General features: G+C 34.6%; 2 protein-coding genes and 3 long non-coding RNA genes across 7 annotated transcripts; all 5 read left to right on the top strand.

Annotated features, from left to right (window-relative positions):
- Positions 1-18,726: 18,726 nt before the first annotated feature.
- Positions 18,727-21,016, top strand: LOC144560985 (GPI-anchored protein LLG1-like). The gene is made up of 3 exons (XM_078310204.1): positions 18,727-18,844; positions 18,935-18,991; positions 20,518-21,016. The coding sequence occupies exons 1-3, from the start codon at positions 18,760-18,762 to the stop codon at positions 20,790-20,792; spliced, it is 417 nt and encodes a 138-aa protein (XP_078166330.1). The 5' UTR covers positions 18,727-18,759; the 3' UTR covers positions 20,793-21,016.
- Positions 21,017-22,005: 989 nt separating this feature from the next.
- Positions 22,006-26,169, top strand: LOC144560749 (uncharacterized). Of its 2 annotated transcripts, XR_013513464.1 has the most exons (4): positions 22,006-22,173; positions 22,309-22,504; positions 24,472-24,580; positions 25,909-26,169. It is a non-coding gene; the product is annotated as an uncharacterized LOC144560749 (long non-coding RNA). The 2 variants fall into 2 exon arrangements; XR_013513463.1 differs by having other exon boundaries at positions 22,017-22,504.
- A 4,374-nt stretch (positions 26,170-30,543) lies between these two features.
- On the top strand, positions 30,544-34,766 carry LOC144560767 (uncharacterized). 2 transcript variants are annotated; one of them, XR_013513478.1, is made up of 4 exons: positions 30,544-30,770; positions 30,906-31,101; positions 33,069-33,177; positions 34,506-34,766. It is a non-coding gene; the product is annotated as an uncharacterized LOC144560767 (long non-coding RNA). The 2 variants fall into 2 exon arrangements; XR_013513477.1 differs by having other exon boundaries at positions 30,553-31,101.
- An 8,183-nt stretch (positions 34,767-42,949) lies between these two features.
- LOC144560974 (uncharacterized) lies at positions 42,950-44,624 on the top strand. The gene is made up of 3 exons (XR_013513526.1): positions 42,950-43,141; positions 43,248-43,301; positions 43,945-44,624. It is a non-coding gene; the product is annotated as an uncharacterized LOC144560974 (long non-coding RNA).
- Positions 44,625-49,382: 4,758 nt separating this feature from the next.
- LOC144560494 (protein LURP-one-related 15-like) lies at positions 49,383-50,884 on the top strand. Its single transcript, XM_078309713.1, has 4 exons — positions 49,383-49,690; positions 50,217-50,300; positions 50,401-50,622; positions 50,740-50,884. Exons 1-4 carry the CDS (start codon positions 49,562-49,564, stop codon positions 50,875-50,877), a joined length of 573 nt encoding a protein of 190 aa, XP_078165839.1. The 5' UTR covers positions 49,383-49,561; the 3' UTR covers positions 50,878-50,884.
- Positions 50,885-53,142: the final 2,258 nt, after the last annotated feature.

Genomic DNA, 53,142 nt, shown 5'->3' with positions numbered 1-53,142 from the left:
GACTCCTTTTGTGGTTCATCTTGGATTGGAAAAAAATACATTCTCCAAATTTTTTTTCTTTCCAATCTTACTTATCTTTCTCATGGAAAATTACATTCCGACTTATAATCACCTTATTTCTTTTCAAACTAAAAAGCCTAGCCCTTTGATTTTATGCTATAACCAACAAATACACATTTCTCACCTTTGTCTTCAAGTTTGTGTCTCATCTCTTTCGGAACATGTGCATAGCAAATAGAGCCAAAAACCTTCAAGTGATTCACCGATGGCTTTCTACCACCGGACCACATCTCAAATGGTGTCTTGTTCTCAACCGCCTTTGTTGGATACCGATTTAATAAGTAAACTGCCGTGTACGTCGCCTCGGCCCAAAATGTAATTGGCAAGCCTTTCTCAGTTCTCGCCATTTCTACAATTGTTCTATTATTCCTTTCGACAACACCATTTTGCTCCGGTGTAAAACCAACAGTCAGCTGTCTTTCTAGGCCGATATCCTCACAAAAATTTTCAAAATCCTTAGAATTAATTGTATTCACCACCTCTATCACTTTTCAACTTTTTAATCAACCAGCCACTTCACCTTTCAACCATGATTTGAAACTTTTTGAAAACTAAAAAAGCCTCTGATTTTTGTCTCAAAAAATAAACCCAACACATTCTTGAGAAATCATCAATGAAAGTGATAAAGTACCTATTTCCACCATGCAAGGTTGTCTTCATAGTATTGGGTTTCGGGGTAACTAAAATCCGTTTAGGCTTAAGCTGCGGAATGACCGAAGAACAAAAAATTCTACGGCCAACTTAAGCTCAGGATTAAACGGGGTATGTTAGGAAACTTTCCAAGGCGGTCCACCTTCAGTATTCCTTTGGCATCAAAACCCAATTTAATCATTTTTACAGATCTACTCCATAATTGATTTCTAAACTTTAATCTACTTACCAATTAAATAGATTAATATAACATATTTATACCTTGTTTCCAAATCACAGTTGGAATGCAAACCGAGCGAGTAGAGCTACATCACGGGAATGATTCTCCTCGGAGCATCAGACGTCTGATGCCTCTATCAGTTATCCACTAGGACTAACCGGAGAGTGGTTTATTTCTTTTGCCAGAAATACTATAAACTGCGGAATTCTGCAAAAATACTATTCATAGAGAAAAAGACAAAAACCCGTAAACACGAATTTTCGGTTACTCAGTTTCATCAATGAGCAAAACTGAAATACTGCAAAATTTGGGAAAACACTATTCATCGATCCCGTAAATATACTTCACAACAACCCGCAAGATTATACGTCAACTACGTATAACTTTTTTTTCTCAACCGAAACACTATTTGGAAAAGAAACCGAGAAAGAGAGAAAATACCGATTCGTTTCGATACGAAACGATGCGAGTGAATTAGTATTTTAATCTCTTCATGCACCCCTCTATTTATAGCTTCTAAATTGATGTGAAAAGACCAAAATACCCCTATGACAAGGCATGCCACCTAGGGGGTGAGGTGTTATGTGGATAGGATTGATGACGTGTCATCTGGATAGGATCGATGACATGTCATGCGGATAAGGATGAATCTAAAAAGACCCGAATGCCCTCGGCCCGAATACAAATAATATTCGTATAATTATTCTGAACAATTATATATCTTGTGGTTGTTATTTCGGTAACTTTTATACAATGTATCGTGTACGTTTATAAATTAACCGTTGTTTTTGCTTGTCATTTTATATGACATTTATAATTTAATTATAACACGTATAATTAATTATAACCATCTTACTATTGATCATAACCAATTTATAATCAATCACAATAAGATTCTCCGATTAACTCCTATATGGTGTGACCCAATAGGATCTGTGTTATGTTGGTAAATAGAGTTAAAACTGTTTTAACTTTTATAATCATGAGTGGTATCTGGCAGTATACATCATGACCATCCAATTACACAGATGATGCTGTACTGTACAATATCACGATCCAGTAAACTATTTACTTATGTCTGTTCTTCTGTCTCATAGCTATCAGATTAGTTTCAAGGTAGATGTGTGTCATCCTTGCTAACTGAATCTTTTCTTGATCTTGAGCAGATTATCAAATATAATTACTCTTGTAATTATACCGCTAGCAGATAATCTTATTCTATCAAGGGGCCCACTGATGCTATAGCTCGTATAAAATACGAGGGACAAATAGTATTCTTGGTAAACTATCACTTCCTCAGCTAAGCTATACATATGGAAAAGCTACCGTTATGACTGCTTTTTACGGACAGCGTTAGATAACAATCACACATACATATTTCTCAGTGGGAACGATAAATACCTAATACTGTAGAACCTGACACTGAATGAAAACATAAATGACACGAACACAATTCTATTTAATGTTTCATTCGGGGTCTGTCAAATATCATGTTCCTAGAACATGTATCTATGTGATTAAAATGACATCTCGTGTCAGGTGGTTTGTAAAACTTAACCATCTTTTAATCCACATACTAACCTTATCGCGGCAATTAGTGTTCCTGCTAATTACCTTGGTCAGTGACTTTTTAAGAGTATATATCATTTATATTATGGAGTTTCACAATTTCAGTCATGAACTCGAAATGATCCATAAATTCAATAATACTCAAGGCAACAAAATGATATATAAATAAACATTCAATTCATGAACAAAGTTTTATGATAATTTATCGTATTATTGACTTCTAGATTATTACAAATTAACACATAGGACCACACACATCGGTATGAACAAGCTCTAATGGGTCCTTTGCCCTCCATGCCTTCTCTATTGGAAATGACTCCCGGTGAATTATACCGAGAGTGCATGCTTCACATGCACTGCCTTTTTCTTCTATGTGTGATAACCCATACACCATATTCTTGTTACTTAACAATTTTAGGCTCTCAAAATTAACATGCCCAAACCTTTTGTGCCACAACCAAGATAAGTCTTCTACACCAGCTTTCAAAGCAACACTTTTTTCGGGTTTGAGTATAAGTGGAAAGTTTCTATTTTTCTCCATTTTCACTACCACCATCAATTCTTTTTTTTTTCTCAACTTTTTCATAAATTTTGCACCATTCACCCTCAAAGTGAACCGCATGCCCATGCTCAATTAATTGCCCAACAGGACCTATCTAATATTCATACACAGACACAATTAGAAGTATAATAGATCTTGTAGTTTTACATGGTTTTTGTGAAAATATTATTTCATTTCGATGTTTCCACAAGGTCCAACACATGGCACTAAGAACAATAAAAAAAAGCCATCTATTGATGAGGGGGTAAAGTTTTTGAATATGAAAAGATGTCTGTCACAGTATCCCATTGGTCAAATAGAAATTGACTTTGCCCAAGCCAAAACCATATTTGTTGTGCAAATTGACATTTAAGAAACAGATGGTTGGTATTTTCATCATAGGGGTAAAATTGACATTGTATAGGTCCAGTCCATCCTCTAACCTGTAGGTTCATTTTGGTCAGTATCCTATTGTTAACTAATAACCACATAAAAATCCTAATTTTCGGTGGAACTAGCAATACCCAAAAAATCTGGAACTCATTTTTATTAATGCCCCTAAAATTCAAAAAGTGGTACAATGAATTGACAGTATATTTCCCATGGGTGGTCCATCTCCAAACTATTTTGTCTACACTGTGGGTAAAGCTACAAGCACTTATGAGTAACATGATTTCATGCCATTCACTGAGTAAAACCCTCCTAGTCTCTGTCTGAATTTGATAGCAGCATCCTGTGAAGTGATTATAATATCTATCGTGTGTTGGTTTAAGCATCTAGTGTATAGTTGTGGATATTTAGTAGCCAAAGAACATTGACCATGCAATAATGAATGCCAAAAAGTTAATCTAGAATTAAGACTTGGTTCATAGCTTACACTTAATTGTCCTAAATTATCTAATGACATGATACATTTCCAGAAGGGGGAAACCAAAGTAATATTTGTTTTTGATAACTGTTTTCCATAGACCCTCATAATCATTATCGTGAAATTTTAACCACCATATGAATAACAAAGAAAGATTCATGTTATGCAAATCTAAAATACCTAAACCCCCATATTATTTTTCTATGCATGCTCATGACCAGTAAACTAAAGCCTATTTTTCCGAGATCTATTAGTACCTTCCCATAGGAATCTATTTCTTATGGTATCTAATTTTCTTATGATCTTTTTGGGAGCTTTATACAGAGATAATGTGTATAGAGGTATGGCCGAAAGTATAGCATTGAGTAATATAAGTCTACCATCTAACGATAGTAATTGCCCCTGCCAGTGTTGTAATCAATTGTCTACTTTATCAAGTAAGAATTGTCATTCTTCCATGTTTAGCCTACGGTCTTTTAATGGTACACCTAAGTATTTAAATGGGAACGTTCCTACTTTACATTGAAATATATTAGGTAAACTATCACCTTCTACATTAATTGGATAAAGCTCAGTTTTGAGTAGGTTCATTTTGATGCCTGAGAGGGCTTCATAACTGATCATGCCCCACCACGCTAAAGCACCATTTTGAGGTTGGGGTTGTAAAAACAGAATGATATCATCAGCGTAATGGAAATTGGTAATCTTTTTGCCTTCAAAACAATATGGTCCTAATCCAATAATTTTATTAGCTTTTCTCCCTTTATAAAAGATTTTACAGAGTATATCGGCTGCTAGTGTGAAGAGAAAAGGGAAAAGAGGAATCCCTTTGCCTAACCCCACGCTTGCAATAGAAATACTGTGTAAACTCCCCATTGAAATTAATACATGTTTGAGAGCCATATAACCATGATTGAATCCATTTGATCCATGTTTGCCCAAACCCTCTATAGAAAGACAACTAGAGTGCTCCAAACACCTTCAATTGGGGTGTTGTATTAGATTTGTAATTGCCCTATTATCTTGTCATCTGGAGACACAACTAGAGTGCTCCAAACATCTTCAATTGGAGTGTTGTATTAGGGTTGTAAATGCCCTATTATCTTGTCCTTTGGAGACATAACTAGAGTGCTCCAAACACCTTCAATTGGAGTGTTGTACTAGAGTTGTAATTGCCCTTTTATATTTCCATATAGAAACACTACTAGAGTGTTCCAAACACCATCAATTGGAATGTTGTATTGGGTTATAAATGCCCTATTATTTTTCCATATAGAGACATTAGTAGAGTGTTACAAACACCTTCGATTGAAATGTTGTATTCGAGTTGTAAATGCCCTATTATCTTGCCATATTGGGACACAACTAGATTGCTCCCGACACCTTCAATTGAAGTGTTGTATTAGGGTTATAAATGCCCTATTATCTTGCCATATAGAGACACTACTAGAGTGCCCTCAAACACCATCAATTGGAGTGTTGTATTAGGGTTGCAACTGCCATACTATCTTGACATATACAGACACTACTAGAGTTCTCCGAACACCATCAATTGGAGTGTTGTATTAGGGTTATAAATGCCATGTTATTTTGCCATATAGAGACACTACTAGAGTGCTACAAACACCTTCGATTGGAGTGCTGTATTAGGGTTGTAAATGCCCTATTCTCTTTCCATGTGGAGGCACAACTAGAGTCCTCCAACCACTTTCAATTGGAGTGTTGTAATGGGGTTGTAAATGCCCTATTATCTTGCCATATAGAGACACTACTAGAGTGCTCCAAACCCCTTCGATTGGAGTGTTGTATTAGGGTTTCAAATGCCCTATTATCTTGTCATATGTAGACAATACTTTGGCACTCCAAACCACTTCAATTAGAGTGTTGTATTAGGGTTGTAATGGACCTTTTATCTTTCTATATAGACACAACAACTAGAGTGTTCCAAACACCATCAATTGGAGTGTTGTATTAGGGTTATAAATGCCCTATTATTTTGCCATATAGAGAAACTACTAGAGTGCTACAAACATCATAGATTAAAAAGTTGTATTAAGGTTGTCAATGCCCTATTATCTTGCCATATAGAGAGACAACTAGAGTGCTCCAAACACCTTCAGTTGGAGTGTTGTATTTGGGTTGTAATTGCCCGATTATCTTGTCCTCTGGAAACACAACTAGAGTGCTCCAAATACCTTCAATTGAAGTGTTGTATTAGGGTTGCAAATGCCTTATTATCTTGTTCCTCTCGAGACATAACTAGAGTGCTCCAACCACTATCAATTGGAGTGTTTTATTAGGGTTGTAATTGCCCTTTTATCTTTCCATATAGACACACTACAAGAGTGTTCCAAACACCATCAATTGGAGTGTTGTATTGGGTTATAAATGCCCTATTATTTTGCCATATAGAGACACTTCTAGAGTGCTACAAACACCTTCGATTGGAATGTTGTATTCGGGTTGTAAATGACCTATTATCTTGTCATATTGGTACACTACTAGAGTGCTCCCGACACCTTCAATTGAAGTGTTGTATTAGGGTTATAAATGCCCTATTATCTTGCCATATAGAGACACTACTGGAGTGCCCCAAACACCATCAATTGGAGTGTTGTATTAGGGTTGCAACTGCCCTACTATCTTGCCATATACAGACACTACTAGAGTTCTCTGAACACCATCAATTGGAGTGTTGTATGTTATAAGTGCCCTGTTATTTTGCCATATAGAGACACTATTAGAGTGCTACAAAAACCTTCAATTGGAGTGTTGTATTAGGGTTCTAAATTCCCTATTCTCTTTCCATGTCGAGGCACAACTAGAGTGCTCCAACCACTTTCAATTGGAGTGTTGTAATGGGGTTGTAAATGCCCTCTTATCTTGCCATATAGAGACACTACTACAGTGCTCCAAACACCTTCGATTGGAGTGTTGTATTAGGGTTTCAAATGCCCTATTATCTTGTCCTATGTAGACAATACTTTGGCACTCCAAACCACTTCAATTAGAGTGTTGTATTAGGGTTGTAATTGTCATTTTATCTTTCCATATAGATACACTACTAGAGTGTTCCAAACACCATCAATTGGAGTGTTGTATTAGGGTTATAAATGCCCTATTATTTTGCCATATAGAGATACTACTAGAGTGCTACAAACACCTTAAATTGGAAAGTTGTATTAGTGTTGTAAGTGCCATATTATCTTGCCATATAGAGAGACAACTAGATTGCTCCAAACACCTTCAATTGCAGTGATGTATTAGGGTTGTAATTGCCCGATTATCTTGTCCTCTGGAGACAAAACTAGAGTACTCCAAACACCTTCAATTGGAGAGTTGTATTAGGGTTGTAAATGCCCTATTATCTTGTCGTCTAGAGACATAACTAGAGTGGTCCAAACACCTTCAATTGGAGTGTTGTATTATGGTTGTAATTGCCCTTTTATCTTTCCATATAGAGACACAACTAGAGTGTTCCAAACACCATCAATTGGGGTGTTGTATTAGTGTTGTAAATGCGCTATTATTTTGCCATATAGATACACTACTAGAGTGCTAGAAACACCTTCGATTGGAATGTTGTATTCGGGTTGTAAATGCCCTATTATCTTGCCATATTGGGACACAACTTGAGTGCACCCAACACCATCAATTGAAGTGTTGTATTAGGGTTATAAATGCCCTATTATCTTGCCATATAGAGACACTTCTGGAATGCCCCAAACACCATCAATTGGAGTGTTGTATTAGGGTTGCAACTGCCCTACTACCTTGCCATACACAGAGACTACTAGAGTTCTCAGAACACCATCAATTGGAGTGTTGTATTAGGGTTATAAATGCCCTGTTATTTTGCCATATAGAGAGAGACACTACTAGAGTGCTTCAAACACCTTTAACTGGAGTGTTGTATAAGGGTTGTAAATGCCCTATTATCTTGACATATAGAGACATTACTAGAGTGCTGCAAGCACCATCAATTGGAGTGTTGTATTAGGGTTTCAAGTGACCTACTATTATGCCATATACAGAGACTACTCAAGTGCCCCGAACACTACCAATTGGAGTGTTGTATTAGGGTTATAAATGCCCTGTTATTTTGCTATATAGAGACACTACTAGTGTGTTACAAACACCTTCGATTGGAGTGTTGTATTAGGGTTGTAAATACCCTATTCTCCTGCCATGTAGCGGCACAACAAGAGTTCTCCTGCCATGCCATATTCAATTGGAGTGTTGTAATGGGGTTGTAAATGCCCTATTATTTTGCCATATAGAGACACTACTATAGTGCTCCAAACGCCTTCGATTGGAGTGTTGTATTACGGTTGTAAATGCCCTATTATCTTGTCATATGTAGACAATACTTTGGCACTCCAAACACCTTCAATTGGAGTGTTTTATTAGGGTTGTAATTGCCCTTTTATCTTTCCATATAGAGACACTACTAGAGTGTTCCAAACACCATTAACTGGGGTGTTGTAATAGGGTTATAAATACCCTATTATTTTGCAATATAGATACACTACTAGAGTGCTACAAACACCTTCGATTGGAATGTTGTATTCCGGTTGTAAATGCCCCTATTACCTTGCCATATTGGGACACTACTAGAGTGCACCCGACACATTCAATTGAAGTGTTGTATTAGGGTTATAAATGCCCTATGATCTTGCTATATAGAGACACTACTGGAGTGCCCCAAACACCATCAATTGGAGTGTTGTATTAGAGTTGCAACTGCCCTACTATCTTGTCATATACAAACACTACTAGAGTTCTCCGAACACCATCAATTAGAGTGTTTTATTAGGGTTATAAATGCCCTGTTATTTTTCCATATAGAGACACTACTAGAGTGCAAAAAAAAACCTTCCATTGGAGTGTTGTGTTAGGGTTGTAAATGCCATATTCTCTTGCCATGTAGAGGCACAACTAGAGTGCTCCAACCACTTTCAATTGGAGTGTTGTAATGGGGTTGTAAATGCCCTATTATCTTGCCATATAGAGATAATACTAGAGTGCTCCAAACGCCTTCGATTGGAGTGTTGTATTAGGGTTGTAAATGCCATATTATCTTGTCATATGTAGACAATACTTTGGCACTCCAAACCACTCCAATTGGAGTGTTGTATTAGGGTTGTAATTGCCATTTTATCTTTCCATATAGAGACACTACTAGAGTGTTCTAAACACCATCAATTGGAGTGTTGTATTAGGGTTATAAATGCCCTATTATTTTGCCATATAGAGATACTGCTAGAGTGCTACAAACACCTTCGATTGGAATGTTGTATTCGGGTTGTAAATGCCCTATAATCTTGCCATATTGCGGCACTACTAGAGTGCTCCCGACACCTCCAATTGAAGTGTTCTATTAGGGTTATAAATGCCCTATTATCTTGCCATAAAGAGACACTACTGGAGTGCCCCAAACACCATCAATTGGAGTGTTGTATTAGGGTTGCAACTGCCCTACTATCTTGTCATATACATACACTACTAGACTTCTCCGACCACTATCAATTGGAGTGTTGTATTAGGGTTGTAATTGCCCTGTTATCTTTCCATATAGAGACACTACTAGAGTGCTACAAACACCTTCGATTGGAATGTTGTATTCGGGTTGTAAATGCCCTTTACTCTTGCCATATTGGGACACTACTAGAGTGCTCCCGACACATTCAATAGAAGTGATGTATTAGGGTTATAAATGCCCTATTATCTAGCCATATAGAGACACTACTGGAGTGCCCCAAACACCATCAACTGGAGTGTTGTATTTGGATTGCAACTGCCCTGCTATCTTGCCAAATACAGACACTACTAGAGTTCTCCGAACACCATCAATTGGAGTGTTGTAATGGGGTTGTAGATGCCCTATAATCTTGCCATATAGAGACACTACTATAGTGCTCCAAACGCCTTCGATTGGAGTGTTGCATTAGGGTTGTAAATGCCCTATTCTCTTGCCATGTAGAGGCACAACTAGAGTGCTCCAACCACTTTCAATTGGAGTGTTGTAATGGGGTTGTAAATGCCCTATTATCTTGCCATATAGAGAGACTACTAGAGTGCTCCAAACGACTTCGATTGGAGTGTTGTACTAGGGTTGTAAATGCCCTATTATTTTGCCATATATCGACACAACTAGAGTGCTCCAAACACCTTCAATTGGAGTGTTGTATTAGGGTTGTAATTACCCTATTATCATGTCCTCTGGAGACACAACTAGAGTGCTCAAAACACCTTCAATTGGAGTGTTGTATTAGGGTTGTAAAAGCCCTATTATCTTGTCCTCTAGAGACATAACTAGAGTGCTCCAAACACCTTCAATTGGAGTGTTGCATTAGGGTTGTAATTGCCCTTTTATCTTTCCATATAGAGACACTACTAGAGTGTTCCAAACACCATCAATTGTAGTATTGTATTCGGGTTATAAACGCCCTATTATTTTGCCATATAGAGATACTACTAGAGTGCTACAAACACCTTAGATTGGAAAGTTGTATTAGGGTTGTAAATGCCCTATTATCTTGCCATATATGGAGACAACTAGAGTGCTCCAAACACCTTCAATTGGAGTGTTGTATTAGGGTTGTAATTACCCTATTATCTTGTCCTCTGTAGACACAACTAGAGTGCTCCAAACACCTTCAATTGGAGGGTTTTATTAGGGTTGTAAAAGCCCTATTATATTGTCCTCTAGAGACATAACAAGAGTGCTCCAAACACCTTCAATTGGAGCGTTCTATTAGGGTTGTAATTGCCCTTTTATCTTTCCATATAGAAACACTACTAGAGTGTTCCAAACACCATCAATTGGAGTGTTGTATTGGGTTATAAAGGCCCTATTATTTTGCCATATAGAGACACTTCTAGAGTACTACAAACACCTTCGATTGGAATGTTGTATTCGGGTTGTAAATGCCCTTTAATCTTGCCATATTGGGACACTACTAGATGGCTCCCGACACCTTCAATTGAAGTGTTGTATTAGGGTTATAAATGCCCTATTATTTTGCCATATAGAGACACTACTGGAATGCCCCAAACACCATCAATTGGAGTGTTGTATTAGCGTTGCAACTGCCCTACTATCTTGCCATATACAGACACTACTAGAGTTCTCCGAACACCATTAATTGGAGTGTTGTATGTTATAAGTGCCCTGTTATTTTGCCATATAGAGACACTACTAGAGTGCTAAAAAAACCTTCGATTGGAGTGTTGCATTAGGGTTGTAAATTATCTATTCTCTTTCCATGTCGAGGCACAACTAGAGTGCTCCAACCACTTTCAATTGGAGTGTTGTAATGGGGTTGTCAATGCCCTATTATCTCGCCATATAGAGACACTACTACAGTGCTCCAAACGCCTTCGATTCGAGTGTTGTATTAGGGTTTCAAAGGCCCTATTATCTTGTCATATGTAGACAATACTTTGGCACTCCAAACCACTTCAATTAGAGTGTTGTATTCGGGTTGTAATTGCCATTTTATCTTTCCATATAGAGACACTACTAGAGTGTTCCAAACACCATCAATTGGAGTGTTGTATTAGGGTTATAAATGCCCTATTATTTTGTCATATAAAGATACTACTAGAGTGCTACAAACACCTTAGATTGGAAAATGTATTAGTGTTGTAAGTGCCCTATTATCTTGCCATATAGAGAGACAACTAGATTGCTCCAAACACCTTCAATTGGAGTGTTGTATTAGGGTTGTAATTGCCCGATTGTGTTGTCCTGTGGAGACAAAACTAGAGTGCTCCAAACACCTTCAATTGGAGAGTTGTATTAGGGTTGTAAATGCCCTATTATCTTGCCATATAGAGACACTACTAGAGTGCTCCCAACACCATCAATTGGAGTGTCGTATTCCGGTTGTAATGCCCTATTATCTTGCCATATAGAGACACTACTATAGTGCTCCAAACGCCTTCGATTGGAGTGTTGTATTAGGGTTGTAAATGCCCTATGATCTTGTCATATGTAGACAATACTTTGGCACTCCAAACACCTTCAATTGGAGTGTTTTATTAGGGTTGTAATTGCCCTTTTATCTTTCCATATAGAGACACTACTAGAGTGTTCCAAATACCATCAATTGGAGTGTTGTATTGGGTTATAAATGCCCTGTTATTTTTCCATATAGAGACACTTCTACAGTACTACAAACACCTTCGATTGGAATGTTGTATTCGGGTTGTAAATGCCCTTTAATCTTGCCATATTGGGACACTACTAGAGTGCTCCCGACACATTCAATTGGAAGTGTTGTATTAGGGTTATAAATGCCCTATTATCTTGCCATATAGAGACACTACTGGAGTGCCCCAAACACCATCAATTGGAGTGTTGTATTAGAGTTGCAACTGTCCTACTATCTTGCCATATACAAACACTACTAGAGTTTTCCGAACACCATCAATTGGAGTGTTGTATTAGGGTAATAAAAGCCCTGTTATTTTGCCATATAGAGACACTACTAGAGTGCTACAAACACCTTCAATTGGAGTGTTGTATTAGGGTTGTAAATGCCCTATTCTCTTGCCATGTAGAGGCACAACTAGAGTGCTCCAACCACTTTCAATTGCAGTGTTGTAATGGGGTTGTAAATGCCCTATTATCTTGCCATATAGAGAGACACTACTAGAGTGCTACAAACACCTTCAATTGGAGTGTTGTATTAGGGTTGTAAATGCCCTATTCTCTTGCCATCTAGAGGCACAACTAGAGTGCTCCAACCACTTTCAATTGGAGTGTTGTAATGGGGTTGTAAATGCCCTATTATCTTGCCATATAGAGATAGTACTAGAGTGCTCCAAACGCTTTCGATTGGAGTGTTGTATTAGGGTTGTAAATGTCATATTATCTTGTCATATGTAGACAATACTTTGGCACTCCAAACCACTTCAATTGGAGTGTTGTATTAGGGTTGTAATTGCCCTTTTATCTTTCAATATAGAGACACTACTAGAGTGTTCTAAACACCATCAATTGGAGTGTTGTATTAGGGTTAGAAATGCCCTATTATTTTGCCATATAGAGATACTATTATAGTGCTACAAACACCTTCGATTGGAATGTTGTATTCGGGTTGTAAATGCCCTATAATCTTGCCATATTGGGACACTACTAGAGTGCTCCCGACACCTCCAATTGAAGTGTTCTATTAGGATTATAAATGTCCTATTATCTTGCCATATAGAGACACTACTGGAGTGCCCCCAAACACCATCAATTGGAGTGTTGTATTAGGGTTGCAACTGCCCTATTATCTTGCCAAATACAGACACTACTAGACTTCTCCGACCACCATCAATTGGAGTGTTGTATTAGGGTTGTAATTGCCCTGTTATCTTTCCATATAGAGACACTACTAGAGTGCTACAAACTCCTTCGATTGGAGTGTTGTATTAGGGTTGTAAATGCCCTATTCTCTTTCCATGTAGAGGCACAACTAGAGTGCTCCAACCACTCTCAATTGGAGTGTTGTAATAGGGTTGTAAATGCCCTATTATCTTGCCATATAGAGACACTACTAGAGTGCTCCAAACGACTTCGATTGGAGTGTTGTATTAGGGTTTGAAATGACATATTATCTTGCCAAATAGAGGCACTGCTGGAGTGGCCCGAACACCTTCAATTGGAGTGTTGTATTCGGGTTTGTAATTGCCCTATTATCTTGCCATACAGAGACACTACTAGAGTGCTCCCAACACCATCAATTGGAGTGTCGTATTCCGGTTGTAATGCCCTATTATCTTGCCTTATAGCGACACTACTAGAGTACTCCAAACACCTTCAATTGGATTGTTGTATTAAGGTAATAAATGCCCTATTATATTACCATATAGAGACACTACTAGAGTGGTCCAAACACCTTCCATTGGAGTGTTGTATATGGGTTGTAAATGCCGTATTATCTTGACATATAGAGACATTATTAGAGTGCTGTAAGCACCATCAATTGGATTGTTATATTACGGTTTCAAATGATCTACTATCATGCCGTATACAAAGACTTCTCAACTGCTCCGAACACTACCAATTGGAGTGTTGTATTAGGGTTATAAATACCCTGTTATTTTGCAATATAGAGACAATACTAGAGTGCTACAAAGACCTTAGATTGGAATGTTGTATGAGGGTTGTAAATGCCCTATTCTCTTGCCATGTAGAGGCACAACTAGAGTGCTCCAACCACTTTCAATTGGAGTGTTGTAATGGGGTTGTAAATGCCCTATTACCTTGCCATATAGAGACACTACTAGAGTGCTCCAAACCCCTTCAATTGAAGTGTTATATTAGGGTTATAAATGCCCTATTATCTTGTCATATAGAGACATTGCTAGAGTGCTCCCAACACCATCATTTGGAGTGTTGTATTTAGGTTGTAAATGCCCTATTATTTTGCCTTATAGGAACATTACTAGAGTGCTCCAAACACCTTGTATTGGATTGTTGTATTAAAGTAATAAATGCCCTATTATCATGTCATATAGAGTGCTCCAAACACCAAGTATTTGGGTTGTAAATGCCTTATTATCTTGCCATATAGAGACCCTACTATGGTGCTCCAAACCACTTGAATTGGAGTGTTGTATTAGGGTTGTGAATGCTCTATTATCTTGCCATATAGAGACCCTACTATGGTGCTCTGAACCACTTGAATTGGAGTATTGTATTACGGTTGTGAATGCTCTATTATCTTGCCATATCGAGACAATACTAGACAACTACAAATACTTCCATTTCGAATGTTGTTTTAGGGCTGTAAATGGCATATTATCTTGACATATAAAGATACTAATAGAGTGCTCCAAGCACCATCAATTGGAGTATTGTATTAGGGTTGTAAGTGCCCTACTATCTTGTCATATACAAACACTAGTAGAATGCTCCAAACACCTTCAATTGGAGTGTTGAATTAGAGTTGTAAATGCCCTATTATCTCGCTATATAGAGACACTACTAGAGTGCTCCAAACACCTTCAATTATAGTGTTGTATTAGGGTTGTAAATGTCATATTATCTTGCCATATACAAACAGTACTAGAGTGCTCCAAACACCTTCAATTGGAGTGCTATATTGGGGTTGTAAATACCCTATTATCTCGCTATTTAGAGACACTACTAGAGTGCTCCAAACACCATTAATTGGAGTGTTGTATTCGGGTTGTAAATGCCCTATTATCTTGCCATATATGTGTTAGTTTGTAATAATCTAGAAGTCAATAATACAATAAATTATCATAAAGCTTTGTTCATGAATCTAAACTGTCATTTTGTTGCCTTGAGTATTATTGCATTTATGGATCATTTCTTTATCTAACTAGAGTCAATAACTGGAATTGTGAAACTTCATAATATAGATGATATATATTCTTAAAAGTCTGTAACTGAGATAATTAGCAGGAGCACTAATTTAACATTGCAAGGTTAGTATGTGGATTAAAAGATGGTCAAGTTTTACATACCACTGACAAGAGATGTCATTTTAATCACATAATGTTTCCTACTGAGAGATGTGTATGTGTACGTGTCATTAATATTTTCATTCAGTGTTAAGTTCTAAAGTATGAGGTATTCATCTTTCCTACTGAGAGATGTGTATGTGTGATTGTTATCTAACGCGGTCGGTAAAACGCAGTTATAACGGTAGCTCTTCAGTATACATAGCTTAGCTGAGGTAGTGATGGTTTACCAAAAGTACTATTGTCCCTCGTATCTCTATACGAGCTATAGCATCACTGGGCCCCTTGGTAGAGTAAGATTATATGCTAGCGGTATAATTACAAGAGTAATTATATTTGATAATCTGCTCAAGATCAAGAAAAGATTAAGTTTGCAAGGATGACACACACCTACCTTGAAACTGATCTGATAACTATCAGACGAAAGAATTAACACGAGTAAAATAGTTTACTAGATCGTGGTATTGTACAGTACAGCATCATCTGTGTAATTGGATGGTCATAGTGCAGATGTCAGATGATAGAAGTTAAAACAGTTTTAATTCTATTTACCAATATAACACAGATCCTATTGGGTCACACCGTATAGGAGCTAATTGGAGAATCTTACTAATTAATTATAAATTGATTATAATTAATATGATGGTTATAATTAATTATACGTGATATAATTAAATTATAAATGTCATATAAGATGACAAGTAGAAACAACGGTTAATTTATAAGCGTACTCGATACGTTGTATAAAACCGTACTGAATCCAAACCGTGAGAAATATAATTGTTTAGAACAATTATATATATTTGATTTAGATTTTAAATTTGATTATGGTTTTTGAATTTTTCAGCTAACAAGCATTAGCAAAATTGAAACCTTAATTGAAAATTAAAATCCAAAATAAAAATATGTATCAAATTAATGTATGTCGGCCATAGTGCCAAAATACAAATTGATTTTGTCAAATGGCCGAACCGCCATAAATGGCATTTTGGTAATTTTGCCAAATAGGTGTCATGCAAGGTGTCGAGAGCATTTTGGTAATTTCATACATATTGAAACCTATAAATAGAAGGGTGAGGTGAAAGAGAAAAATCACTAATTCACTTCATCATGTCTGATCTGTCTGATTGATTTGAGTTTCTATTTTCTCTCTTTCTCGGTTACGGTTAGTTTACGGGATTCGGAAATAATATATATTTGCGAAAGTCACAGTATTTCTATTTGAATAACTACAGGTCATAAATATATTTATTTCATCCTTTTCTCGGTGAATAGTATTTTTGCAGAATTCCGCGGTTTATGATATTTCTGGCAAAAGAAATAAAACGCTCTCTGGTTAGTCCTGGTGGATAACTGATAGAGGTATCATACATTCGATACTCCGGGGCAACCATTCTTGATCGTTCTTCTTGCTTGGTCTGCATTCCAATTGGAATTTCGAATCAAGGTATAACCATGTTATATTAATCTATTTAATTGGTAAGTAGATTAAAGTTTTAGAAATCAATTATGGAGTATATCTATAAAAGGATTAAATGAGGTTTTGATGCCAAAGGAATACTGAAGGTGGACCGCCTTGGAAAGTTTCCTGACATACTTCGTTTAATCCTTGGCTTAAGTTAGAAGTAAAAAAAATTGTTTTACGTTCTTTCTGCATCTTAAGCAAATAAATGGGTTTGAACAGTCAAAACTCCAACAGACTTAATCAATGAGTTCGAACTATCAAAACCCAACAATATAGACACTACTAGAGTGCTCGAAAGACCTTCAATTGGAGTGTTGTATTAGGGTTATAAATTCTCAATTATCTTGCCATATAGACACTACTAGAGTGCTCCAAACACCATCAATTGGAGTGTTGTCTTAGGGTTATAAATGCCCTATTATTTTGCTATATAGAGACACTACTAGAGTGCTACGAACACCTTCGATTGGAGTGTTGTTTTAGGGTTGTAAATGCCCTATTATCTTGCCATATAGAGACACAACTAGAGTGCTCCAAACATCTTCAATTGGAGTGTTGTATTAGGGTTGTAAATGCCCTATTATCTTGTCCTCTGAAGACATGACTAGAGTGCTTCAAACACCTTCAATTGGAGTGTTGTATTAGGGTTGTAAATGTCCTATTATCTTGCATTATACACTACTCGAGTGCTGCAAACACCTTCAATTGGAGTATTGTAGTAGGGTTGCAAAAGCCCTATTATCTTGCCAAATAGAAACACTACTGGAGTGCCCCGAACACCATCAATTGGAGTGTTGTATTAGGGTTGCAAATGCCCTACTATCTTTCCATATACAAATACTACTAGAGTGCTCCGAACACCATCAATTGGAGTATTGTATTAGGGTTGCAAATGTCTTATTATCTTGCCAAATAGAGATACTACTGGAGTGCCCCGAACACCTTTAATTGGAGTGCTGTATTAGGGTTGTAAATGTCCTATTATCTTGCCATATAGAGACACTACTCGAGTTCTTCAAACACCATCAATTGGAGTGTTGTATTCGGGTTGTAAATGCTCTATTATCTTGTCATATAGGGACACTACTAGAGTGCTCCCGACACCTTCTATTGAAGTGTTGTATTAGGGTTATAAATGCCATATTATCTTGTCATATAGAGACACTACTGGAGTGTTACCAACACCATCAATTGGAGTGGTGTATTCAGGTTGTAAATACCATATTATCTTGCCATATAGAGACACTACTAGAGTGCTCAAAACACCATGTATTAGGGTTGTAAATGCCAGGTTATCTTGTCATATAGGGACACTACTAGAGTGCTCCAAACACCATCAATTAGAGTTATTAGAGTTGTAAATACCCTATTATCTTGGCATATAGAGACCCTACTATGGTGCTCCAAACCACTTCAATTGGAGTGTTGTATTAGAGTTGTGAATGCTCTATGGACATACTTCCACACTGAATATGACCTGAATTATTTTTGTGTACAAATAAAATCATCCCGCAATTAATAAAACAACAGTGTTTGTAGGTTTGTAATTCATGTCTACAAATTCCTCAGTGTGATTTCTCCAACAATAGTTAATTAATTAATTAAAAATGTTGGTTTCAAATTATCCCCATCAATGACAGTTTGCCTCCAAAATACAGCATCCTGCATACCAAATGAACCCGGTTCATTGTCAATCCTCACTAGTTTTACTAAATTAGGCTTTCTATAATGCGATCAAATAACATCGGATCATATACACCGAACTTTTCTAGTTCTACGTACGTCTAGGGACCGTTCACTTGCGTTTACCTTATCAAGTTAATTTACCTTCTGTCTTGCCTACAAAAAGGTAAATTTTCTCAAATTTCCTTTGAAATTTATATCTGTGAATTTTAACAATGGATTTATATCGTCAGTTGTTGATTTTTAGGATGGTTTTGTTCATGGGATTTGTTGGATTGGCAGTCTCCGGCATTATTTCTGGTATTTTGTTAATAATTAAACAAATTTTTATTTTTTTAAATTCTTTCATTTATTCTAAACAATATTTTGGGAATTAATTTATGTTTACAGATGATATATTCAAAGCGGACAGATCAGGACGCAACTTGGCGGAACAAGATAAATTGGGTAAGTTTAACTAATTTTTTTTTTTTTTAATTAGCGTAAGAACAACCAAAATATAAGCAGGAGATAAAATAGAATAAATGAGACTAAGATTTGCATTTTTCTATTTTTTTTTTCTTCTTTTCTTTAATTTGTAGTCCTTTTTTTGTTTTCTTATTATTCATAATGAATGAGCACTACGGAAGGTTCAGATAAAATTCACTGCACATGTTATTAAGGCCTAAAGGATTTATATATATAATTACTTGAGGGATGGAGATTAAAAATGATAATGGAATTCCATGTACATGCTCTACAGCAGTAGATCAACATAAATACTTCATTTGTAAAAAAAATCCAAATAAGTATTAATTTTTTGTCCGTAATTAAATACTCTGATTTGTACAATTTAAAAGAAAAATATTGAGATCAATTCTCTTATACTAAGTATTAATGATATATAAGGTTGGTGCCATAAATATGGTATTGTCATGAAGCAGCACAACCAATATTATTTGTAATTTTGAAGCAAAAACAATTACCTAATTATTAAAGATACTTTCTGGAATTTTCTTCTCTGTATTTCGCCCTTGTAAGTTATAACTATTCAAAATATCATTTCTACAGGAAAAAAAAAAAAAACCTCCAACGACTCCAAAGAACATGATTAAGCAAATATATGATTAGGGATGGAATACATTTTTTCCAAGCATTTTTTAAAGGAATTATTGTACAGATCAACACAAGGAATTAAAGTATTTTTTTTAAGACTTCTAAATTATTTTTGACCATCCGATGAGTTAAGGATAATATTAGAAAAGTATAATGGGTTGTTCGCTTTTTGATATATTATAAATATGAGGAGAGTTCAAATGCACCCAAATGCACCCTATCATTTTTCTCCGTTTTCAAAGTCCGAACAGTATATCCGAACCGTTAGATGCGATCTATGTATTAAGATGTGCTTGGAGACCAAATTTTACATTTTTTGGAATTTTTTTACTATTTATTAAGCCACTTTGAAAATCGCTGATCCAATGATCCAGAAAATGTAAAATCAGCGATTTTCAAAGTGGCTTAATAAATAGTAAAAAAATTTCAAAAAATGTAAAATTTGGTCTCCAAGCACATCTTAATATATAAATCACATTTAACGGTTCGGATTAACTATTCGGACTTTGAAAATGGAGAAAAAGGATTTGAAAGATAGGATGCATTTGGGTGCACAAAAATTTGGATGCATTTGAACCCCTCCTCTATAAATATATAGAATGAAAGAACATAATATTTCCTATTTAGCCAATTTAATTTTCACTAGATATTATGATAGATGTATAATTATATTACAGTAATAATCTTATTAGAAAATTTTCGTCATAAATCAATAATGACGGTTCAATTTTTATTTGTTATGAATTGGGGACTCATCCATATTTTTGTGCTTTCTAAAACATTACAATGTCTCTCAGGAAAATTAATCTTTGTTTTTTTTTTTTTCAATTTTCTTTTAACAAAATTATGCTAATATTTCTCAATTTTTCATCTCATAGTATGTGATGTAGACTTTAAACACCAAAACTACACCATAATCACAAGCAAATGTGTTGCCCCGACATACGATGCGGGCAATTGCTGCTCAGCTTTCAAGGAATTCGCATGCCCGTTCGTAAACCAGATCAATGATGTCAATAACAACGATTGCGCAACGATCATGTTAGGCTACATTCAGCTCTATGGCAAGTATCCGGCTGGCATGTTATATAGCAAGTGCAAAGAAGGCAAACTAAACCTCGAGTGCGACTCTGGCAAATCCACATCGAATTAAAATTTGATATGAAAGTGACCATTTGCATGAGCTAAATAGTTTGGAATTTAGAAAGACATTATTTAGCTATTGCAAGAAGAATTATGTATGGGCACATAAGGAGGATATATTGTAAAGGAAATGGAAGTTAATATTTTTTCATTTTATTTCACATGATGTACTTAATAATGAAAATATTATTCATTTTTTTGTGTTGAACCACTAATTTTATCTGTACTTGATCGTCACAAAGATATAAAAAATATTACATTGTTGATTGTTATTATTAAATTCAAATCAAATGATATAACCTTTGTATTATATATGTACCTTTTTTTTTACTATCATAAATAAAATTTATGAATCCTCTCATGTGGTCACTTTTTTGCTGAAACTGTTACATTCTGAAATTTTAAAACACGATTAATTGCTAAATTATGTTTACACTAAATAAAAGTCCTTAACTAAATTAATAATTGATTCGATTAATCTGGTTATTTAGAACGAAACTAAAATTTCAAAATAAAAATTCTATAAATTAATGGTAATTATGCGTGTAATTCATGAATTTAAAAATTCATTACCATCGCAAAACTTAGAAAGAAAGTAAACTAAATTTTATCGATTCATTCATGTAAATAAATAAATATGTCAAATTCCAATTAAAAGAATAAATAAACAAATGTTTGTACAAATAACATTATATAAACGTTACAAGCTTCGTTCGTTAAATCCATAGAATTGAATTGGATAAGAATATATATATACTAATTAATATCAAATAATTCGGACTCTAAAATTCAATTATAAATACTTGAAAATATTCATACGACCTTATAAAAATATATTATGTAACCTCGATTCAGAATTTAGAATGGAAATGTAATATTAGATCAAACGATCAAGTTATTTAAATTTCTGAATTTTTGGAACCGTTGATCTAGTAATCTAGCACGCATCTTGAAGACCATCTCAACCTTCCATTTTGAATTGACGGGGGATTTAACCCCCTTTGATAATGGGGTCGGGTCCGGACCCCTTTCTTTTCTTTTCCTTTTCCCCTCCAGTTTCTCTTCCTCTCTCTCTCGCTTACAGCCTAACCCCACGCGAATCCCTCCGTCTCTCTCTTTCTGCCGTCTCTTTCCTCTCCGTTGAAAACCCTAGTTCGGCTCTCTCTTCACTCTCTGAACTATGGCCCCCACCGCTGAGATCCTCTCTCTCTCTGGTTCCTTCAAGAAGAAGGAACCGAAGTGATTCCCCGCTCTCTTGTGCCGTCCCGTCGGTTGTCAGAAAACCCATCTCTCTCCCACGCGAGAGCTTTGACTTGTGCGCGATCGTACACCTACCAGGGTCTATCTCGTGCCTACCCTCTGGGCTTGGCCGACCCCCTACTGCCTTCCTCGTGAGTATATAAAAAGCCCTCATCTCTCTTTTGGGTGTTTTGAAAATCTGAAATTTGTAATCTCATGTGTTGAGAACTCAAACCCATCATTTCTGTTTTCCCTCTGATTGAGTGCTAATTATCCAAATTTTTGAGAGATTGTTGTGATTTTGAGAAACTCGGTACGTTGTTGTCTCTCGACTGAAATACGGGCACATTCCGGCACTGCCTCTGTGGTGCTTTTGATTTCTCGGTGCTTGCTGAATTTTGGTGTGATGGCTGAGAAACAAGGCGGTTCTTTGGTGCCGGCCACTTTCCATTTCCCTCTCCATCTCGTGCTAGCTCTAATCGGGTAAATTCTAAAATGCTCGTTTATTTGATCGGATTTTATTCTTTGCTCGGGTTGTTGATTTTCCCGGCAAAGTGTGTTGACTTGAGGCTCGTGCCTTGTTTGTTGATCGGTGTTGTTTGTGCCTTTTTGCTTGGTTGCGATGCGAGGCTATACCAGTGTTGGTACAGCACTTGTTGTGCTCTCTTTTTCTCCACCCTTGTCTGCCTCTGTCTGGTTTATGTGTGCCTTGACTTGCCTTGTCGACCCCCCATTTTATTTCCTTTGTTGCTGCCTTTTTCTTATGTTGTGGTGAATTGTTGTATGGTGCAAATTACCCTCTCTGACTTGCTGTGATGATCATGTGTATTCCGATGCTTACCAGTAAATGTTGTGATAGGGGCCTTTTCATAAATTGGTATAAGATTAAGGGGTGTTGTGTGAAAATTGCTTAACTTGTGGTAAATAAATTAAGAGTAGGGGCCTCTATGCAAAATCTGAAAATTTGAGTATGAATTCGGCCGAATTGAGTGAATTAAATGAAATTGGGTTTGGTATTGCCGTTGGGTCAAATTGAATTAAATTAAAGGTGAATTGGGTTCTTAATGATATAGACCTTGATAAATAATTGATAAAGGTGCCTTATTTTATTGGGCTTAGGCCTAATCCGAAAATAGAAGGAATTAGATTGGAAATAAAAAGAAATAAATTTATGAAATTTGGATTTCCAAAATGCTTAATTTGTCGGATTAAAACGCGGCTTAAAATTTAGGGTTAAAATAAGGAATCGAATAAAATCGAACGCTTACGTAAACCTAAATAGCTCGGGAAATGATTATACCGTCCAGGGTCTGATGCCTCGATGATGACTCATAACATAATTTGAGCAGATACTATAATAACCCGATTGGACACCTGTATGATCCCGAAACAAACCAAATTAAAACACCCAACACATTAAATTAAAATAAAAGTTTCATAAAAAGTTTTTAAAGTTAAAATAGTTCTTTTAAACATTTTTGTTCGAACTTGTACAAAAATTCGTTGCTAATTAATAAAGGACAATTAATTAGCAACGAAAAATAGTTGTTGTGGACTTAGATTCGAAACGGCTAAGTAAACGTAGAGATTTAATTAGTTATAAAAATAACGAATTGCGCGACTTAGCAATAAATTAATTTGAAACACGTAAACCAATTAAGGGTTTTGTTTTTAATTTTATAAAACGAATTATACAACTAAAATATAAATTAGACCTAATTGTTAGAATAAATAATTTCAAACTTGAATCGAAATCGTGAATTTTATTATGGCTTATTTTATTTAATTAATTGTATTTTTAACTGAGACATGTGAAATTAGTTTAAAAGGGTACGTTTCTAAAACTTTAATTAAACTAAAGTTTTGAATAACCAAATGCAACCGTATATAATAAAATACGTAACTAATACGAATTGATATAATAACTATTAAATTAACATATTTTATCGTAATATTACAATTAGGAATTTAAATTATAATTTAGGTTTCGAATATCGAATTCGAACGACGGGATTAATTATAGTGAATTAAATTAAATCAAAGAGAGTAGATAGTAGAATATATTAACTAAGTATAGCACATTTAAAAAAATTACCGTAACTCCCGAACAATTATTTTATTACGAATAATTCGACATTTGAATTTATACAAGCAATATATCTTCAAAACTAAAGCATTAGAATATAAATTTGACTAGGATTAAATTAGATTAAACTAGACCAAAGTGAATGATCAATAGTTGACAAACCTGTAAATTAAGATTAATGCTATGCTCGATGACATGAAATTAATTAATTAATTAATATATGCCTAATCGAATCAGTCCGACTGACTGAACCGATAAATTTTATAAAATCGAAGTAATCGAGAAATCGACTTGTACATTAATTGGGACGAGGGTTAGAATAAAATTAGCGTAGATTTTAATTAGTTTAATTACGTGATCACAGATCAGTCAACTCCGTGCGAGTCCGACCCGTGGGCCGATCCGACTGACCCGCAGTTCGGAGCATACGCGGAGCACGCCGATTATTAGCGACAGAGACTCCAGCCCTACAGGTGTGGGATATCTGAATTATCTTTTTCGTGGGCGTACTCTTACCAGTCGATCCATCTGACCTGACATCTGCACTTTATTTTTAAGTAGTTGCATTGAAACTGTAGAGCATGTTTATCCTTTCTGCACTGTAGGTAGAATTGCATAAGCCCTGAAAAACCTGAATTTACTATATTTTAGGAGTAGAATAATTAAATAATATTATAAGTATATTATTAGAATATTAGATGATTAGTTGTCTCCCTCCTGTGGAAGACAATATATTAGTATTATATTACGTGCATACGCATGCATTGGTGAGAGCTGAGCAGAGCCGAGTGACTTCGTTCCGTCTTGGTGTCACTTGGCATGGGACGGCCCGACAGCCACTGAGCTGAGGATCACTTGATCCTTGGATGGCTTTAGGACTATATTATATGTATAAACCTTGATTATATCATTTTTCGATCATTTTGCCATTTGACGTGAGCAGTTCCGATTTCGAGTTCTGTGGCACGGACGATTCGGGATGTTTCTCACGCCTACATTAGGAGCTACATGCCTAGAACGGGTTACCCCACCACGGTTCCGATCTCGAGTTCCGTGGTGGCATTTTTATTACTTGAGACTGCACAGTTCCGATCTCGAGTTCTGTGTAGGTCTGTTTTACGCTACCGCATGGTTCCGATCTCGAGTTCCATGGCGGATTTGGTGATTTGGTGTGGCGGGTGTTGGTGTGGCGGGTGAGGGCACGGTTCCGATCTCGAGTTCTGTGGCCCTGGTGATGATATTTTTACGACTTGCATTGTATGATTTCTCCTATTGGATATGTTTGGCTTATGAATCGTCTAGGTGAGATGACACACCGGATTTGATATAACCATCGGCTAGTGTGCTACTATCTTGTGGAGCAATGCTCGATGTCACTAGGCAACGTGTATCATTGCACTCTGATCACAGTCCTTGGATTATATTGCTGGATCTTGTGATCCTATTGGCACAGCACGGGGTGATTTACTTTATCCATATTATTACTATTATTGTTATTGTATTTGGGCACACAGTGCAAGGAGTACTGGATTCCGACTTGCTTTATATCCGATATTACACCTTGATTTTTATTTTGGGTTTATTTCGCATGTTGGCATAATAGAATAATCGCATCATGGCATCATTCAACAGTATTATAAATTCTTTTAGTTATTAATATAGGTTCACACATGTGCATATTTTAATTGTATTCATTTTATAAATAAAAGTGCTTTGACCGTAGAGGATCCCTGAGGGGATAATTCTGGGTCACATACTGGGCGATTCGTCGCTCACCCACAAGTTGTTTCGTGGGTTTTAGGTACAGCATCTGGCGATCCGCAGCAGGAGTTGTCAGGAGTTGTTCCCGATGGCCACCCGTTTGATTAGCTAGAATTAGACTTTTGATTAGGTTTACGAGTCTCGTAATTACTGTGTTTATATATACGAGCTCGATAGATCATGTATCCCCTTCTATAGATGGTGTTATTTGGATCCGAGATGGATCGAATTATATGTTATGTATGTGTATGTTTATTTATTTGCTATGTGACGGATGCTGGATATTTGATTTATATTTGCTTCCGCTGCTGTTTGATTTATTACTTATGGTTAGCCTTGCGTGCTTAATGATTAATTAAGCACGAGGCGAGGTTGATCACATCTTAATCCAGAATTCCTGGTTTGGGGTGTGACATCCTTAGGGTGGTATCAGAGCTCAGCTTACCGTAATCCTCATAGGCTGAGCTGGGTATCACTCAATGTAACGGATAAGAAGCATAGTCACATATCGATAAGTTAATATATATATATATATATATATAGACACACGCACACACACACACACACACGTGAATACACGAGTCAAAGCACTTTGACAATACTTTTTAAATCAAACTTTGCATATAGATACTTACAAATTTTAATTTCTTCTTATCATATATCCCCTCTCTATCGTACCATGATTTAGTATAGCTACGCTACTCTTAAGTCACATGGTGGACGACTGTCACCGTCTCCAAAATCGAATCGATGATTAGCAAATAAATAATTAGTATTATGGGTAAATAACAATTTTTAGTTGATTAAATGATGATCGATGCAATGAATTAAATTATATAAAGGAATTAAACCCTGGAATTATTAAAAGTCTAGTCGAGGCGAACTTTCGAACAATTAATAAACTTCTTTAAGTGGAAAATGTCATAATACAATTAAAATTGTGGAATTAGATTGACGGAGTTAATAATAAGATTTAAAAATATATAAAATACAAACCGTGAGTGTTCGAAATTATCGTACAAAATTTAAGTAATAAATTTCGCGGCAACGGAGAGTCGTATCTCAGCCACTGGAGCCTCGGTGACCAACGTCTCGCCCCGTCCGCTAGCGGACCAGTCCTCTTGCCAGTCAGTATTCCTAACATAGCAAGAATTAATCGTGCCTTTCATTTTGGACCTTACGGTATTAGATACGCGAGACTTCGACATCCTGCTAAGTCCAGCATAGTTAACCATGCACCCCGCCATGGGAAAAAGGTGACAGTCAGATCGTACGATTCAGCCATTCGAATGACGTATCCTTCTTAATCAGAAAAAGGAAGCTAAGGACAAGGATTCCAATTTTATTCGCGCTTTGAGCAAGCCTAATGACGACTCCTGGATAGAGTGCATACATTGCATCCACAATATTGAGTTAAGGGTAACAACACCCTACGAATTTACGTACTACTGACGGAAGCTAGGTTGCAACTCTAGAAAATTTAGAAAACCAATTAATTCCCTAATTTTAATTTATTTTACTTCTAATTCTAAATATGTCTTAAAATTTTAATTAGGATTTCCAGGATGATCTTAAGTGAAATTATTTTAGTATCCCCAGACTTTCTAACATTATGCTAACTTCTACCTCATTAATGAGCTACAACCTATATTGATTATAAATACTATTAAACCCTTTCCCGAAAAATAAATTGCAAAATTTCCTGTCATCCAACCGTTTGACCTCTACCTAAATAAGGTTGTCTTGACTATGTCTAATTATTTTATTAAGATCAACTAAAATAAGAATTAAAGTCCCTTTTTCCTACCCATCAATTGTTAAGCAGGTTGATTCAGTGTAAACTAGCTACCTCCGATTTGATTATCTATACCATATTCGATCCTTAAGCACCAATGCAGTACCTGACTCCCGGATTGATTTGAATCTTAAATCCTCCTTCTAAATATCAAACTATTTCTTGAAGCTCTAGAAAACTAACAAAACACTTAATTCATATTTACGCCATCAACCATAAATTTTTGTCCATATATCACATAGACCCTCCTTGATATAATCTCGAGTAGAATAGCATTCTTACCATCTAAACCATTGGATGTAATATTGTTCTTATTTTTAAATCCTAAGCTGTTAACAAACCACATGGATCTCAACTACGCTGTCAAACCCGAAACCTTTCTCTCATTCCTAAAGAACATTCTTTCGATAAAATATCAAATGTACTATTAGCATTACCATATGCACAATAAGGTGACTCTCCTTGATCCCAAATTGTCATTCAATCACTACGCTTGTATCAACTCTATAAATTGGCTTATTCATTGATTATCCGAATTCTATTTAACTCAATTAGGTTTGCTTGACTCCATTAAAGTTCACATTTATCAAATTTAATTTGATTACTATACATGAAAATAATTAAGGTCGATTCTATGTAAGTCGTATATAATAATGGAGTTATGCCAAGGCAATCTAAATTAAACCATTCTTCGTACATTAAGAATTTATTTCTATTCTATTAAACTTAAGCATACCTACACTATCCAGTTTGAAAATTTACCTCTTACACTTGACTCTTTAGCTAATTACTAATTTTATAAAATTGGTTGTTGCATCTGGTCAATGTATTTTAATTCAATATCTTACTCGATATATTAATGAAAATGCATTCTCCCATGATTTTGATTTTATAATCTAACTAACTTGAAATGGATTATGTCTTAACTATCCCTAAGATAGTTTTATATAGATTTATCTAATTTTACTCGAATCCTTGTCATTTCCTGTAATGCGATCATTTATATTTATAATTGAATATCTGACCGATTGTCAAACAATCTCAATTTTTTTTTCTAGCCTTGATCATAATCAAGTACCTTATTGGGAAATCCTTTTCTCGTGTCCAAATCATCAGGTGACTATTGATTCCTTGAAGAAGTTTTGATTTAGTTCTCACTTGATTAGTCTTAAATATTTTTCAAAGTTTTCCTAAGGAATTTTCCTCAATAAGATTCCCAAACAAATTGCTGTTAGCTACCACCCAAGTAGCCCCATTTGTTAATTTTAATTCTTACTCGTTAACTGACTACAATATGTATTATTTGTATTATGATAATTGTGCAATATAAATTCTAGGAATAGTCAATCATTTACCGTTTTAGTAAATCCGGCTGAATCATACTCCGTTATATAATAGTAAGTTCATTATTATATACTATTAACTAAATTGAACATTCATATTTTATTTATGTGATTAGACCTTTAGTTTCAATCTTATGAAATCTATCTACTATTAAATCATTAAATTTAATCCACAAGAAATTCTCTTAATATTCCTCTCAAAACTTCTATCATACCATTTTCGTTCTTTGTAAATTTTTCACTTACCACTTAATGGGTTGTCTACATAATTAATTTATTCTTAGTCTACATAAGATACATGAGTCAAATTAATTTTATTCTAAACATAAATCTCTTTTATATTCGGAGAATTTTATTATCTATATTTAATTGATCGAACATGTTACATGATTCTTAAACGAGTCAGTAGTACGCGTATAGACTTGCATTACCCCTTCTCTTCCTGGGTACATGACATCTTTCACGTGTCTCGACTACGACGCTACATGAGAGATGAGACACATGTTTTGGAGCACGAGCCGTTATAGGTCGCTCAGGATCTGACCTATGAGGCCCGTCTGATACGCATTCTGGACGCACAGGATACACAGCTACGAAGACGGATTATTCATCGAGTACTAGTGCAGTGGGAGTATTATACTTCCCGAGAGGCGACTTGGGAGCTTGAGGATGAGATGCGAGAGCGATACCCTCAGTTATTCGCATTGACGGAGTAGTCCCATGACGTTCGGGACGAACTTTTTATTTGGGGGGGAGGTTGTTACATTCTGAAATTTTAAAACACGATTAATTGCTAAATTATGTTTACACTAAATAAAAGTCCTTAACTAAATTAATAATTGATTCGATTAATCTGGTTATTTAGAACGAAACTAAAATTTCAAAATAAAAATTCTATAAATTAATGGTAATTATGCGTGTAATTCATGAATTTAAAAATTCATTACCATCGCAAAACTTAGAAAGAAAGTAAACTAAATTTTATCGATTCATTCATGTAAATAAATAAATATGTCAAATTCCAATTAAAAGAATAAATAAACAAATGTTTGTACAAATAACATTATATAAACGTTACAAGCTTCGTTCGTTAAATCCATAGAATTGAATTGGATAAGAATATATATATACTAATTAATATCAAATAATTCGGACTCTAAAATTCAATTATAAATACTTGAAAATATTCATACGACCTTATAAAAATATATTATGTAACCTCGATTCAGAATTTAGAATGGAAATGTAATATTAGATCAAACGATCAAGTTATTTAAATTTCTGAATTTTTGGAACCGTTGATCTAGTAATCTAGCACGCATCTTGAAGACCATCTCAACCTTCCATTTTGAATTGACGGGGGATTTAACCCCCTTTGATAATGGGTCGGGTCCGGACCCCTTTCTTTTCTTTTCCTTTTCCCCTCCAGTTTCTCTTCCTCTCTCTCTCGCTTACAGCCTAACCCCACGCGAATCCCTCCGTCTCTCTCTTTCTGCCGTCTCTTTCCTCTCCGTTGAAAACCCTAGTTCGGCTCTCTCTTCACTCTCTGAACTATGGCCCCCACCGCTGAGATCCTCTCTCTCTCTGGTTCCTTCAAGAAGAAGGAACCGAAGTGATTCCCCGCTCTCTTGTGCCGTCCCGTCGGTTGTCAGAAAACCCATCTCTCTCCCACGCGAGAGCTTTGACTTGTGCGCGATCGTACACCTACCAGGGTCTATCTCGTGCCTACCCTCTGGGCTTGGCCGACCCCCTACTGCCTTCCTCGTGAGTATATAAAAAGCCCTCATCTCTCTTTTGGGTGTTTTGAAAATCTGAAATTTGTAATCTCATGTGTTGAGAACTCAAACCCATCATTTCTGTTTTCCCTCTGATTGAGTGCTAATTATCCAAATTTTTGAGAGATTGTTGTGATTTTGAGAAACTCGGTACGTTGTTGTCTCTCGACTGAAATACGGGCACATTCCGGCACTGCCTCTGTGGTGCTTTTGATTTCTCGGTGCTTGCTGAATTTTGGTGTGATGGCTGAGAAACAAGGCGGTTCTTTGGTGCCGGCCACTTTCCATTTCCCTCTCCATCTCGTGCTAGCTCTAATCGGGTAAATTCTAAAATGCTCGTTTATTTGATCGGATTTTATTCTTTGCTCGGGTTGTTGATTTTCCCGGCAAAGTGTGTTGACTTGAGGCTCGTGCCTTGTTTGTTGATCGGTGTTGTTTGTGCCTTTTTGCTTGGTTGCGATGCGAGGCTATACCAGTGTTGGTACAGCACTTGTTGTGCTCTCTTTTTCTCCACCCTTGTCTGCCTCTGTCTGGTTTATGTGTGCCTTGACTTGCCTTGTCGACCCCCCATTTTATTTCCTTTGTTGCTGCCTTTTTCTTATGTTGTGGTGAATTGTTGTATGGTGCAAATTACCCTCTCTGACTTGCTGTGATGATCATGTGTATTCCGATGCTTACCAGTAAATGTTGTGATAGGGGCCTTTTCATAAATTGGTATAAGATTAAGGGGTGTTGTGTGAAAATTGCTTAACTTGTGGTAAATAAATTAAGAGTAGGGGCCTCTATGCAAAATCTGAAAATTTGAGTATGAATTCGGCCGAATTGAGTGAATTAAATGAAATTGGGTTTGGTATTGCCGTTGGGTCAAATTGAATTAAATTAAAGGTGAATTGGGTTCTTAATGATATAGACCTTGATAAATAATTGATAAAGGTGCCTTATTTTATTGGGCTTAGGCCTAATCCGAAAATAGAAGGAATTAGATTGGAAATAAAAAGAAATAAATTTATGAAATTTGGATTTCCAAAATGCTTAATTTGTCGGATTAAAACGCGGCTTAAAATTTAGGGTTAAAATAAGGAATCGAATAAAATCGAACGCTTACGTAAACCTAAATAGCTCGGGAAATGATTATACCGTCCAGGGTCTGATGCCTCGATGATGACTCATAACATAATTTGAGCAGATACTATAATAACCCGATTGGACACCTGTATGATCCCGAAACAAACCAAATTAAAACACCCAACACATTAAATTAAAATAAAAGTTTCATAAAAAGTTTTTAAAGTTAAAATAGTTCTTTTAAACATTTTTGTTCGAACTTGTACAAAAATTCGTTGCTAATTAATAAAGGACAATTAATTAGCAACGAAAAATAGTTGTTGTGGACTTAGATTCGAAACGGCTAAGTAAACGTAGAGATTTAATTAGTTATAAAAATAACGAATTGCGCGACTTAGCAATAAATTAATTTGAAACACGTAAACCAATTAAGGGTTTTGTTTTTAATTTTATAAAACGAATTATACAACTAAAATATAAATTAGACCTAATTGTTAGAATAAATAATTTCAAACTTGAATCGAAATCGTGAATTTTATTATGGCTTATTTTATTTAATTAATTGTATTTTTAACTGAGACATGTGAAATTAGTTTAAAAGGGTACGTTTCTAAAACTTTAATTAAACTAAAGTTTTGAATAACCAAATGCAACCGTATATAATAAAATACGTAACTAATACGAATTGATATAATAACTATTAAATTAACATATTTTATCGTAATATTACAATTAGGAATTTAAATTATAATTTAGGTTTCGAATATCGAATTCGAACGACGGGATTAATTATAGTGAATTAAATTAAATCAAAGAGAGTAGATAGTAGAATATATTAACTAAGTATAGCACATTTAAAAAAATTACCGTAACTCCCGAACAATTATTTTATTACGAATAATTCGACATTTGAATTTATACAAGCAATATATCTTCAAAACTAAAGCATTAGAATATAAATTTGACTAGGATTAAATTAGATTAAACTAGACCAAAGTGAATGATCAATAGTTGACAAACCTGTAAATTAAGATTAATGCTATGCTCGATGACATGAAATTAATTAATTAATTAATATATGCCTAATCGAATCAGTCCGACTGACTGAACCGATAAATTTTATAAAATCGAAGTAATCGAGAAATCGACTTGTACATTAATTGGGACGAGGGTTAGAATAAAATTAGCGTAGATTTTAATTAGTTTAATTACGTGATCACAGATCAGTCAACTCCGTGCGAGTCCGACCCGTGGGCCGATCCGACTGACCCGCAGTTCGGAGCATACGCGGAGCACGCCGATTATTAGCGACAGAGACTCCAGCCCTACAGGTGTGGGATATCTGAATTATCTTTTTCGTGGGCGTACTCTTACCAGTCGATCCATCTGACCTGACATCTGCACTTTATTTTTAAGTAGTTGCATTGAAACTGTAGAGCATGTTTATCCTTTCTGCACTGTAGGTAGAATTGCATAAGCCCTGAAAAACCTGAATTTACTATATTTTAGGAGTAGAATAATTAAATAATATTATAAGTATATTATTAGAATATTAGATGATTAGTTGTCTCCCTCCTGTGGAAGACAATATATTAGTATTATATTACGTGCATACGCATGCATTGGTGAGAGCTGAGCAGAGCCGAGTGACTTCGTTCCGTCTTGGTGTCACTTGGCATGGGACGGCCCGACAGCCACTGAGCTGAGGATCACTTGATCCTTGGATGGCTTTAGGACTATATTATATGTATAAACCTTGATTATATCATTTTTCGATCATTTTGCCATTTGACGTGAGCAGTTCCGATCTCGAGTTCTGTGGCACGGACGATTCGGGATGTTTCTCACGCCTACATTAGGAGCTACATGCCTAGAACGGGTTACCCCACCACGGTTCCGATCTCGAGTTCCGTGGTGGCATTTTTATTACTTGAGACTGCACAGTTCCGATCTCGAGTTCTGTGTAGGTCTGTTTTACGCTACCGCATGGTTCCGATCTCGAGTTCCATGGCGGATTTGGTGATTTGGTGTGGCGGGTGTTGGTGTGGCGGGTGAGGGCACGGTTCCGATCTCGAGTTCTGTGGCCCTGGTGATGATATTTTTACGACTTGCATTGTATGATTTCTCCTATTGGATATGTTTGGCTTATGAATCGTCTAGGTGAGATGACACACCGGATTTGATATAACCATCGGCTAGTGTGCTACTATCTTGTGGAGCAATGCTCGATGTCACTAGGCAACGTGTATCATTGCACTCTGATCACAGTCCTTGGATTATATTGCTGGATCTTGTGATCCTATTGGCACAGCACGGGGTGATTTACTTTATCCATATTATTACTATTATTGTTATTGTATTTGGGCACACAGTGCAAGGAGTACTGGATTCCGACTTGCTTTATATCCGATATTACACCTTGATTTTTATTTTGGGTTTATTTCGCATGTTGGCATAATAGAATAATCGCATCATGGCATCATTCAACAGTATTATAAATTCTTTTAGTTATTAATATAGGTTCACACATGTGCATATTTTAATTGTATTCATTTTATAAATAAAAGTGCTTTGACCGTAGAGGATCCCTGAGGGGATAATTCTGGGTCACATACTGGGCGATTCGTCGCTCACCCACAAGTTGTTTCGTGGGTTTTAGGTACAGCATCTGGCGATCCGCAGCAGGAGTTGTCAGGAGTTGTTCCCGATGGCCACCCGTTTGATTAGCTAGAATTAGACTTTTGATTAGGTTTACGAGTCTCGTAATTACTGTGTTTATATATACGAGCTCGATAGATCATGTATCCCCTTCTATAGATGGTGTTATTTGGATCCGAGATGGATCGAATTATATGTTATGTATGTGTATGTTTATTTATTTGCTATGTGACGGATGCTGGATATTTGATTTATATTTGCTTCCGCTGCTGTTTGATTTATTACTTATGGTTAGCCTTGCGTGCTTAATGATTAATTAAGCACGAGGCGAGGTTGATCACATCTTAATCCAGAATTCCTGGTTTGGGGTGTGACAGAAACAACTGCAAGAGTATATATTACAGCATAAAGTCAAACCAGCCATAACCAAAAAAATGAAAAGCCCATTGCAAATACATATTAATTCAAAAATCATACCACTAATGTTGTTGCAAATAAATAAAAAAAATTCACCACATACAATACTACAAAAAAAAACATTTGTACCATCGGATGTGCTTCTGCACAGATGGTATTCATCACGAGTGTCAGCACTGTAATTACGTTGAACTTTTTACCATCAGTTGATGTTTGACAAACCAATGGTGCTGGCCTGCCTTTTCCATCGATTATTTTTAATCCACTGTTAGTTTTGATTGACTCTGCGACATCGGTTGGGCTATTACACCGATGGTGTAGATGTGGTGATCTTTACTATCCGTGATGTAGATGAGCCGTCAGCATTAGTTTGATCAATATCATATGTGTTCCTTTTTTGAATCAATGGATATGTTCTCAACTGTGTTCCTTGTGATGTATTGTGTCATTAACTTTGAAGCTATACTCGGCAATTATAATGAGATAATTATTTAATAACATACATATATAATACCAACTCAATAATATCTAATTAAATAATAAGAATTAACATATGGGCTCCTGAATTCACTAGCTAAATTAAAAACAATAAATACTCATTGTTATCATAAGTTCATAATTAAGATTAAATTAAGTACCAAGGTTAAAGTAGTAAAATTAAAAATACTCAATGTTATCAAGATTAATTAAAGTACCAATTTAGTTATAATTAATAGATACTCATTGTAACCATAAGTTTATACATACAATTAAAAACAAATAGACTAGTACATAAGAAAGTTAAATTAAAACATATCCAATTAAAAAATGCATCTAGTGGTATTATAATTAATATTACCAAATTAATATCCAAAACAACTATACATGCACAAAACTACATAAGCTAGTATAACTCCAAATTAATGTTCAGACAACAACATTTATAGCGATCAAATATCATATTTATAAATAGTCAATCTTCAGACATCCAAAATAACATGGTAATTAATCCTTCAGGCATCCAAAACAACATGGTAATTAATCCTTCAGCTACTAAGTCTGATCAAACATCCAAAACAACCATCCCAACAAGTAAAACTCCAAAGTCCTCAAACAATAAATATGACCTAATCGTTCAAACATCACATTTAAAAATACCCATTCCCGATGGATATAACCCGAAACATCCAGTGCTAGAAACGTTATTCTACAATAGTGTTCAGAACAAACAATCGTTGTAGGAAAGTTCCTAAAATTTCTCAATTTCTTTGTACGAAACATGAGATTCGATATCACTCGTTGTACCATAGTATCAAACCTCCAAAATTGAACCTCAACCATCTCGAGATTTCTTCTGTCAAATGCTTCAACCGGGTTGACTGGAACTATGTTGTTGTTAGTTTGTAATAATCTAGAAGTCAATAATACAATAAATTATCATAAAACTTTGTTCATGAATTGAATGTTTATATCATTTTGTTGCCTTGAGTATTATTGCATTTATGGATCATTTCGAGTTCATGACTGAAATTGTGAAACTCCATAATATAGATGATATATACTCTTAAAAGGTCACTGACCAAGGTAATTAGCAGGAACACTAATTACCGCTATAAGGTTAGTATGTGGACTAAAAGATGGTTAAGTTTTACAAACCACTTGACACGAGATGTCATTTTAATCACATAGATACATGTTTTAGGAACATGGTATTTGACAGACCCCGAATGAGACATTAAATAGAATTGTGTTCGTGTCATTTATGTTTTCATTCAGTGTCACGTTCTACAGTATGAGGTATTTATCGTTCCCACTGAGAAATGTGTATGTGTAATTGTTATCCACTGCTGTCCATAAAAAGCAGTCATAACGGTAGCATTTCCATATGTATAGCTTAGCTAAGGAAGTGATAGTCTGCCAAGAATATTATTTGTCCCTCGTATCTCTATACGAGCTATAGCATCACTGGGCCCCTTGGTAGAGTTAGATTATCTGCATGCGGTATAATTACAAGAGTAATTATATTTGATAATCTACTCAAGATCAAGAAAAGATTCAGTTAGCAAGGATGACACACATCTACCTTGAAACTGATCTGATAGCTATGAGACAGAAGAACTGACACAAGTAAATAGTTTACTAGATCGTGATATTGTACAGTACAGCATCATCTGTGTAATTGGATGGTCATGATGTGTTGCCAGATACCACTCATGATTATAGAAGTTAAAACAATTTTAACTCTGTTTACCAGCATAACACAGATCCTATTGGGTCACACCATATAGGAGCTACTCGGAGAATCTTACTGATTAATTATAAATTGATTATAATTAATATTAAGATGGTTATAATTAATTATACGTGATATAATTAAATTATAAATGTCATTTAGAATGACAAGCAGAAACAACGGTTAATTTATAAACGTACACGTTACGTTGTATAAAAGTTACCGAACAACAACCGAAAAGAAATATAATTGTATATGACAATTATATATATTTGATTTGGATTTTAATTTGTTAATTATGGATTTGAATTATGGGTTTAAAAGCCCAAAATAATCAAAGCCTTAATTAAAATTAAAAGCCCAAAATCAAAGCCTTTTACTATTCATGCCTTAATGGGCCAAGGGCAAAATGGTAATTTCACACCTATGCCACCTTGCATGACACCTTAGGGTGTAGAAGCATGGAGAAGAGTGTGGAAGGGTGTGGAAGGGGTATTTTGGTCTTTTCACATATTAAAGGATGAGGTGTCAAGGGTTTTTGGTAAATAGATTTGTTTTGAGGGGTATTTCGGTCTTTTGCGAACCTCCTCAAAACACTATAAATAGAGGGGTGAGGGTAAAGAGAAAACTTACTAATTCACGTGTTAATCTGATTACTTCGTTAATCGGTTTTTCCTCTCTTCCCTGATTTCGGTTATTACGAGATTCGGAAAAATATATTTTTGCAAACTGTGCGGTATTTCTTGTTTTGCTTTTTAAGTGAAACGGAATAACTTGGAGTCTTAAATATATTTAATCTGTCCATTTTTCGGTGAATAGTGTTTCTACAGAATTCCGCGGTTTACGGTATTTCTGGCAGAAGAAATAAACCGCTCTCCGGTTAGTCCTGGTGGATAACCGATAGAGGTATCACACGTGTGATACTCTGAGTCGATTCCTTCCCTGGTGTAGCTCTTATCGCTCGGTCTGCATTCCAACTGTGATTTGGAAACAAGGTATAAATTGTTATATTAATCTATTTAATTGGTAAATAGATTTAAAGCTTTAGAAAATCAATTATGGAGTAGATCTGTAAATAGGATTAAATGGATCTTCTTGATTCATTTAATCCGTAGCTTAAGGTAGATGTAAAAATTTTTGTTTTACTCTTTCTGCACCTTAAGCTAAATCAATGAGTTTGAACCATCGAAAACCCAACAGTTGTTTGCTGTTTATCACCATCCTGGGCACAAAACTCCAACAAATAATTGATCAAAGATTGATAACTATATCTTTGTACTTTAATATTTCTTAAAAAAAACTTTAAACAACAAATTGAAAATAAAGAGAAGCTATGTATTTGGAGCTCGCTAGTGGTATTAATTAATTTTATCAAATTAACATCCAAATTAATTTTACCACTGCCATATGCTTCAACCAATTGGACTCGACTATAGTATTTTGTCTTAATGGTTTATCATAATGCTAATGATAAAAATGCAACAAATAATTGGCCAGTTGATAATTAGATCTTTTCTTCAAACTTTATTAAAAAAATCTTTGAACATTACATTAAAAATGACGAGAAGTTATGTATAGAGAGAGAGAGAGAAAGTAAGGCTACCATACATTACAATGCATAAGTATTTTTGTGCATTGAACTATAAATTACCGGATTCAAATTCCAAATGACCGATCCAAACCGTTCATCTTGTTCTCCATATTAATATGTGCTTGGAGACCAAATTTTACATTTTTTAAAAAAATATTACTATTTATTAAGGCACTTTGAAAATCGTTGATCCAACGGTAATAGTAAAATCAAAAGGCACCATTGGATCAGCGATTTTCAAAGTGGCTTAATAAATAGCAAAAAAATTCCAAAAAATGTAAATTTTGGTCTCCAAGTACATATTAATATGGAGAACAAGATAAACGGTTTGGATCGGTCATTTGGTCTTCGAATCCAATGATTTATAGTCAAATGCACAAAAATGCCTATGCATTGCAATATATATATATATATATATATATATATAGAGAGAGAGAGAGAGAGAGAGAGAGAGAGATAGGCTAATGTGCTTTCGGTAGCATATGGGCCGAAATACACACGGTCCAAATTTGAAATTTTAAAATTCAAAAAGTCGATCTGAACCGTTCATCTTGTTCTCCATATTAATATGTGCTTGGAGACCAAATTTTACATTTTTCTGAATTTTTTTACTATTTATTAAGCCACTTTGAAAATTGCTGATCCAACGGTAGAGAGAGAGAGAGGTTGGCTAAGATCAAAGTAGTAGTTCCTGAGCTTTGGTGCTACCAATTCGTTTTTCAATTTTCAAAGTTCAAAACGTCGACCCGAACCGTTTAAGTTGATCTCTATATTAAAATGTGCTTGGAAATCACTGATTAAGTAAAATAGTCGTTTTTCAATTTTCAAAGATCAAAGTAGTAGTTCCTGAATTTTTTTACATTTTTCTGAATTTGATTACTATTTATTAAGCCACTTTGAAAATCACTGATCCAACGGTGGCTTCTAATTTTCAAAGTGGCTTAATAAATAGTAAAAAAATTCAGAAAAATATAAATTTGGTCTCCAAGCACATTTTAATATAGAGATCAACTTGAATGGTTCGGATCGATGTTTTGAACTTTGAAAATTGAAAAACGAATTGGTAGCACCAAAGCATAGGAACTACCTCTTTGATCTTAGCCAACCTCTATATATATATATATATATATATAGATGTATATAGATGGGCTACGGTGAGTTGCGAAGTAAAGCGACTATTTTACTTCACGCTCATATTTTGCAATTTTAAAGTTCAAAATGTCGATCCGAACCGTTCATCTTGTTCTCCATATTGAAATGTGCTTGGAGACCAAATTTTACATTTTTTGGAAGTTTTTTACTATTTATTAAGCAATTTTGAAAGTCGTTGATCTGATGGTCCATAAAATTTTACTGTTCACAGCAAAACAGCAATTTTAAAAAATGCTTAATAAATAGTAAAAAAATTCCAAAAAATCTAAAATTTGGTCTCCAAACACATTTCAATATGGATTAAACATCTAACGGTTCGGATCGATCGTTTGGACTTTCAAAATAAAAATACAGCGTGAAGTAGAAACGTGTTTTACTTCGCAACTCACCGTAGCCCATCTCTCTCTCTCTCTCTCTCTATATATATATATATATATATATATATATATATAGAGGTAGGCTAATAAACAATCGATTGTTCCTAGCCTCCTGTGCAACCAAGTCATTTTCCGATTTTTAAAGTCCAAATGATCGATCCAAGCCGTTAGATGTGATCTCTATATTAAAATGTGCTAGGAGACCAAATTTTACATTTTTTGGAATTTTTTTACTATTTATTAAGCCACTTTGAAAATCGCTGATCCAACGGTGGCTTAACCAAACAGTAAAATCAGAAGCTACCGTTGGATCAGTGATTTTCAAAGTGGCTTAATAAATAGTAAAAAAATTCTAAAAAATGTAAAATTTGGTCTCCTAGCACATTTTAATATGGAGATCACATCTAACGGTTTGGATCGATCATTTGGACTTTAATAATTGAAAAACGACTTGGTTGCACGGGAGGCTAGGAACAATCGATTGTTTATTAGAGTACGGCAAATGCGCTTCCTCTAGTATATTAACAATATGCTTCCGGTCTCTAAAATCTATCGAATCGGTTTCAAATGACAAATCTAAACCGTTCAAACCAATGTCCTTAACGAGATCTTCGTTTGCATATAAAAAAATTTAAGTTTCGAATTTATTTACTATCAAGTCAAGTGGTGAAAAAAATGACCAAAATAGTGCATTAAAATGCGCATAAAATCCTTCATCTTTTGACCGCTTGACTTGATAGTAAATAAATTCGAAACTTAAATTTTTTTATATGGAAACGAAGCTCTCGTTAAGGACATTGGTTTGAACAGTTTAGATTTGTCATTTGAAGCCGATTCGATAGATTTTAGAGACCGAAAGCATATTGTTGATATACTAGAGGAAGCAGTGTTATCAAAACCGGACCGGACCGCCGGTTAAACGGAAAAAAATCGGACCCGGTCACTAGTCCGGTTTGGTTCGCTTGAAGGATCGTTTATGCTATTGAACCGGCCAAAACCGGTTAGATCGGCCGGTTTTACTGAAAAAATCGATCCATTTTGAACAAAACTCAGTTAGAAGAAATTCATTTGGAGTTTTAGATTAGATTTTCGTTGAAAAAAATAGCTCGGAAACAAGAAAAAAAAGAACGGGGAATGGAGAATGGAGAAAAGAAGGTGAATATGACAGTGGGACCATGTCTTTGAAGATTGAAGATATGTCACAGAAAGCCCAATTAAAAAGGTGGCCCATTAATTTATCTTTTTAAGCTTTGATATCATAGGCAACTCTTGTTGCCGAAGTCATAAGTTTTGATATATTACAAAAATAAATTATTAATTCTTCTTTTTTGTATATTAAGCATGAATTTTTTTATTGCACAAAAAAAGTTATGTTGCGTTTTATTTTTCTAAACATGTTTATTTTTAAAGTGAATTATATGAAATAATATTGATTTAAATTTTCAGAAATCAATAATGGAAATTAATATTGGCTTTAAATATTGTACTGACACGATCATGTAAAACTGACATACAGGTGTGTGTTATTCTAAATACAAATAACTAACAAATTATTCTTTTGATGATTTATATTTTATATAGTAAATTATAAAAAACCTGATGTATACCAATCGAATTTAGCAACAAATAATATAAATATTATACTTTGGATTATTTATGTAACTAAATTTATAAATTTAAATTTTACGTACATAATATTACTGTAATTCACATTATAATAAGATGATAGATAACAATTCAATATCATACTCAATTGTTTTAAAAAATCAGCGGTTGAACCAATTGACCCGCCGGTCCGACCAGTAAACCAGTGACCCGAAGCTTTGTCGGGTCAATGCCCGGTTCGGTTCTGATAACATTGAGAGGAAGCGCATTAGCCTTACTATATATATATATATAGAGAGAGAGAGAGAGGCTAATATCAAAACGTTTGCATCACGCCTCCCGTGCAACCAAGTCATTTTCTGATTTTTAAAGTCCAAATGATCGATCTGAACAGTTAGATGTGTTCTCCATATTAAAATGTGCTTGGAGACCACATTTTACATTTTTTGGAATTTGTGTACTATTTATTAAGCCACTTTGAAAATCGCTGATCCAACGGTGGCTCAACCAAACAGTAAAATCAGAAGCTACCGTTGGATCAGCGATTTTCAAAGTGGCTTAATAAATAGTAAATAAATTCCAAAAAATGTAAAATTTAGTCTCCAAGCACATCTGAATACATACATACGTACATACGTACATACATACATACGTACACACATACACATACATATACATACATACATACAATATATATAGAAGCCGCCTCACTATGGGACGGTCTGCTAAAGATATGTAAAAATAAAAAAAATAAAAAATAAAAACCGCCTCACTGTGAGGCTATTGCCCGTTAGGATATTTATGACTTTTTTTTTTTAATTTGGAAGGTGGATTTGATTTTTTTTTTTTTTTAAGGATATTAATAAAAATTACGGATTATTTCTTCATTGGCTCCCAATTCTCCGTCAATAACCGCTCACCTTCAACAACAATAACTTGGTTGTAAGATGCTCCCGGTGCACCGCTATCTCTTCTGTTTTTTCATGAACCGGATGTTTCCAATTCAACAGCTGAGGACCATTGCATTTACCAATATCTTTCTGTTTTCTCCATAAAAAGAAATATTTACCTCTGGTTCTCTTTCAAAAGTTGTCTTCTCTCTCCTACTCTTTCTCTCTCAAAAATTGTAGGAGAAAGAGAGAATACTAAATTGAAATATAGAAAATACTCGAGAAATTATTTAATTAATTAATTAACCATGGCTTTGAATAGAGAGGTGTTGGTTTTCAGGATGGTTTTGTTCATGGCATTGCTCGGATTGTCTGTCTCCACCTTCATTTCACGTATTATATCAATTATATATAATTTATAGTTAAATTTATTAAGGTCTGATTTTAATTTCTTTTTTTAGTGGTAAATTTTTTATATCGGATTAATTTGTGGATACAGATGAAGTATTCAAGACGGAAGGATCATCACCCGGCCGCAGCTTGGCTGAGATGAGTAAGATAATATACCATTTTCCTTTTCTTTTTTTCTTTTGGGTTTTTTATTTAATTTCTTGTACATCCTATGATTTTATTTTTTAAACAGAAGGAATAACACTTGAATATTCGTTGATATGTATAGGTTGAAAATTTGAACTAAAAGAGAAAAAAAAAATTATCTGACCTCAATTCTTGTATACAAAAATGTGCAATATACACATGTATTGTCAATTTAGTACCGTATGTTCTGAGATCGTACTGCTATTTTTTAGAGAAAAGCAAAATCCTACCTTTTTTTTCTTCTCTCTCCTTCTCTTTCTCTGCACTTCTATTTTTCTCTTTCTCTCTCTAAAAGTAGGGTCCTGTTTTCTCTAAAGAAAAAAGTGAATTTGTATCCCAAAAAATCATCAAATTTACTTTTTGTTTACTTTATCGTAGAGCTATTAATTTTTTTTAGTGTTTGATAGAAGACTAAAAATTTAATACATATATGGGCTACTAAAAATGAAGAATACAACTATAATTTTTTTTATTTGAAAATTAATTTTCCAAATATTAAATGAATGTACATGACAATTAGATGTACACTACAATTATTCTTTTCCATGAAATAAAATATTAACTGTACTAATATTTATCATTTTATTTTATTTTCGTAGATTGTCGAGTGAATTTTAGACAGCAAAACTATACAAAACTCACGAGCAAATGCAAGGCGCCGAAATACTATGGACGCCTCTGCTGCCCCGCCTTCAAGGAATTCGCATGTCCGTTTTCAGATGATTTGAATGATGTTGATAACAACGATTGCGCGTATATCATGTTTAGTTTCATCAACTTCCACGGCAAGTACCCGCCCGGTTTGTTTTTCGATAAGTGCGTGGAAGGCAAGTTTGGGCTCAGGTGCCCTGATGTATGACACAGAAAGAATCAAGCCTGACAAGAGGGGCCTACTTCTTCTGCCAAGTAATTTGGAATTGAGAAGTTGTTTTGTTTGATAAAAGGAATTGAGAAATTGTTCACTAATGCAAAAAAAAAAAAAAATTACCACAATACATGTTTGTTAAACCAAGCGTCGCAGTTTATCTTTGTTCTTTAACTCTGGAGTTTAAAGAGATATAATTCATTTCCAATCTAATTTAAAAAAAAGAGAGTAAGAAGAATGATTTTGTAACAGAAATTATGTTTTATTACATTAGTATGGGTATTTATTTCCTTTTGCAATTTTGTCATCTCTTATTGTATTATACTTGGATAATAAATCTTAATAATTAGTATGTTGAGACAGACCATTACCATTTTATGGAAATTCATGGTTCGTTGTCATAAGGAGAATCGAATCTAGTGAGACCCAATCCGTGCGTTTTAATCTGGTACAAATACAAGGGGCGTGCATTTCAGGTCGGTCCGTTTTAGTTTGACTCGGCTTAGAGCTAACCTCATCCCTTATGGTACCGCAGAGAATATTCACTCGCTATAGAGGTGTACCACACTGTACAAAAAACAGCCTATAAAACCAAAGTATAATTTGAGTTGGTTGTTGATTTTGGTCGGACAGTTTCCAATATTTCTAAGCAGCGATTTTTGACCGAAACCATTTTATAGAAAATCGTTGACACATTCGCAGTTAGCGCATGTAAGTTCTTATAACTAATTAACGTATCAAGTCTATAAACATTTGACATATCAACTCTTATGAATATTAGACAGCTGGCGCTAGATTTAATTTGAATTGAACTCTTCTATAAATATTATTTATCAAAAGTGACTAGTTAGTAGGTATTAAATGTTAATTATTCGTATCTAAATAGTAGATATATTATATAATTTAATATATATCACAAAAAAAAATTTAGATAAGTATTGTGAACTTTGATATTTTTTTTAATAATATTATATATATATACTACTTGCGTACTCTCTAAAAAATATTCTGCAAGTGAGACAGAAGTCTCATCGCAAGAATAACCCTCTCCTGAGTTATGTCCTCCTGCAAAAACATATAAAAAAAAATTAAATTACAATAAGAAAACAAATATAAATAGATAATAAAATTTACCTGAGTAAAATTCATTTGAGTATCTGTTATAAGGTAGTAGATGTAACGCAACACGAATATTGCGCAGTCATGTGAACGATTCTGTTTTGGGCATGCCTGACAATTATAAAGACGTGTCTTCCAAGAAGGGTCACCTGATACAAAAAAAAAAACATATACTGGTTAATTTAAAGTTCTTTAAACATAATTGATATATCTATATAAATAGAGCAATAATTATGTAAACTAACATCATAAGATATACTGGGTTGCAATTTTCTATACTTATCATAGAAAACAGTAATTTATCATAGAAAACCGTAATTTCTATAAACATTAGTCAGATAACTTTTTATCCATAGAAAAAAAGAAATAATTTATAAAAAAACACTCACGAAGACGCCATGCAACAAAAGAATCAGTCCACATTGTTGTATGTCATGCGCAATTTAAGTATGCTCCATTAGTTTCCCCAGCAGAAGTGAAGTAGCAAACTTGTTTCCGTTTCAAGTCATATGCAAAAAGTACCCAATGGTTATTTGCACACACCGGGACAAAAAACCACCTGACCTTCTCAAATTGTTCTGAGAATAGTTGCGGAAGGTTTTTCAGAGCTCTCATGATCATACGTATGCATGATACTCTGCATAACAATAGAAAAACACAAAAATAATTATAATAGGGCTATAACAACCTATCTGAGAATTTCAATAATCATATACAAACCTATAAAAAAAATATATAGTTAATTATATAAACATAACATATAAATTCTGCAAAGTAACCCACATGTGATTTGGTAAAATTAAGCAATCTCCAAATACAGTAACAAAATAGAGCTAAATACATTCCATTAATTCACACCAATTTCATTTTACAAACATACACATCAGTCATTCCAATAGTTCAGTTCAGTTTCATTCTACAAACATAAACATAAACGTTGCAACTGACATACTATAACTCTACAAACTCATGCAATTAAGTTCTGTATCTAAAATAAATAAAAAACAACTTACAACAATATATGGTGATATGAAGAACCATGGTTCGCTAACCAGCGTTTCCATTTGCATAACATTCAGCACAACGTTAACAAGCTTCATGAAATAGAAAATAATGATTAAACTGACAAGAATCAAGTTAACATTTAATTTGAACAAAGAGAAAACAATACAAAATAACAGATACCTCGCTCGAAAGATCTACCTCAGGGATCAACAAATCCTTGATGAATTGAACCCTACAATAAACGTGCTGGTCAACCCTGTGCTCAAAAGCGGTTTCATTATCTGTCACCTTTTTTTTATTTAATCTCAACCCACCAATCATCCAAGATGCTTGTAACATCATACGACATCTTGTCCCTGCGTTGGTACATGTACCGTTTGGGAAGTGGAGGTTTCTGAATTAGTGGGTCAAATCCTCTAAACAAATCCACATAATTCTATAAGCTTCTGCAACGGAGTCAAACTTATCACCTACTGTAGGTGGACTGATGAATCGGATCTCATCAGGATCAGCTTCACTTTCTAACTGATGGCCAACATTAACAACTTGTTCCCTCTCATCCTCAACCCTATTATGATTTTCAACATAATTCATATTCTCATTCGACTTCTCATCAGAAAAAAAAAAAAAAAAAAAACGAAGCATCCTTGTTCAAATCCCATTCGTGCATACATGAGCATGAAACTTTGTCATCTACACTTTCTTTATTCAAATCCATTATATACACCTGCTTTTCCATGAACATATACAAACCTATAAGTACATATGCTTAATTCTATAAACAAAACATATAAATTTTGGAAACAATACATATAATATAGAAGCAACCAATCCTATTACCAAATTATCACAATTTGTCAATTTATACTTCATTAACTAATGCATAACAAAGTTTGAAAGTTCAGTTGATGTATACAGTACACATAAAAATGACAATCTAAGCTAATTTACTAATTCTAATATTGTAAAAAAAAACTACCACAATGTGAAGATGTAATTGAAACATAAACATGACAATCTAATGTAATCAATCCTATTAACAAAATTATTGAATCATGTAAACAACTATTAATAATCATTGAATCATGTTCGTATTATAGTTAAGACAAGTAATCAGCGATTAATCTTTCAAAAATAAACGATCTATGTAACTTTCAAACACAAAATTGAAAAATTACATCAACAAACTTGCAAAATCGATACCAGTATATAATAAACAAAATTGATCTAAAAGTAATATTGAATGAGAAAAATTACCAGTAGCTTTCAAAACTTCAATGCTGTTCTTCAATGCTGATGCTCCTCAACGATGATATTCAATGGACAAACGACACTAAAATTACAACCATAGGAGACGCTGCTCTTCGATTCTGCGACTCAATACTCGATTCAAACAAAGTAGAAAAAGAAAAGGTGAAAAATCAAATCAGAAAAAGAAAGAAAATGCACAACCCGATTCAATTTTCAAAAAATGGAAAGCGGTAAAAAAGGAAGGGTTTAAATAGGAAAAAATGACGGCTGTAGTAGTGGGGACCGCATTGTTTCCGGTTATGGCAGTTGAAAGCATGTGGGGACCGCGTCGTTGCCAGTTATGGCAGTTGAAAGTGTGTCGGAACTAGGCTAAAAAGGAAAGGTTTTTATACGTGGGGATTTCCGGGGACTGTAGCCCGGGGGATTATACCTTTTCTCTTAAAAAATTAATTTATAAAATGTTTATTGTTTTGACCACTTGACCATGTACTAAATGAATTCGAAACTTTATAAACTTTGCATGTAAATGCATCACTCACCAAGTACTTAAATTTCAACAATTTAGATTTGTAGTTCAAAGTCAATCTGATAGTCTTTTGGAGATATGCTCACTAACCTCTCTTGGTGAGCACATCACATCCTAATTTTACTCGAAATTGAAAATCTAGAAGGGGGGTGGCAAGTGCCCTTCCTGGACTTTACTGGGTCCGATCCTGCCTAAAACCTAGCTGCCTTCTTCTCCAGAAGCAAAAAAAGAAAACTTTATGTGAATGGTCACTCTCAATTCCCTTTCTATTCTCTTTTCTCTCTGATCTTCTCTCATCGGTCCGCTTTCAAAATAAAGCCACAACCTTTTACTGGCGCTACTCTAGATGTCTCTGCCTCTCTTTCACTCGACATTGCAACATTCAGGCTCGATTTCTTTCTCCATCAAGTGTGAAAAAAAGGTAAATTTCGTTGTAGGTCACTAAACTTTGTTATTTGTCACGAATTGGTCACTCAAGTTTGATTTGTCCCTTTTGAGTCACTCAACTTTGTTATTTGTCTCAATCAAGTCCCTTTATACTTTTCCATTCAAAAATTTAACGAAATATTTCTATTCCGTCCAAAAAATTAACGGAATATACTCATTCCCTCCAAAATATTAACGGAATTACCATATTCCATCCAAAATACTAACGGAATTAGCATATTCCGTTAAAATTTTGGATGAAAAAAATAGAGAAACTTGATTGGGACAAATAACAAAGTTGAGTGACTTAAAAGGGACAAATCAAACTTGAGTGACCAATTCGTGACAAATAACAAAGTTTAGTGACCTACAGCGAAATTTACCAAAAAAAAAAAAAATGGTAGTAATGAACTTTAGCAACTGCGCGCCAACTCGGTTAACAGTGTTGTACGTAATAATCATTATGCAGGGTAAGGATTATGCTATAGTAGTTAATGTTAATATCAATAAACACGATGATTAATATTAACAGCGATTAGAAACTTAGAATATATATATATATGCAAGGATAAGAGTTTTAGACCACGTCCTGGTCAACGGATAAGACTTTTAGAAAACTTGGAATTAATATTAACAGCGATTAGGAAATTTATACAAGGACAAGACTTTTAGAAATGTTGAAACGTGAAAGTTTCGTAGCCAAAAGAGAAGAGGAGAACAGTCAAAAACGCGTCCTTGCTTTTGCTTGCTATGCTCTGTATTCTCTAATCTAATTAATACATATCTTTCAGAATTAATCTAGAGTCTTAAGAATCTAAGAGCAAGGCAAATCTAGAGTCTTATAGATAGCACGGTGCATGCTACCGCGGGTATTAGGCTATTAGCGTCAAATTATTCAGGGACATAGCCAGCTGAAGGTGAAATAACCCGGTCAGACCGCTGCAAATCTGAGAAGGAGAAGGAATACCGTGCCTCTTCCTCTTCTTCCCTGATCTCTCCAGCAGCGATAGTGGCACTATTGCCGATGGTGGCGGTGGTGGGCCCGCAGTTCTGCGCGCCATACACGATGGCTCTCACTGTTACCAAGAAAGCCTTCAGTTGGTCTGGTGGTGACTTCAACGTGTCTGATGTTCACGGTGCCGTCTTGATGAAGGTACGCTACATATATTATATACATATAGAGTAGAGTAGTGTTAAAATACATCATTGATTTTAAGCTCCAATTATGCTCCGCATTCTTATCTCTACTTTTAAAGTCCGAATAATTGATTTGAAGTGTTGAACATGATCTTAGTATTAAAATGTGCTTAGAGACAAAAATTATATTTTTTTAAATTATTTTACTATTTTTTTAATAGGTATAAAATCATTGTTGGTAGATGACTTGGAACATCCAAAAACAATGATTTTGTATCTATCTAAAAAATAGTAATTTTAAAAAAAAATATATATATATAATTTGGTTTCCAAACTTATTTAATATAGAAATTATGTTGAGCAGTTCGGATCGACTTTCGGACTCTCAAAATAGAAATAATAAAGATGTGGAGAATAATTAAAACACAAAATCAATGATGCGTTCTAACTCCACTCAATACATGTACATCATCTCTTCAATTTAATTCAGCTAAGAACTCCATTTATTTATTTGCATCAAATGAAAATGAATAAAACAACAGGTGCAGGGCCGTTATCTTAGCCGCCACTCGCACCGCGTGCTTTGCGATGCAGCTGGCACTCCCATCATCTCCATGAGAAAGAAGGTTCCAAGCGACCTCTCTGCTCTTTCCCTCTTCCTTATTTTAAATTGCATGAAATCGTCTAATTTTAAAGGAATTTGTTGGGTTTTTGGTTGAATTGCAGCTGATAAGCTGGCACAATACATGGAAGGTGTACCGAGGCGACAGTAGTGATAAAAAAGATCTGTTGTTCACAGCAAAGCGATCACATATGATGCAGCTAAAGACAAATCTGGATGTGTTCTTGTCTGGCAATGATCGCATTTGTGATTTCAAGGTAAAAGGAAGCTGGTTTGAGAGGTCCTGTACCTTCTACCTCGGCGACACCAATACCATAATTGCCCATGTATGTTCATCACTTCATGAAATTAATGTCCTCCCCTTAATTTAAAGAGATAATTATATAATTAGGATAAACTGATTCAATTTATATATGTTGCTTAATTTTGTTATGCATGTGCAGATGAGCCGCGAGTATTCACTTAAGAATGTACTTCTTCGAAAGGACACGTTTGGTATAACAGTTTATCCTGGTGTGGATTATGCACTCATTGTATCAATTATTGTAATTCTTTATGAAATTCAGAAGCCTGATTCTTAATTTGCTTCCATCTCTCATGCATTTCTTCGCTTCTCATCTTCTATTTGTATATGTATGTATATATGTATGTATGTATGTATGTATGTATGTATGTAGCCGTGGTGTAAGTATTTGGTATAACAGTAGGCTTTTTGTACGTGGGGTTCAAATATTTGGTATAACAGTAGGATTTTATACGTGGGGTGCGAGTGTTCAACAAATTTGAAATATGTATATATGTATAAATTGAATTAGGTAAGTGCTTATTCTTGGATTTGAATTTTTTTATTTTTAATTCAATATTAATTGTTCAATGTGTCTACCTCTAGTTTGATGTAGTGTCTACTTATGGTTTGAGTTAGTCCGATTCTTGAACTTATTTCTTCTAAGTTTTGATCGATTATGTGTAAATTGTTATTTTTCGAATATGCGATACTATATTTCGTAAATAGAATGAAAGAGAATAAGAAAGATCTGACGGTAGGACTTATTATTAGAATTTTAAAAAAATGGATTGGCCGAACTTTTTGTGCTTTTTATTATTCAACACTTATATTTTGTTTAAATTTTTATCTAAATTTTGACTTCAATTTGCTAATTGACTAAGAACAGTTCCACTTTAAATTGTGCTAAACAAATTTTTAATTATCTTACTAAAAATATTTCAATACTGCGTCAATCGATTTTATAAATATAACATATTTTATAATAAATATAGATATAGGGATTGAGTTGAAATTGTGTACCCGATAAATTAATGAGTTTGAATCCACATAAATTTTGAATCCGCCCCTGTATTATGTGTTAGAAATTTATTTTAAAACTCAAAATTTAAATAATATTTATTTTAATATTAACGGTTTTTTAACTTTATGAATTATAGAGCTATCTGTGAATTAATTTCATTGATACAATTTGTACATAAAAGCTCACTGTTTGGCAACAGAAGATCGAATCAAATAAAATAAGTAAACGGGAGCTGTCCATGGTCTCAATGATACAATTGTTTAAATCTTGCCAGTTACTCATTTTAATCAATTGAATTAATTGAGAATAGCATGCGCAAGCATTAAAATCAATTTCTATTTTGGTTGATCTGCATATGCTAACCATTCATTCATATTTGACCGTTTATTTTCTTTTAATACAAAACGGTAATAGAATGAATATCATTTTAATTCTCATAAATGTATAAAATTATTGGTATCAATGTCTATAAATAATACATGATACTTGAAGAGCTAACTATCCAACAATTCATATTCTCTTGCTCTTCCTATTAGCTCTATAATTCATAAATTTAATTTCTATTCTCCCACAAACAAATATTTTCTTTATAGAAAACATATTATTCTGCTATCATTGTTGAAAGAAGCTACATCAACCTCTACCACGGTTGCGCCCGAAGGTAGAGGAATACCGGCGTAACTTGGGGCAAGCTTAACCGATTATTCCTGCGCTTAGGACGGGAAGTTGCCTTAGGTCCGCATTTTGCAGCTCCGGGTAATAAAGTTTTAATTATATTCTTGATTATATTTTTAATATAATTTTTATTTATTTTATTGATCAAAATTCAGATTTTAAATTAGTTGGTTAGTTCATATTTTTTCCAACATTATGTACTTGTAGGGATTGAGAAAAATCGTAAGATCGAAACTTCAATATATAAAATCTTTGTAGATATATAAATTTGAATGGTTTAATTTCTAACCTTGTACTCTAAACAAAATGAGGCTCGGCAAATACAGAGCAAACATTTTCTTCCAAAAAATTAAAAAAAAAATGGCAGAGCGAGGAATAATGAAGCGCTCCTGCCTCCACTTCCTTATTGGACCATTTGCACTAGACTCAACCTGTTCATTTTTAAGCCTCAGAACGAAATAACAGTGGAATCTGAGTAAGGGATATTTTTTTCTCCTCCAAATTATTCCGAATGTCACTACGTACTTCAGATCTCTGTTTTATTTTCGTAAAAATAATTTCGGTTAAATTAACTGCAAAGGACTTAATTTTGTGATTTTAATTCTGGTGAAATAAGAGTGTCGCATCTCGCATGTGTTAATTTATATGTTTTGCTAAATGCATCTGTAATGCACTGCCTTAAGATGTTAATTGTTGAGTTTTAGAGGAAAATAGAGAAGAGACAGAGAATGGTTTATGTAAAAATACATTTCTGTATTGATGTATTATTATTTTTTTCTTTACAAGGTTTTAGTCCTATTTATATTACAAAGTCTAACGGCTAGTTTTTGTACTGTTGGTACTGTTACAATTAATGATATTTAT

Source organism: Carex rostrata, chromosome 10 (genome assembly GCF_964058835.1).
Source record: "Carex rostrata chromosome 10, lpCarRost1.2, whole genome shotgun sequence".
In the NCBI taxonomy this organism is placed as follows: Eukaryota; Viridiplantae; Streptophyta; class Magnoliopsida; order Poales; family Cyperaceae; genus Carex; species Carex rostrata.
The sequence above is the reverse complement of the archived record's forward strand: the minus strand, read 5'-3'. Positions and strand labels throughout refer to the sequence as shown.

Excerpts from the sequence above, each read along its gene's own strand:
- LOC144560985 (XM_078310204.1), top strand. The coding sequence starts at position 18,760 with ATGGATTTATATCGTCAGTTGTTGATTTTTAGGATGGTTTTGTTCATG. Across the intron at positions 18,845-18,934 it reads AGTCTCCGGCATTATTTCTG|ATGATATATTCAAAGCGGAC; the intron begins GTATTTTGTTAA and ends TTATGTTTACAG. Across the intron at positions 18,992-20,517 it reads GGCGGAACAAGATAAATTGG|TATGTGATGTAGACTTTAAA; the intron begins GTAAGTTTAACT and ends TTCATCTCATAG.
- LOC144560494 (XM_078309713.1), top strand. The coding sequence starts at position 49,562 with ATGGTGGCGGTGGTGGGCCCGCAGTTCTGCGCGCCATACACGATGGCT. Across the intron at positions 49,691-50,216 it reads ACGGTGCCGTCTTGATGAAG|GTGCAGGGCCGTTATCTTAG; the intron begins GTACGCTACATA and ends ATAAAACAACAG. Across the intron at positions 50,623-50,739 it reads CCAATACCATAATTGCCCAT|ATGAGCCGCGAGTATTCACT; the intron begins GTATGTTCATCA and ends ATGCATGTGCAG.